General features: G+C 36.9%; 2 protein-coding genes across 2 annotated transcripts; both read right to left on the bottom strand.

The window, feature by feature from the left end:
• Window positions 1-1922: 1922 nt before the first annotated feature.
• LOC121413832 (high affinity choline transporter 1-like) lies at window positions 1923-19821 on the bottom strand. Its single transcript, XM_041606801.1, has 9 exons — window positions 19634-19821; window positions 13719-13902; window positions 13266-13379; window positions 12202-12357; window positions 8112-8260; window positions 5849-5974; window positions 4705-4858; window positions 3630-3847; window positions 1923-3124 (listed from the first exon to the last, which is right to left on the bottom strand). Exons 2-9 carry the CDS (start codon window positions 13882-13884, stop codon window positions 2600-2602), a joined length of 1608 nt encoding a protein of 535 aa, XP_041462735.1. The 5' UTR covers window positions 13885-13902; window positions 19634-19821; the 3' UTR covers window positions 1923-2599.
• Window positions 19822-22572: 2751 nt separating this feature from the next.
• On the bottom strand, window positions 22573-40436 carry LOC121412648 (organic cation transporter protein-like). Its single transcript, XM_041605424.1, has 11 exons — window positions 40168-40436; window positions 33647-33919; window positions 33042-33145; window positions 31947-32101; window positions 30474-30642; window positions 29337-29475; window positions 28183-28274; window positions 26591-26805; window positions 25848-25956; window positions 25290-25499; window positions 22573-22953 (listed from the first exon to the last, which is right to left on the bottom strand). The coding sequence occupies exons 1-11, from the start codon at window positions 40318-40320 to the stop codon at window positions 22758-22760; spliced, it is 1815 nt and encodes a 604-aa protein (XP_041461358.1). The 5' UTR covers window positions 40321-40436; the 3' UTR covers window positions 22573-22757.
• Between the last annotated feature and the right edge of the window lie 31653 nt (window positions 40437-72089).

The following is a 72089-nucleotide window of genomic DNA, read 5'->3' on the forward strand; positions in this document are numbered from 1 at the left end:
CCATAATTAATAGCAATTTGAATGGTTGCGATGTAGGTCCTTGTTTAGTGTTTAGTGTAGTTTAGTTTACTCCAACAATGTTGTAGAACTAAGCCTGTTCATCGATCAAAGTAGAATGAATATATTGCTACTCTCCTGTGGTTTTGTTTGAAGACTTGTGATTTTTAGAAATGGCGCATAGATGTGTCAAGTTGCATATTTCTGCCTCATGTGACATTACAAGAGGCAAAAAAAATGACATATTGGATTTAATGGGGAGGGGTTTAGTATACTGCAGGTATCAATGCTAGAAAAATGAAATGAAAAATATTGAAATCATATGATGCACATCTAAACTCAAGAGGTAATGATTAGTGAAGTAGTGACTCGTACACATTAACTGAAGATAACTTACATTATATGTCAGGGGACCTTTATTATACAGTGTAGGCCTACCCAACTTTCGATGTGCATAGTTTTCATCAGGATAATCTATCAAACATTAAAAATTAAAGACAATACTTTAGTTTCTTAAATTGGGTGTGAAGATATTTCAATAAGATATAATATACATTATAATGGTACTGGGGAGCCATTCTTTACGCTAGACTTCATAGCTGGGCACCACTTCGTACAAAGGTAAGCAAGGTCCTGAGTTACAATTAGGCCTATAATGGCTCTCATATAAGCACTATCATCATAGAACAAGTGGAGCGCCTCTGGCAGCCTCGCCCGAATTATACGCCGTTTAATATAGCAGAAATGCTATATTAAACTATTGAATAAAGATTAAAAAAAAACACAATTCATATGATAGTAAAATAATACGTTCATCGACCCTACATGACATTTGACCTTGGTCATGTGACCGGAAACTCACACAGGATGTTTGCTGATACTTTATTGCTCTTATATCCAAGTTTCATGAACTAGATCCATAAACTTTTACAGTTATGATGGCAATTCAACTAATACCTTAACATTGCCAAAGTTCGTTGACCCAAGATGACCTTTGACTTGACATTCAGACGGGATATTTTGTGTTATACCATTATGTCAAAGTTTCATTGAACTAGATCAATAGAATTTCAAAGTTATGATGACATTTCAAAAAACCTAACCTTGGTTAAGATTTCGATGTTGATTTCCCCAACATGGTCTAAGTTCATTGACCCTAAATGACCCTTGTTCTTAGTTATGTGACCTGAAATTCCAGCAAAATGCTCAGTAATACGTGATTAACCTTATGCCCAAGTTTCATCAACTGGGTCTATACATTATATCATTTTAGATTACATTTCCAAAACTTAAACTTTAATGTTGACGACGTCACCGCCGTCGCCGCGGAAAAGCGGCGTCTATGCCGGCGGGACAAAAATGAATATTTATATAGCTGTATTTATAAAGCACTTTTTGCCTGAGGATAAAGAGCCCTGCTATCATTACCCCGGCTTTAGCTCGAGCTACCATCACCGGCGCTCCGTGCATACAAGAAAATAATCCTACCGGTGGACCGTTTCATGAAAGTTGAAAGCACTGTAAGATGGTCTTTCTCTGACAGTTACCATAGTAACAGTCGGTGGCCAAAGCTTCTCAGCCAATCAAAAGCAAGGATTTCACTGAAATAGTCAGCACTAACACTTTTGTCAGTGTTGACAACTTTTATGAAACACCCCCAGGTACCCATTCACCTCTCCTTGGTCGAGTGCAACACAGTGCGGATAAATTTCTTGCTGAAGGAAAACACGCCATGGTTAGGATTTAAACCCACGAAACTCTGTTTGAAAGGTAAGAGTCAGAACCACTAGACCACGACGCGCCCGCAAAGTCATAGCAAAATACTATTTAAAGGATCGAGTCACAAGTAACATCACCATTTATTCACTGTCACTAATCCATTTAATTTTTAAGATGATATAATTTGAGATCTTATGGTAATACCGAGGTCTCCTGTATACTTATCTGCATATAACTATACAGGAGACTAGAATCATGGCAATAAATTGACACGTCATACAAAGTGAAAAAAGGAATAGCGCGTTTTTTAAGCCTGTCACTCTAACAAAAAACAAAGCTTAACATTTTCTGTAATTGTTTAATTTTTTTAAACAACGTGTTTAATAATTTTAAACACTTGTTTAAAAAGTGTAAACAGCAGTTGTTTTAAACAGAGTGACGGGCTTAAACAACGTGATTAACATTTTAAACAGTATTTTTACAGTGTACATGAATGCAAAGCAATTCTCTCATTGGAGAAAAAAAATTCAGACTAACTTTTTATTGTGCAAATTTCCGTCATTTGCCGCAACCTTTTTATATAGGACATATAAAAATCTACATGTTTAGAGACCCCTTCCTCATTAGTGGGCCACCACTTTTTTTTCTTTTGTAAATCTCGAAAAATATAAATTTCATGATTTTAAGGGAAAACAATTTCAATATCAACTGGCGGCCGTTTTGAAAAAAAGAAAGAAAAGGGCTGTCCATTTTTCAAAATGGCAGGACGCTAAACATTTTTTTTTGTCCAATCTATAGTCACAATAACCCAATAATTAGATTAATTAACTACGTGCAAATAAGTCTAATAAGAAGATTATTAACAAAAGAGAATAGATCAGAGTTATAGAAACTTGTCATTTTCATTTTTGTCTTCCGGGCCCTGCAGTTCGTATTTAGCTACAGGATGTTTTTCATTCTTTTCATTTTCGTCGTCGACGTGAAAACTCTCGAGGATGTCCCATTTCTCACTCACGTAGCCCTTCTCGAACAGGAGGGCAACACCGTAAGAAAACACAAGGGTCGTGATCAGCGATACCAGCATGGCCAGCGATCGAAATGGAAAGAGCTGACCGTATTCGTCGTCGTAAAACGGGTAACGGATAAAATGTGGCATGCCTATTGCTTCCTCACCACCACCGAGGCGGAGAATGAGCCCGATGATGAGGCCGGGAATGAGACCATACGTATTCGCCTTGGGCACATGGACGACGCAGATCAGCTGAGGGAAGAGGATGACGTACACGAGGTCGGAGCAGAGAACGAAGAGGGTGTAAATAGACTTGAGCGTCAGGGCTAGGATTGTGGCGATCGCGGTGACGACAAGGATAGTGCATCGCAACACCCAAATAATTTCTTTGTCTGAAGCCTGGAAGGAAGGAAGAATGGAAGGAAGAAAGAATGGAAGGAAGGAAAGACGGAAGGAAGCAGACAAGGAAGAAAGGGAAAAGGGGAAAAAAGAAAGTTAAAAAAGGGGGGATGAAAATTTTCATTTGAGAATCGCTTTCTACAATTTTTTTTTTTTTATTCAGGTGACGGGCGTGATAAAGGCATATAATCGCGAGTTTGGTTCCAAAATGATTAGCGGATCGGAAAGCTTTTTTTATTTGAAAATTGTTCAATTATACACAAGGAAAAAAATGTTTACGATATATTAGGTTTATGATCGAAGTTGTGTTAAATAAGGCATAATGCTGTGTTGCTCCGATGGTCGTCGTATGCCCCTTCCCTTCTCCGAGGGGTGAAAGTCTACTTGGTACGACTAATGTTTATAAGCTGGACTCGCAGCTTCACAAAGAGCATGAAGGGCGAAATACCGGGAGATGCGTCCCTTTTTCAAATTAAATTTCCATATTAGTCATAGGTAGTCTTACCTTTGGTCGGAAGATGGTCGAATAGATGTTCCTTACGAACATAGAACTGGATGAGAGAACAGATGAGTCGGTCGACGACATGGTCGCTGCAGAAATGGCTCCCAGTCCCATGAAAGCGATAAAAGGAGGGGTAAGAAACTGCATGATAAGAGGAAGGACCAAGCTTGCATCCTCATAGGGATCTGTCTTGTTTAAGTTAACATTCGTCATCTCCCAATCTGAATGAAACGAAACGGTCAAAACGATAACGTCATCTTTCGTTTGATATTCTTGACGTCACATCTTAATTCGAAATTAGACACGACGTAAACAATAATGACACGTACCAATTTGAATTTCGACATAAAGTAACTTCAAATTCAAACATAACGTAAATTAAAACCGAAATTATTACTACTACTACTACCACAATCACAACTACAACCAATTCCATTATCGGCATCATTTTCATCTTCATCGTCATCATAATCATTTTCAAACCTCGTCTTTTGACAACTCGTGATCGTCATCAAATCCTCCACCACCACCTTATCCACTGGCGTACAGATCGCAGGACTGGGTTTCATGAACAAGAAAAAAAAATAAGAGGATACGGAAACTAAAGTGGGTGAATATATAGCATTAATTTTCTATATCATGTCAAATTCTTTCACGAAATTATAATTTGGATAAGAAAAAAAATATTTTCCTTGCAGCTTTTTAGGAATAATGTCCTGTGAATGGCCTCCTCATTTTTGTGGTTCAATTCGCGTCTGTTATCATCCTCCTCCTACTCCTCCCCCTCCTCCTCCTCCTCCCCCTCCTCCTCATCATCATCACAATCATGGTTATTATTACAATCACCATCGCCGTCATTATCATTATCGTCATCCCCACCACCATCACCATCATCATCATCACCACCACCATCATCATCATCATCATGAGCAACATCCCGATCATCACCACCGTCTTCATAATCCATGTCATCGTCAACATCATCATTATCACCATCATCACAATCATCCTAATCACCACCACCACCATCATCATCACCACCGCCACCATGATGCGATCATCATCATATAGCACCCACCAGTACTTGAACCAACGGCACCAAAGATGACAGCTGGGATAGCCATAACCAAGCACCCTATGGTTGCCCCGTACGACAACTTTACGGCAAGGTCTGGCGTCTTGGCGGCAAGGGCTCGCTGGTAGTAGGCCTGCCACGGTACCCCGCCAAATATCTAGGAAGGTGAGATGGAAGTGTTAATAGGAAGAGGGATATAAAGAGAGAGATATTTATGTAGCAATGTCTAAAAAAAACGCAGAACATTGTTAAAGGGTCAGGTGATCTATGTTAACTAACATTTAGACCTGTGTAGAGACGTTTGAAATACCTCATTTGTTGATTATTTTAAAAAAAAATATTTGTTTACCTTTGATTAGATTTGATTGATGCCCTCAGATTAAAAAAAAATCTATTCTAAAAAGGCCTAGTAAACTCTTTTTTTTCTCACACAGTTAGTAATTGTATAAGCAGTGTCGTGTTTAATATATATTTTTTCTATTTTTAATCTAAAATAAGGGTGGTATTCTGATAGGTTTACCCCACTCTACACTAGAAATTTAATCCACACTTCTACGGAATGCTAGGCTTTATATCTCCTCCATATTCGTGGCAATTATAATGTATATAAATTCACTAAATATTCATAATTTTGTTTTGTATTTTTCTATTCTATTCATCCTACAACTAGATTATTATTTTGAAAACGTTTTGCAGCAGGACAAGAATAATCTTAAAATGGTAAATCAGTTGACGAATGGCACTCCATAAGAGTGTGGTCTAAGTTAACCCAGGTTTAACTAAGCCACGGCTTTCAGATTACCACTGAACGGCCCGTATTCTGTACTCAGGTTTAAATTAAACTCTGGTTTAACGTTTTGATTTAACTATGGAGAACCAATCGGAGCACGAATCCGTTACAGTTTACATTCAATATATTAACTCATATGACACCCAAATTGTTCATAATAATTGCCTGGGAATGATAACTGAAGTATTTTTCTTCATTATGAAAGCAAAAGGAAACCAAAGTAGTAAGCATAAGAAATATACAATATAAATATTTTTTTTGGAAATTTTGGCATAGAGTTAGACTGTGGTCTAAGTTAAAGCTGACTTTAGAATAACGGGCCATAATCTCAACCATGTCAACGCAGGGAATACATACCAGAAGCATCCAATTATCTAGCCACACCCCAACTAATTTGTTATCCCATTCTCCAAGCCACTCATCTTTTGTTTCCGATATGGGAACCACGGCTTCATGGGTCATTGCAAAAGGCACTGCTAACCACTAGAATAAAAAGGAGATATATAGGTAAGAGATATAGATAAGAAAAGAAACTTCATCCCCATACGTGCCTATTTATGGATGCAAAGAGGGCGTAAAACGCAAAAAAAAGAAACAACAAATCCGTTGGAAAACGATAACTTGGTGAAAATAGTATGATTCGCTGTTTGCCCGTGGGCCTTCGTCGTTGAGGATCCCATACGGTAACAAATGCGCTGGAGTGACATCAGCCCCGATATCCAACAATGCCCAAACTTTCTCTATTTCAAAGATCTTCTAACTTTCTACTAGTTTCTACTGTTCTAGACGTTCCCCCTTCAAAATGGCAGATTCTAGCATTATTTTTCAGACGCCCCATCCGCTCTGCACACTAAGAAATAAAGGTTCAAAATTGAACCCCGAAAGGTTGATGCAAAATCAGCACACTATGGGTTCAAAAATTGAACCCTGCGGTTGGGGTTCAATTTTGCACCCTGCGGGTTCAAAACTGCACCCCTAGGGATTCAATTTAAAATTTAAGGTGCAGTTTTGAACCCGCAGGGTGCAAAAATGAAGCCCAACCGCATGGGTTCAATTTTGAACCCATAGGGTGCTGATTTGCATCAACCTTTCGGGGTTCAATTTTGAATCTGTATTTCTCAGTGTGTGTTGCTCCATGGAACTACTAGTCCATGGGTGCGCTAAAACCTGTCTTCTACCTCCTTTATACCTGACTTTATGTAAAGTTGACTCCCTTGCTGTCGATTACTGCCGTTGCTATGACATCCTCTATAATACAGTGCGTCCCAGAAAAAACGAAACCGAGATTAAGCGATGATTTATCATAACTTAATCACAAATACAATAGACAAATGACCTACCAATTTAAAGCTTCGAATCTCCTCTGTCATCTAATGTTACTTAGATTATTCCTCATTCACGCATAAAAGTGAGAAAAAACAATTTGAAGAAAGGATACCAAAAACTAATTTGGCGGGGGTATCTGAATTTCAAAAAGAAAATCACATGCCTAAAAGGTCAATATCTGCTCTTTTATTCGATACCTTAATCACAAAAAATGGTCTAGAAGTAAAAAAGTTATGTTCCTTCGAAACAATGCTTGTATTTCCATAATTTCATCAAATAAACGCGTTTTCACCGTTTTCCACAGAAGCTATCGCACGGTCAACAAAAGACTTAATGCATGGCTGATCGTCAACAAAACGGAGTGTCGAGTGAGTTTGAACGCTAACCTGTAAAACCTCTTCATTTTATGAAATCATTAAAATTCAAGCCTTATTTCAAATAACTAGAACTTTCTTATTTCTTGACCATTTTCTGTAATTGAGGTATCAAATTAAAGAGCAGATTTTGAACTTTTTTAAAAATGTGGTTTTCATTTTGAAACCCATATACAGCCCGCCAAATGGCTTTTTGGTATCCCCTCTTCAAATTGTTTTACTCACTCATGCGTGAATGAAAACTAATCTATGTAATTTCAGATGAAAGAGGAGATTCTAAACGTTACAATGGTAGGTCATTTGTCTATTGTATTTCTGATTAAATTATGATAGATCATCGATAAATCTCGGTATTGTTTTTTTTGTGGGACGCACTGTATAAAAAAATTTCGGAATTTGATTTGAAACAGAATTTGGCAACCGTTGTGAATGGACGGCCGTATAGGAAGAGCGTATCATAAACTTGATGGACACTTTATCCTACAAACCCTGCTTTATCCGGTAATTACTATAGTAACAGTGCTACTCAGCCAATAAAAAACGGGGAAAGTTGTCAGACCTGGAAACTTGTCAGACGAAAATGTTGATGAAAAGCTCCCTAGTTAACCTTTTCTTCGACTTGAAAATTACACTTTGAGTATGAATATTTTAATATTTTCCAAAACCAAACCCGACAGTTATAGCGTGCATTTTCCACACATGTATACATTCCTTCAGGCATTTAAATTAAGCATCATAAAAAAGTTTTTAAAGAATAAAGCTGAGCAAAACAAAAATTGAAGATTCACAATATAAATACATCAAAACCTCCATTGATTATTTTTTACAGATTGAGTGGGAAAAGCTGTTTCATTTTTTGCTACCCTGTAACATGCAGTGCTAATGAGACAAATATAGGATGGATCTATACTTATACTCACAAGTCCGATGAAAATCAGAATAAGTTGCACGATGTCAGTGTAAGCTACGGAATAGAGGCCTCCAAACAAAGTATAAACAGCGGCGATACAGGCAGATATGATCACAGCTAAATTCTGGTCGAGCTCCAAAATAACAGCAATTGATGAGCCTTAGACAATATTGAAGTAAGTAATAGAAAATTGAATGAAAAACCTCACATTGGTTGGGAAAGAGTGTTTGTTTCGGTTCGTTTTTGCATTATAATTTGTAATCAAACATCTACATAGCAAGTAGAACTAGAATTAGAAAACGGAAGGATAAAATCTTTAACTAGCTGCTTACAGCTTTACATTTCTACATTTTTTTTTTAGAAATCCCAACAGTAGGCCTATGGATTAAAAATAAATTGGTTAAAATCGTGTAAATCAATGAAAATGCGTATAACCTGCGGGTTGCTTCGTCGGAAATCAAAATCGATGAAAATCATCAAAGAAATTAAATAGGTAATTCGTCAGCGGTAGCAATATTCAATTTGTTTTTAGTATTCAGGACTCATTGAGAGTGTTTGACAAAGATTTACGTACGAGTCGCACTTTTAATGCCGACGCGCACGTACATATCTATGTAACGCGCAATCTGATTGATGGATATGCGGGTAGTGCGCATGATCTGCCCAATGTGGTGATGTCTTCTATTCAGTACGCACCTGTAAATTTAAGTGCGATTCTTAGTCACACATTAATCGTTTGCAAAACACCCCCTCATGTAAAGAGAAAAGTACCACACTGAGCTTTTTTTTTAATAAACGTCCGCAAATATTTACACTATTTCCTCTATACATGTATAAGATAGCTACCAACATGGAATGATGAACTAGTTCGTTGTATGCATATGCATTGATTTCTACTGCCACTCCAAATCAGGAGGGGGGGGTGAACAGGGGAAGTTGACATAGAGGGTATTATCTGACACCGAGATAGATCCTTGGTATTTGATTGGTTGCTTGATATCGATCTTTCGGACCTTTTTTTAAACAAGTGCACATCGAGTTACGTGTAGCATTTCCATTTATTTAAATGCAGGATAAAAGAACATTGAGGATTAAATGCCTTGATCACAGGCATAGGTACCGCGGCCGGGGATCGAACCCAGGACTTTCCATGTATAGCCAGGCGCCTTCATTCATTCGTGCAATGGACATAATACTTCATTCGGTGAAGGATGAAATGCATGATCCTTTCAACCCGGCTACGCCTCGATCAATAGATCTTCTCACCTCATAGAGTATACTGTCCATTGCATTCATAAACATTCATTATTTGTATTTGTAAGACAGATAGTCACGTGTGATTGGTCCATAGCGCGTCACATGACATGATCGAAATCAAATGTATTTTCTCAGTCGGTCCATGAACCTTCGATGAATATAATTACCAACCGGTCCTTGAATATATTTTTCTACGTGTATGGCGCCCTCTTGTGGAATAGATGTTACCAACTAAACGGAAATAAAATATGTGGGACTAAAGCAGCGATCGTTTTGCAATCGATCAACTACACTCGATATCAATTGGTATTAATCAATTTTTCGAAACAGACCGCGAAATTTACGTGAGTCGATCCGACGACGACTATAGGAGCATACTACTAGTAATAGGTTTAACGTTATGCCTTTTTCAGTTACTAAAATGAAGCATATTATTTAATTGTGTAACGTTAGAAAGGAATAAACCGTCATTTCTGAAATTCTGGGGATTTATTCAACGATTTCTGGATGGATCATCGTACCGGTATTGCTGAGTGGAGCCAACTTTTTTTTTAGCAGATTAGTGTTAAAACTTTTAGTTTTGGATTTGGCCTTCCTCTTGTTCGCCGTGCAGACTCCACTCCACGTCAGTATACCGCCGCTACTGCACTACGCTCCACAAGTGTAGCGGTATAATGAAGTGGAGTATAGCCTGCACGAACATCGTTTGAGGTAGATTTGGCCTAATGTCAACGTCAAAGATTTGTGGTGATGTCTGATGAGGAATAACATCAGCATTTCGACGATAAAATTTGGCATTTAGTCTATAGATTTAGGCCTAGATCTAGGTCTACCGTGAGATCGTTAGGTCCAACTTTTTAACGTGTTAACTAGGGCTTATGAAGGCCTAACGTTAGATCTAGGCTAGAGTTTAAAACCAGTTAGGCCTAGAGAAATCTATAAAGTTAAATCATGCTAACGACAACATGAGTTAGATCTAGGTATCTAGATCTAGTTAATATTAGTTAGATTTGGTCCTGGAATACCATAGGCCTACATCTTGGCACACAGCCGCAACCTAGTCTGACTTAACGTTAGAACTCTAAATCTAGATCCCACGTTAGATCTAGATTTCTAGACCTGTTAGATCATGTTTTATCTCATCCCAAATTAGGCCTAGATCGGAATCTGCACCTGATCATGGCCTAACATGCATTCTTGGTCTGCCTTGGGTCCTGGACTGGACTCTTAGGTCTAGGGCTAGATCTAGGGCTAAGCCTAAACAATTTTTATTCATCATTAAAGGCTATCAAACATAACACATATTGACTAATGGGATCAGTAAAATTGGAATTTCTTCGGGAAAATATTACTCCTCGGGAAAATATGAATTCGGCGGTTCAAAGACTGTTTATATTACACAACCCATCAGTCAATATTATACAGATATTGACTAATAGGGTGTGTAATATAAACATTCTTTGGACCGCCGGATTTGTATTTTCCCGATGGGTTATATTTATATTACACAACCCATCAGTCAATATTATACAGATATTGACTAATAGGGTGTGTAATATAAACATTCTTTGGACCGCCGGATTTGTATTTTCCCGAGGGGTTATATTTATATTACACAACCCATCAGTCAATATTATACAGATATTGACTAATAGGGTGTGTAATATAAACATTCTTTGGACCGCCGGATTTGTATTTTCCCGAGGGGTTATATTTATATTACACAACCCATCAGTCAATATTATACAGATATTGACTAATAGGGTGTGTAATATAAACATTCTTTGGACCGCCGGATTTGTATTTTCCCGAGGGGTTATATTTTCCCGAAGCGCGGAAAATATGGTCACGAGGGAAAATATTAATCCTTTCGGTGGTCCAAAGAATGTTTTTTTTACACATCCCATCAGTCAATATCTGTTATATTAGATAGCCTCTAATGATGGAGATAAAGTAAGGCCTAACGATGCGTGCAGCATGTTTATGATATTCACAGTGATTGATTGAACTGGTATAGATCTAACGTTAGATCTTGATCTATAGATATCTAAGTAACGTTAGTCTAACGCAGTGAATGACCCTATTCTATTCAAATCAACTTTGTTTAGGCCTAGCACTAGATCTAAATCTAAGCTCGAGCCCAGTCCAGGTCCCAAGGCAGGCCGATAATGCATGGTAACATCTAATCCACAAGAGGGCGCCATACACGTAGAAAAATAATTATATTCATGGACCGGTTGGTCAATATATTCATCGAAGGTGGACAGGCTGGGAAAATACATTGATTTCGATCATATCACGTGACGCGCTATGGACCAATCGCGCTTGGCTATCTGTCTTGGCTATCTAATATGTATAATACAAACAATGAATGTTTATGAATGCTATGGACAGAATACTTCATGAGATGAAAATATGAAACGATCCATTCAACGAGGCGTAGTCAAGGTAAATGGATCAATCATTTCATCTTTCACGAAATGAAATAGGTCCATTCCACGAACGAAAAGAACATTCAGTATTTGGTTTATATTACACCTAAAAAAGAATATTTTTCTTATGAAATTTATTAATTTCGATGCAAGATATGCTCGGTCAGTTGAATATCGCGTATATACAACATACGCGCTGCTTGTAGTGCCTGCAGCAGTGAGCGCGTGCAAAGGACAAAGTCGTATGGATCGTATGGCCCGGTCGTATGGATCCGAAATTGCACGATGAAAGGATCCAAAATTGCACGGTTGATGACGTCATTGAAAAAATGGACAGAATGATCGATATCAAATCGCCAATCAAATGACAAGGATCGATCTAGGTGTATTATAATCCATATTATTACAAACCGAGTGCAGCCAATATGGTGGCACACCATAAGAGTTCCCCAAGGAGCGCTACTACGAACAATAATCCTCCGAAACGAGATCCATATTTGATCTGAAACGGGTCGATCATTGTCACGTAGTTGGATGCTCTCATCTTCCTCGTAAAGAAAAGCCCATCTATTATCGGAGTGAAAAATGAAATAAGGTTTTTTTTATTACATTCTGTAGTCGAGTCTCTTAATTTTATGGAGTGTAAGAAGAAAAAAAAGAATGAGATGGAAAAAAGAAAGGGAAGGAAAACTGGAAGAAGGTAGTGAGGAAAAAGAGGGGGAAAATTATGATGATGGTGGTCATGGTAATAATAATATAACATTAATAATGACAATAATAACAATAACAATGGTAATAATAACAATTAATTCAGCAATCAATCGTGATACTGAAAAAAATGATAAAAAGAATAAGAAGAACAAAAAGCAGAGGAGGAGAAGGAAGAAGTAGGAGTAGAAGAAGAAGAAGAAATAGAGGAAGAAGATAAAGAGGAGGAAGAAGAAGATTTTAGAATTCCATGAAGAATGATAAGGTCTCAAGGAGAATATATCAAGGTAACAGAAATAAGGTCATGTAAACTTATTTGTCTGTTGTTGACTTCTGGTCAACATATTGTTGCTTTATAAGGCCAATAAAACGAAAGAGAAGTCTATAAAGATTAATTTAGATAACTAAAAGCAATTTAAGAGACAGACCCTATACAAATAAAACTAGAATGAAATAAATGGAGGATCAACTACATTTAATATCTTGCAATCAAATTACATATACAATGTATTACTATTACATTCTAAGAAATGCTTATTGCTTTGATTATAACCTGTCTGTTCCCTTACAAGAACTAGAAAATTGTAATGAATATCTCGAACGTGAGTTTTCTAATGATTTCTTGATTAAGCAACATTTTTGACAAACAACATTAAAACTACAAGGAAAATGTGTAAGATTAATGCACTTTTAAATAGAAGAAAGGTCTTATTAAACAATGTCCGCAAGTGTATTGAACAATTTATTATTAAAGCATCACAACTTACTGACGGCGAAACTGAGACTGTATCCGATTGGAGCTTGTGTCCATAATAACCCACCGCCTGGTCTGAATACCTTTTCCGCTGTTCCATTGATGTAGCCACCTCCCACCCAAGTTGCTGACAGAATAAAATACTTATGTATATTAGGCAGGAAAAGACTTTTTTATTCTTATTCTTTTCTTCATCATCATCATCATCATCTTCTTCTTCTTCTTCATCTTCTTCTCCTCCTTCATCGGCTTACTGATATTTTCTCACATTCAAAACCAATTAAGTTTTGTACTATACTTTCTTGAATGACTTTACATTAAAAAACAACGTCAATGGGAAGAAAATAAACGTGCACTGTCATGATAGTACATAACGCAAGACTATAAACGATTGATAGATTTTGATTGATAGGATGGGGTTACTGCCTCTTGATCATATTGCCAATCCGGTTTCAAAACGACTAACCGACTAGTGTGAAGAACCCGACAAACCATCCAATATCCCGACGGGCCACCATCACGCGTTCAGGATTGTCCCCTCCTTTGGTTCTCCTAGAAGCCCACATGCCAACGAGAAGGATGATGAGATAGAAAACGATCATCCCGGCGACACCACCCCAGTGAACCGCCATATTTGCGATGCTGTGTAACTGTAAGAACGAGCAAGGATATAACGACCCATATTTTATTTAAAGAAAGGCAAATTTTAAAGTCGTATATTCATTTACATCTGTACGGGAGAATGATTTTAGCATCAACTTGAACAACAGTCAATAAACTATTAAAAGGAGTAAGAAAAAATGGGTTTATATTAAAGAAAAATGTGATTCTAAAAAGTGAACTTTCCGACTCTACGTAAAGCAAATAGCATATCAAAAATACTATTTCAGATAGCTATTTTCCGATATCGACAGTTTAGATATGGATTTTATTTTTGTATACTGACAAGCTTCTGTTCATATTTACATTCTCTAAGTTTTTTCCGATATGTAATGCATTTCTTTATATCTACAAATTTCTGCCCACATTTGTGATTCTTTTATATATATATATATATGTTTTTTTCAAGCTAGCTAAGGTGCTAGTATTTTTTTTTACTTAGCGATGAACATCCATATTTTGTTTTATTTGGGGGGGGGGATTTGGGGGCTTTGTGCTGGTTTCATGGGTTGATTTATGTCACATGGGTGGTATACGTCAGCTGCCCCTTCGACCACCTTTACCGTAAGATTTATAATTTGAATTGTTTTATTATTTCTCTCCTATATACGTGGGCTCCGTTGGGTATATTTTCATCGACCGAGGGCGTCTGCTGTTCCTTTCCTGCCGCCCTGTTTTTTTTTTACATTTTTGTAATGAATACTCTGTGGCGAGAATCGGATGACTAAGACAACATTATGACGTTTGAAACCTCCTCCCCACTATACTTTCTCCTTCATGTAAAACTGGGTAAGGGAGGAATGGAGCTAAGATGATGAAAAAAAAGGTAACAAAAAGAGGATGGGGTGGATAATTCTAAAGTAAAAAAAAACTTTGAGGTCATTATATAACAAAATGTTTTGCTCGCGCTTCGCGCTGCTCTACGTAACGGTCTACGGCCGTGTTCAGGGGTCAAATCGTATATGTTTAGAGGGGCGACCTAACGTATTACAGGCTCCTAGATAGATCAAGGACAACCCGCGTAATTGGTACATAATCTTCAGATATCTGTTTCTATCAAAACTGTTTCTAGGACGTTTTGTCTTATCATTGGACAAATTTGAGTAAAGAAAGTCTGTGCGAACAGGTTCAACGGAATACGCATTGTGGGTAGTCTGCAGGTATATACATTCACTGAAACTTTCATCAACAAGTGTTTCTTCATAGCACATAATTATAATAATGATATCAATAATAATAATAATAATAATAATAAAATACTACCACTATAAAATAAAATTATAGAGTAATCTGAATATATTTTGTAAACCTAACCCTAAAGACCCCAACAAAAATGAAAGGCCTCTTCGCTTCACCTTCTAATATTGCTTCCAATATTGTTTTGTTGAAAAGTGACTTACTGTTGCGGAGTTAGGTGTCAAAAGAGAGTCTTCGGTGTAAACTTTAACGTTGACCTGAAAATGACATTTGACCTTACCATGTGACCTCCGACTGCAGCATAACATTCACGTCCCCAAAGTCCATCTACCATCCAAGTTTGGTTGAAAAGTGACTTACGGTTGCGGAGTTAGGTGTGATAAGAGAGTCTTGCATGTAAACTTTAACGTTGACCAGAAAATGACCATTGACCTTACCCTGTGACCTCCGACTGCAGCATAACATGCAGGTCCCCAAGTCCATCTACCATCCAAGTTTGGTTGAAAAGTGAATTACATGTACAGTTGCGGAGTTAGGTGTCATAAGGAAGTCTTGGATGTAAACTTTAACGTTGACCTGAAAATGACCTTTGACCTTACCATGTGACCTCCGACTGCAGCATAACATGCACGTCCTCAAAGTCCATCTACCATCCAAGTTTGCTTGAAAAGTGACTTACGGTTGCGGAGTTAGGTGTGATAAGAGAGTCTTGCATGTAAACTTTAACGTTGACCTGAAAATGACCTTTGACCTTTCCTTGTGACTTCTGACTGCAGCATAAGATACAGCTCCTCCAAGTCCATCTATCATCCAAGTTTGGTTGAAAAGCAACTCAGGGTTGTGGAGTTATGTGTCATTAGGTTTTGTGACGGACGGACGACATTTGGATCCTTAAAGTCTCGCCTTCACCTTTGGTGGGAGAGAAAAACTCTTGTTACCTTTGTCAACGATGTCTCCGCCCACGCCAAAATCAATAGGCGGCTTTGCTATACCATACTCTATCTTCATGCCAAATTTTAAGATGATCAGAGAAGAAAGGCAACTGATAGATCGCTCACAAGAAAATCTCTGCGGCGGCGGCGGACGCGGCGCGACTAGTCCAAATCCATCCTCCGAACTCTGTTCGCAATGTCCAGAATGGGTTGCGGTTTTATAATATATCACTCTAAAAACATTGTGCTTCAGCGCTTCATTTACATACTGTGATGATCAAATGCGCTGTGTAGAATGAGAAGGGGGGAAATGAATATTAGATTGCTAAAATTCCTAGCTTATCTTTAGATTATTTCATATGTCATTTTCATTTCGTGTATTTCCAGTTCCAAGAAATGCAAAAAAGTCGTGAACTATGAAACTCTAAACATACAGTGCACTTGGGAGAATTGCTTACTTTGTAATGGCGTAATAATGATAGGTGGATTGTTTTTACAGCGCTTTTTGCCCGAGGATACAAAGCGCTGCTATTATTACTCCGGCTTTGGCTGGAGCTGTATACCAGTTTTTCATAGGCGCTGGGTGCATTCAAGGAATTAATCTTGCCAGATACCCATCCATCTCCCAGTAAAGCGCAGTGTGGATAAATTACTTGCTGTCAAAGGAAATAAGGTATGGCTGGGATTCGCACCCGCGACCCTCTGTAATGACTGAATGGTGATCATGGGTATATTTGCTTTTGTTTGGTGTTTTGTTAGACTCAACGCTATCAACAATTTTATGAACTTTTTATTATCCTTTCCTGGATAGCAAGTTGAGTTTTATCGTAGGCAAATTGGAGGGACTATACCGCTTATCAAACATCAAACAAGATCTCAATAAGGGGCCGTGTGCACCACGATAAAAGGTTAATAAAATACACTAAAGCTGAACATTATCAATCACAGATTCTTCTATCAGAATAATTAATTCAGAAAAGAAGCAACATATTTTCTTCAAAGAAAGAAACTCATTGAGAATGTATTTTAGAAACGGAATATAATTGGAAAGAAGAATGGATCATTTATTAATATAGGCCTAATATAAATTATATATACTAATATAAATATTCTATATTTTCCTCATTTAATGGTAGTCTAAACAACAGGGGGTCAGTGTCTTGCTGAAACATATACAAATTGTCATTATTGAAATTGATTTTTTTTCGAACAGCAAAATCTGAAATGTGAATCAGTATTATAATGACAATAATAATAAATTAGTCTTATGTAGCGCTTTTAATGAAATCCATATCAAAGGGTTTACAATGTAGAACATACGAAATATACAAACAAAAGTGAATTTCGAAATCACATAAAAAATATATATCAAGGACACTTATAATGGGATAGAGGTGATTTCAGTATTGCCATACACCTAATCCAGGCCAGTAGCCGGGGGGGGGGGGGTTCCGTAGAACCCCTCCATTAACAAGAACAAAAAACCGTGAAGGAAAAGGGAAATCAAACCTAACCTTTTCATGATTACAACATTGAACGGAATGTCCCGTTTTAGGTCTAATCCTCAAAAGAGGTTCGTGATTCGCATTTCTAATAATTGTTTGGATATATTCTTTTCTTTGTTAAAAACGTGCCGAAACTGTCTGTTTTTTCCAGATCAGAATATCTATTTTTTTCTTCATCTCGTGGTACCCGCTGGCATATGTTTAAATAACTAAATACCGATCGCATTAAGAACAATACAAAAAGTGCGTACAAATGTGCCGTCTTTAGGTCTAAATCGCCAAAAAAAAATAAGATTCACCCCCGTATACTTTTTGTTTAAACAACAGTATGCTTTAAAACTCATTATTAGGTTAGACTGTAAAATTGTAAACAATTTTTCTTAGACTCTACATCCCTATAAACAATTTTTTTAAAACGAGTTCCCTCAACTTTCTTTATTTTTTCTTTATTTGAGATTCCATGAGTATTTATTTCCATATAAAAAGATAAAATATGTACATAGCATACTATGGTATCAAAGTAAATAGTAGAGGAATTTAATTAAGTCGCATGATATTCCATTAGTGTCAGCATGGACCTATTACGAGACAGGTCCATGGTGTCAAAAAGGGAGGTGTGGGTAGAGTATAATTATGTCACCCACATTTTGCCCTATCTCCGCTCTTGTATGCTATGGTTTTCTAATTAATAAGCAAGAGGTTGAAATAACAAAAGGGAAAGCATTATTAATATAGAGATTACATAGTAATTCAAATAGTACAATTGTTTTAACTAAGAATTACAAAAAATCTCCAATCTCCGCTCTTGTATGCCATGGTTTCCAATTAATAAGCAAGAGTTTGAAATAACAAAAGGGAAAGCATTATTAATATAGAGATTACATTGTAATTTAAATATTTGCCTTGCATAATGCAGTACAATTATTTTAACTAAGAATTACAAAAAAATAGGATATCTAACCAAGTTTTAAAGAAAAATCCGGAATGGCCCCGGATATATTCATGAGCAGCATGTTGATGAAATTAAATGAAGGAACAAAAAATTGACTCCGAACCATGGTTTAAATATCTGGTTTAACGAACTATTCCCTTTTAAGAAAGACCCGAAATGGTCCCGGATATATTCATGAGCAACACGATTATGAAATGAAATGACAACAAAAAATTGAATTTGAGCCGTGGTTTAATTCTATGCTTAACTATGGGAGAAAAAAAGTTTCACAGCATGGCATAATTAAAGGTCAAGTCCACCTCAGAATAATGTTGATTTGAATCAATAGAGAAAAATCAGACAAGCACAATGCTGAAAATTTCATCAAAATCGGATGTAAAATAAGAAAGTTATGACATTTCAAAGTTTTGCTTATTTTTAACAAAATAGTTATACGAACGAGCCAGTTACATCCAGATGAGAGAGTCAATGATGTCACTCACTCAATATTTCTCTTGTTTTTTATTGTTTGAATTATACAATATTTCAATTTTTACGAATTTGAAGATTAGGACCTCCTTGCCTGAAGCACAAAATGTTCAAATAATGGAATTCAACGTGTTCAGGGAGGAATGAAACTTCATTTCACATCACAATGACGAGAAAATCAAAATGTTTCATATTTCAAACAATAAACAACAAAATATATAGTGAGTGACATCATCGACTCTCTCATTTGGATGTAACTGGCTCGTTCATATAACTGTTTTGTGAAATGAAGCGAAACTTTAAATGTCATAACTTTCTTATTTTACATCGGATTTTGATGAAATTTTCAGTGTTATGCTTGTTGAATTTTTCTCTTTTTATTCAAATAAAGTTTTTGTTGGGGTGGACTTGTCCTTTAAAGCATATTTCTTTTGGCTTGTTTAGTTCAGGTGAAGAAATCTCAACCAAGAATCTACTGTTTGAGATTTCTGCTCATTTCGGTTATCAAAAAAAGATAACTTTGGATTCAAACGAGGGTTAATTCTAGCATCGGTTGAGGATGAAGGTCTGCTTGAAAAAAAAGGAAAAGGAAAGTAGCTTTAAAAAGGGAAAGGGAACATCATCACGACAAATGGAACTTAACAATACAATTATATCGGGCACTCACCAAGTTGTAGAAGTTGTCAGATAAAGTAATGGAAATCGGAGCAACAAGATTTGTTGTTACGTCTGGGATTGGTCTAATCTCGGAAGAGAATGAAATCACTCGTGGCCTATATCAGTGATAGAGTTCTTCCCAGCTCCCTCAACAAATAAGCATCGATGAGTGTCTTGCCATTATCTTATCTAAGTGCTATCGATGCACGGTGTTACAGTCAAACCAATGAAACCGACTCCAAACTGACCGATACATACGTCATTGAAAATCACGTGATACTCTTGATCAGCACAAGAATGGAATGACATTCAGGGATGTTGACATAACAGTCTACTGTAGTGAAGTTACATATGATTTGAATTGAATTGCAATGACTTGTTTTGAATATACAGTGCGTCCCAGAAAAGAAACGAAACCTAGATGATTTATCATAAACTTACTCATAGATACAATAGACAAATGACCTACCATTTTAAAGCTTACAATCTCCTCTTTCATCTGAAATTACTTATATTATTTCTTATTCACGCATGAATGAGCTAAAACAATTCGAAGAAAGCATGCCAAAAACTCATTTGGCGAAGGGTATCTGAATTTCAAAAAGAATATCACATGACTTAAAAGTTCAATATCTGCTCTTTAATTTGATACCTTAATCACAGAAAATGGTCAAGAAGTAAAATAGTTATAATCCCTCGAAACAATGCTTGCATTTCAATAAAAACCGAGATACGGCCCGCCAAGTGACTTTTTGGTCTCCCTTTTTCAAATTGTTTTTGCTCACTCATGCGTGAATGAGAAATAATCTAAGTAGTTTCAGATGAAAGAGGAGATTTTAAGCTTTAAAATGGTAGGTCATTTGTCTAACGTATTTGTGATTAAAATATGATAAATCATCGAAAAATCTCGGTTTCGTTTTTTTGTGGGACGCACTGTACAAGCGTGATTACACCTGGGAAAAAATAACAATTGAATTGAATTGAAATGAATTGAATATACAAGCCTTATTACGCCTGGGCAAATTGAATTGAATGAATTGAATTGAAAATACAGGCATTATTACGCCAGATTAAACATAAGAATTGATATGAATGGAAATGAATTGAATTGGTAAACAGTCAGTATTAATACGCCCGGGCAAACACTATAATTGAATTGAATTGAATAATTATATAGGCGTTAGTTGCAAACAATGCAGGTGCCCCTCCTAACCACTCCTTCCGAATGATTTTCGGTATTGGTATTTATTTTCTGTCTCACACAATAAAAAAATAGATGATTCAGAGTTAGTGTACGTGTATTATGAAATCATTACAGAAATTACAAGGCATATTAACCATTTCAGATCTGTAATTATAACAATCTGTCTAATATCATTTATAGTTATATTGGTCGGTTTAGACAGTACGTTTTTGCGCCCGTGTGAGAGGCTCCATACCCGTCCTTCACGGTTCCGCCACCCCAGCGTCGACCAAAGATAAATTTATTCAATGATACTTTAACCCCCCTTCTTTCACAAATTACTTCAAATATTAATTATTCTATTAATCATTGATTAATTTCTTGAAAACCTCATATCTTTCCTGATTGTTCTCCATTCACGAAAAACAAATAGTTCATTTGTTTATTCATTCTTTCTCATCTTAAATTTCTCAAATTATTATTTTGTTTTCTCCAAGCTCTGACACACCTTCCTCTCATAATCTAATAACATAATATTCGCCTTTCATTGTCATGGTTAATCCTTTCTTCATACGGTCATGACGTTAAACCAACACAAAAAGGGAAACAATTGTTGAAGCCCCACTTAGTGCAATATATTAAATTGACATACGTCGATGTATTATTTCCATGTTTTTCGACATGCTCGAAAAATATATGTACTTCTTTCATTTAAATTCACTAAATGATTTATTTTAAAATAGTGCAAAACTTATCAAAAGGGGGTTACTTCATAACGACAAGTATTCCTCCTGTAATATGATTATAAGAATAATATGATGACGAAAGCTCTAGATAAGATCGTTAAAGAATATTCTAGTCATGCTTATAATCTTGCAGAACTTTACGAGCAGCTTTATAAAACACATGGCAAGTATGACAAGGAAAATTGTTATTTACATGAATTACAATTACAATTTACAATATAATTACAATATAATTTCAATTTATTCTTGACAATCATTAGAACATCATCAAATTGTACAATCGTATATAACAATATCATTACAAGAAAAGGAGGGCAACAAAAGTTAACACTTGAAGATAAGAACCTCCAAAAAATAAAGTAATTAATTAATACACATCAGATGAAGAAGGGAAAGGCGAAATATGCACATTCACACACACACACACACCAAGAAACTTCGTCATCATCACACACAAAAGCACACCCGAACATCCATCGTCAATACATATATATATGAGGTGAGTTTGAGTTCAAATTAGGCAGAGGTACTAATAATGATCTTTTTGAGTTTGTATTTAAACGAAAAAACGGTTTTAACATGAAAAAAGCATACATTGATATCATTCCAGATTCGTGGTCCGGTAAATTGAAAAGAATTCAGAATTAGGGCTGAAGCTGTTTTAGGGTAATAAAAGTTATTAGCAGAGCGAGTATTGTATCGGTGTAAGGCATGGTCATATTGAAAAGATTTACAATATTAATGGGAGCCATATCTATATTGATTATGTAAACGATGAATAGTAAAAGTTAATTCATCATCTAAAGAAATTCAACTCTTTTAGTTATATCAAGAATTGTCAAACCTAGTTTGAATTTAACAGCAGATATATTATACGAAATGTTTGGTTTACAAAAATACACAATATGGTTTTATTTGAAATTATTATTTCTAAACATTAAAGTCTTACCTCGAAAATTTCGGCAATCTCAAAAACTTTCGATTGAATTTTGCCTGTGTGTTGAATTTTTAAATCATAAATTGAGATTTATGATATGATATTGAAAGGGTTTCTTTTATGACGGAAACAAATGTCGTATCTAAACGCAACATTATAGTGGCCCATTATTATTAGCTCGTCTTCAAGCATTTTCTGAATTCAAATATCGAACAATAATTGCAGTGAAGTATGATTTTTTTTATATCTCTTGTTTGTTGGATTATATTTAGGACAAGTCGACTTGGACGCTACTCTCCCTTTTGCCGTCATATTTCTCGTCCTGGATATCAAATGAAGGATTATCGTACTCATTGGTTGTGACCACACCCTTCTCCTCTTTATCCTTCTTATCTTCTTTACCCTCCTGATTGAGAATGTAGATGCCGTTTTTACCAGAGGAGGATTTGTCCTCGTCAGAATTTCTGTATAAAGTGGGAAAAAGCGTATATGGCCATAATAAATAAAAAACTATGGAATAACTTTCCCCAAAAATTCGAACTCCTCCATCAGCATGATCAGTAGAAATTTACCCTGAATATCTATCTTTTTTCCCAAGCATTTCAGACGCTTTCACATCGCAGAAGAACATAATAATACACATAGTTTTGCCATAATTTATCAGTATATTATTATTATAATTATTATCATTATAAATCACCAAAAGTGATTTTCATATTACAACTCTGTTGATATTCGCATACATCCACTTTTGTGTGAAGGAATCGAAATTGCGATATAACAAATGTTCAATAGATTTATCACAAAGCCATCTTATCATTAAGAAATCTATATTGTGCTTAGACATGTTAGATGATTTAAGTTTGTGATGACATCACACATTGCATTTTGTTTTAAGAGGAAATATTATATGAGGTATCTCAATTCACAGTTTATCTGTGAGCAAATTAAACTTATAATTATAGCGAAAGTTTTATGCACATATTATATTGCAGTGAATTCGAGAATTAAGTTGTGCTCAAATCTATAGTGGCCTTGAAGGGACGTCGCAAATAGACCGAATCGCGAATATTCACGACGAAATTGGCTACGAAATTCACAACGTCGCCAATTTCGTCATGAATTATTCACAACGAGGTTCACGACGTTGCCACTTTCGTCGCCAATTTGAATATCGACAACGAAAATGGTGACGAAATTCACGACATCGTAAAATTTTTCGCCAATTATTCACGACGAAATTCACGATGAGGCAAATTTAGTCGTGAATTTGTTATGCTTGTATTGGCGGTATGCAGGTTGAAACCAATTCGTCTGCTGCTAACTCCTCCACTCACAACATGGTCTACCTACCTTCATTTAGTCTAGTGCAATTCTGTCCATCAACTTTTCGCCCAACAACCATTAAGGTCCAATAACCATTTGGTCCAGTCATCACTTCGTCTAATCACCAGTTTGTCTTTGACCGTTTCGTCTCATAACTAGTTGGTCTTACATCAATTTTATTTTCGCCCAATTAACACTTAGTCTAATTAGACCAAATGGCAAATCGATCAACTGGTTATAAGACGAAATGGCAGTTAGACCATGTGGATAGTGGACGAATTGATGGTAAACCAAATGATATCAGACGAGTTGGCATTAGACCAAATGAAAATAAACCATTGAAACGACAGAACGATATATGGTCGTTTGGTCATCACCATTCGCCGTATAATTTCTGATTTCTTGTGATCGTTATCAAAAGCTATTTATTCTATTTCTTCTTTTGAAAAAAAATGAAGTCCACCCCTTAATAAATTAAAATGTAAAGATAAAAAAATAAGTCTACTTTTGGGTGCTATTATGATTTAATTTCCAAAACAGAGGAGTTGATGGTGATATTAATGGCGATGATTGCTTTTGATAGAGGTCCTGTGAGTACTGAGCTGACCGGGCTTGCCCCTTAAATTGTCGGTGAACGGTGCAGCAAACACAAGGGCACCTGGCCCCACCAGGATGTAGCTGGGAACTTCAGTGCTGGTGATGCAGGATGGTACTTGTAGTGATTTAAGATTTTATATCTAAGTAGCTGTTTGTAATGTACGTGTATAAATTTTTTGTATCCAAAGGAAATGTTGCTGCGCTAGCGCTATGAGCGTCTCTGGACGGTGTGTGCGCTGAATAAGATATCACTATTATTATTATTATTACGGTGATGACGATTATAGGAGGAGGAAGGAGATGATGATGGCGGCGTTGGTGGTGGTATCGGTTTTCCTGTGGTGATTGTAATGGTGGTGGTAATGATGAGAAGAATGACATGGTCGAAATGTTGGTTAATCAATGAAAATGATACTTAATGAATGAACTTGAATTCTTAGCCTCAAGCATTTCGTAGGCGCGGTGGCTGCAGAACATCATGATCGTATTTAAGCGGTAAAATCACATGGACTGAATCCTCAGGAAACGTCTTTTAGCCAAAAACCAGGTGAGTGAATGAAACCACAAAGCCTTCGTCATTCAAAGAATCAAACAATTTTGTCTATCTTTGCGCTTGATCGGAAATCAGTCTCGACAAACAGGTCCTCAAACAAGGGGGTCAAGAGTTCCATTATGCACGTACCGCAACAAATTCACGACGAAATTGGTGACGTCGTGAATTTCGTCGTGAATAATTCCCGACGAAATTGGCGACGCCGTGAATTTCGTCGTGAATATTCACGATTTGTTCTATTTGTGATGTCCTTTCAGGGCCACCATACAAATCCACTGCAGAGAAAGAAGGGAGTTCAGATGGACGAGGATAGTGTTTACTTACATCCCAAAATTTTCGCCTTCTTCGATGGTCTCGGGAAGTTTCTGCCCCAACGTTTCGGGCAGGAAGAGGGTGAGGAGACCGGCAATGACCGAGACAGATCCGTAGATGACCAGTGGAAGTGGAGTCCAAATCCTTGCCAGTGTGAGTATGAGTGGCGCCAATATACCAGAGATGCGTGAAAACATCGAACACGTACCCATAGCCGCACTCCTGTTGTCCACAAAGATTTTTTTTTAGTTTTTAAAAATCTGTACAGAAATGTTGAATCGTTACTGCATACAAATTTTGTTTGCGGACAAAGAACAACATCGTATTCTCGGGAGTTTGGAGGTAACTCCCTGAAAATGTATTTGTTTGTTCAACATACGATTTTGTTTTTATTTGATATTTTATCAATTAGATTTCCAATGATTATATTGCTATTGACTTGCTCATGTCGGAACTTGGTCCTTGATAACTTAATTATTCATTTGCCTGCATTAAGTTTTGATTTGTGTCACACACAAACAAAGATTATCTCGAAATATCATGGTTTAAAATGCTTTTGAAAAGGTATACCTAATGTTGGTTGGGTAGAGTTCCGCAGTATAGAGATACAGGATCGCAAATGACGCTGAAATTCCAAATTTACCAATCATGGCGACGGATGTGAGTGCAGCCCCAGGTGCTATCGATATTATTGATAGAAAGAGGAAAAGATGCAAATTTGAAACTCATTAAGAGAGGCGTGAAGCGATGAGCTTGTTTTTTTTTCCTAGGGCATATTCTATAGGGGCGCTCTGTCATATTATCACTTCTGAAAAAAAATGTTAGAAAGCAAGAAAGTACTAAAAATGTAGAAAAACACACCGGGGGCCGTTTCATGAAATGACTTGTCGGGCGTTTTGTCTGACAAGTCCCATTTTATCCGACAGTTAGCATAGGAACACTACCTCTCAGCCAATCAAAATCATGGAAAGATGTCAGATCTAACAACTAAAGTATTGATGAAATGCCCCCCCCCCCCGACTCAAATAATTCGACAAAAAAGGAAGAGAAGTGGGATGTACATAAAAGCGCCACTTTCGGGGGGAGGGGGTTGAACAGATTAGCGGTACAACGACCCCCCCCAAAAAAAAAAGGAAAAAAAGAAAAAAAAAGTAAAGTAAAAGGATATCAGATGTTAGAAGTGGGGCCACGTCAATGCCTAGCACGGTTCGAAACGGGTGCAAATTGCGGACGCGTTTTGTTCCTAAAAGGGGCCAGGGGTAAAGGGGAAATGGCGTATTAATATTGCAATAATAAGCAAACACTTCGCTTACGTATAAAAGTTGTACAGAGGCAGGCGACACCGCCTACCAACAAACATGTGCTGAGGCTTATCTTCCGACCGATGATCTTGATCTCGATAGCGAACACGGAGATTAAGTATGCCGGTACCTCGACGGCTCCTGAGACTGCGAAAGCGACGTAGTCGTTGACACCGAGGTTAGAAGTGTTTAATGATAGACCGTGGTAAACCATAGCATTCACCATCCTATTGAATAGGTAGAGATAAACTTTAATAGACCGAGGCATACCACTTACCATCATAATGAATAAATAGGGAGAAAATAACTGAAAAGCAACATTAAATCCACGGTAAATATATCCTTTTTCCAATTCTTTTTTAAAAATCCCTAATACTTGATATTATTGATATTGCTAATTCTCCTTTTGGTATCCACTACTATTAATGATAACGGTCAGGACGATAAAGGTAATTATAAAATTTCGCTAACAAACCAACAACAATAATTCAACATGCAGCAGTAATAATTAAACATGTATATGGTACCATAAACCAATACGTATTCTATATTTTAGAAAAAAATAGCTAATATAGGTATACCTAAAAAAAGCACATTAGGGAAACAACAACTAGGCATGAATGCATAGTTACCTTATAGGGATACACTTTTTTCGGCAAGATACTTTGATACCATTTTATGTCGTGTCATTAAAAAAAAGTTTCGCAACTGAGAAATAAAAAGACGTGAAATGAAAATAGTACAATCAGTCATATAATTATAATTTCCCTTTTAAGTAACATTTGCTGTCCCGTAATTCGCTTCGCTCGTTTACGATTATTTAGAAATTTCCTCCGTTAGCCATATTTGACGCCCTCAATATTACGCTATTATTGACCTCGTTCATGAAACGGTTCCCTAAATTGCAATCATACAATACTTTGACACAAAACCAATTTTACATCAAAGAAAACAAATCCAGATGAAAGCTGCCTTAAAGTTACTAACAGTAATTGAACAAATCATACATCATGTGACTGTCTTAGCACAAAGGACCACATACCAATTTTGTTGACAATAGAGCGTAACCTTACCAATAGCTTTATGAAACGCCTAACTGGTAAGCGTGAACACTTTGGTCAGTATTCTGAACTTAGCTTTAGACTAAACCCTGGTTTAAAGTTGTGGTTTAAATATGGATAGCCAATTGGGGCATCCATTTTACTAACTGATTGTTCATTATTGCCTGGAAATGACAACTGAAGTGCGTTGTTCATTATTCTTCGTTATGAATACAAAATTAGCAAGCATATAAGAAATATACAATACACATGTATTTTTTATTATTTTTGGCTCCCCATAATATAAACAAAGAATTAGACCGTGGTCTAAGTTAAACCTGACTTCAGAATATGAGCCTTAGCACGTAAAAATGATATCAAATTGATATATTTTTTTCACTCACTCAGTGTATTCCGAGGCATACAAGGGGAAAAATACAGAACAATATAAAGATTTTGTCATCGAGTTTCATAATGCCAAGAACGGGTATTGTTAGGAAGGATAAGGCCTTAACGTGACCATGGAGCTATACTCTTACTCAAAGTAGTAGGGTTATGACATACCAGTTGAAAATAAGGTTGATGGTTCTTAGTCTCATTCGAGGATAGCGGAATAAATCTAATCCTGTGGCTCTTCTTTCCTTCGGTGCAACTTCCTACATAATTAAAGAAAAACATATTAAGCAAAATGTGGAGTTTATTTTACAACCAGGTATCCGGTGAACTTACGAATATTCTTTGAGAGCACTAGAGAGCCAAATTTAACCATGAAAGGCATTTTGCACCCAATTTCGATGAAATCTTTTGAGTTTAATTTGTCTAATTTTAAATGATATATTGATTGTGAATTGTAGCCTGTGGAGCGTTTCATGAAAAAAAATAAGCCTTTCCACTGAATATCAATAACAATAGGCATATGTATAGCGCCATATTTATAGAAAAAAATCTATTCTGAGGATCAATATTATCATTACATCGGCTTTAGCCCGAGTTGCCTTTCCCAGCGCTGTGTAAAGCAATATTGTCGGGTACCCATTTACAGCACCTGCATGGGATGGGTACAGCATAATTTGTAGCTTAATCATGTTAATTACGGCATGGCTAGGATTCTGTTTCAAAGTCCCGCGATAAATTTACTGGGCCAGCACGCTCATTGCTATTGGGAGGAAAATCCTTGTTCTGATTCATGGCCCTGTGCATGCAAATAACGTCAGTTAGAAACAATGGCCAGAAGTTATGTAATGCTTCACACGTGCCCTTCAAAGAAAAAAATAAAGGAGCTATGAATTCATAAAGATTTGCTTTTGTGACGTAACAGACGAGCAGCTCCCTAGTGTGTTGTATGTTATAGACTTTGAAAATGTCATTTTCTTAAAAAAAAATAAAAGTGATCTCATTTGTACGGGGCTTACATCATCAGATTATTTATTTCATACCTCCTCCTGTGAAAAGAGAACAAAATCTATTCATCATGCTGCATCAAACGGTTGTAATTTATGAGAACAATAATAATAATAAATGAGATTCCTGAGGAGTCAAATCAAATATATGGAACTGATATCACATAATAGGGAGCTGCTCGAATGAAAATTTAAAAATCGTAACTCCCTAATTCTTTAATGGATTTTTAGAAAAGCTGCATGATTTTTTTTCTACATTTTTGTTCGGATCTTAGTAAAAACAACTTGTTGCAAGTTCCCCTTTGATGGCATGCTTACTTGTTCTTTCTTGAATTCATTGCTGAAGATCGGACCTGACAGAGATTTGTTGTTGGAGTCTGCGATTTTTTCCAAGGTCTTTTCTGCTTTATCGTACCTTCCCACCGATATTTGCCAACGCACAGATTCAGGAAGAAAGCTGACAAGGAAGAATAATAAAAAAAAATGAATCACCGGTATATAGCAACTACGCGATCTAGGAGTGAGGTCCGATAACTAGTTCAATCTGTAGCTTCTCCAGTCGTATTTTTAGAAAATATCATTTATAACTAAAGTGTTGACAATCAAACACCTCTGCTAGAATTCAAACCTAACTTTAGCATGTGTCCAATTAAGAATAAGATAGATAGGGAGGAAATCTTTTCAGGAAAGTTACACACCTCCAAAGTTGCTCAAGGATCAAATAGATTCTTCAAGTATGAAAAGTACGAAAATGTTAAACATGCGTATTGGATCCTTTTTAGACTGCATCAATTTCAACCATTCCTCTCTGTGAATGAATTGGTAAGGGATATGCTTTATTTTTCTAAGCAAATTTAAAAAAAAATTGCCAACCGGGTTTGGTAGTTCGAACTATGAGAACATGGAGAAATGACACTACGTTCAAATGAACCCCTTTGACATGTTTGTGGTTTTCAACCATTTCTTTTTAGCCACTCTTTCTAGGGGGGCCCCAAAGTAATGAAAAATCGCATTAACTCTAAAATGTATAAATTGAGTTTTGGTTGCTTTTATGTTTGTTTTTGTTTCATGCACTTCCAAAGCACTTAAATGTATAATTATGTTAATTTTTCTAATCCGACTATTTCTATTTGACATCTGAATTTATGAAAATGGAAAAAGTAAATCAAACAGTGAACTAGTCTGAAATATGAAGATAATCTATTTGTCCATGTTCGCTGTGGTTAAATAATGCTAAGTTTCAATAATCAAAAGGTCTGGTATAATATTTATGAATCTTGCCTCTGTATGTAGGCCAAAAAGAAAATGACAGCAATGATTCCAATGGTTTGTTTACATTTTGTTATTTTATGTGTGTATACTGATAAGTTAGCGACCTTATAAAAATCAAAATAATAACACTATAAAAGTCGTTAAAACGTGATAAAATAGTGATAAGTATTTAAACACACTTACAACATCAAGACTATGTAGATAAGTGCTGGCGAAGCGCAAATTAGTTCTAAGGTTCTCCAGTATCGCACAAAGTACGCAATCCCCGCAAGACACACGTAGCCAATAGCAAAAGGCACTACGAACATTATACCAGTGACATTACGTTTCGATGGCCCGACGAACTCAGTTCCTAGAAAGAACAAATTAGAAGAGGGGAAACATAATGAGAAAATTGTAACGACTTAAAGAATAGCACTTTGTGATAACGAAAAAATGTTTATAATCAATTGCTATGGCGGCAGACCGTAGATCAAGATCCGTTCAGGGGTTGAATCACAGTTGAGGTGTACCGCAAGGTGCAATATTTGAACCCATCCCTTTCTTAGATTAAAATATGTGCAATGGTATAATAATCAATATTGGTAAACAGCCATCTACCGATACACACTCACATTAACGAACAAGAATAGATGTCGAAAGATAAATTGTATAATAAATGGGAAAAAGCATGATTTGTGGAGTATTTTGTGGGAAATAAGGTGCGCGGGGCGCGATTGTTTTGACTAATAATTATTGGTTCGCAAGGATACCCCGGGAAAGGTGCGTAAAGTAAGTCGTTGGATTATTTGCCTATATCGGATAAATTGAAATCAAAACCTTTCTCAATTCTATTTCGAACAATAAAATGCGGAGTATGGATGGTTGATTAAGGGTTTAAGCCTTCCCTCTACATCACCCTTTTATCTTTTCACATTAACAAAACTCTGTAATTCTCTTGACAGAGTAATAAAAGAGGCAGCTAATCTGAACCGATTTTAATTACACATCAAAAAAAGTCTTCTCAATTCTTAATGATTCGATCAAATATTTTGTAAACTTCCTACTTATCCATGGTAGAATTGATTATTTTAAAGTCAATATTTAATTTGTATATTGTGTATGAGTTACAGTGTTTATATCTATATAAGTTTATAGACTTACATGATATTACCCTTGTAAAAAATTGATAGGGGTCTGCATATTACAAGCTTTGCTTTTCAGTAGACCCCTCCACTTTTTTCATTTCATTGGTACATTTCAACCCTGCATAAGTTATGAAGTTTACCTCTTTTAAATGTAAAATTATTTATTATGAAATGTATTTTGAGGATTTGTGGAATATGAATAAATAAATACATAATTAAATAAATAAATGAATAAATAAATAAGTAAATAGATAAATAAATAAAATTATTAATCTTCCCTCAATCTCCCACCCACCCCCTCGCTTTTTCCTTTTGGCGAACAATGAAACTATTGTCCAGGACACATATAGCCCTACCCTTGATATGCCGGGATTGAAGTGAGGGGAGGAGCGAGCGAGAGAGGGAGAGAGTGCGATGTATATACGAGGGAGAGTCTCGGGGAGAGAGAGAAGGAGAACGAAGGGGGGAATGAAAGCGGGTTGAGAAGAGGAAAATACCAGACGTCTTGAAGGAATTCTATATATCTTACCCACGATGAAAGAGATAATGTAGATGGAGATGGCAGCATACCCCTGGAAGAACCGTAGAACAGTGAAGACATACCAATTTGGTGAGAATGCCAAAGCAACACCGACAACAAGCCGAACAACCATCAGTACCATCAACGTCCACCATCGTCCCACACTTTGTATAAAAGTAACAAAACATGTAATTGATAAAAGTAATATTTTGAGGTAAAACGAATCAAGCCTATCTGAAAACTAATACTTATTGAATTATCATCATCGCCATCGTCATATTTATCACTATTATTATCACAATTATCATCATCATAATCATCATAATATTTTTTACCAACCTGGTGGGTGGTTCATAAAGCTGTTCGTAAGTTAAGAGAAACTTTGAGAACAACTGGCGATCCTTTAATTCTTCTGATGGTAAATGATATTCACCATTAAATGTTCATTGGTTATAATACAGCGTGTAAAAAACGATCAACAGTCGTTCTGTTTCTCGTTTCTCGTAACCTACGAACAGCTTTATTAAAGAGAAATGCCAGTAGTTGCAGTAAACACTGATTTCATGAGAAAGTCTGTAAAACAAGGCTTAGCTGTCACTATATCATCGAGGATCTAGATCTGGTACAGTTACATAAACTGAACTTTGTGAAATCTTGAAATCTAGGCTGAAAAATGTTCACACTGAAGATCACCAACACAGATAGGCACACGTGGGACAGTGTATTTTATTGCTGGAATAAAGACCCGACGGAATTAGTGACCGAATTCGTGCTTATTTTGCTTATTTCTCAGCAATTACACAAGTTCTTTCAGAATCCTTCGGCACATATTTTTTATTCATACAAACAGACACTTGGGTGGTCATTATTCTGTAAAAAGTCATTTTTAGATTGTTACCAAAACTGGAATTTATCTTTAACTTGCCCCTGGCTTATTTTACCCATAAAATGTAAGAATAGATCAAACCCGCGTGCAGTCAACAATATCATTGCAAACATGAGTAGAAAAAACCCATCTTATCAGATTGTATTAAAACCATGATGTAGATTTTGTAAATATCACCCGTTTATTATGTTTATGGAATGAAAAGGCGGTAAGCTTACACATCGGCCAGTGAACCGTTGATAATCGAACCGGCTAAATATCCGGCGTAGAAAACGGATTGAGATACTTGAAAAAGATCTCCCTTGTCACACACCAGGTCATACTGTGGAATCAATAAATGAGTGGAAGTCAGATAGAAAGAGAGAGTTTATTTGGGTGTAGAATCAATTGCAACAAAGTGAATTAATTATTTAGGTAACAACAAACTATATAAACATGTTATGATTATTATTACAACTACAAATAACAAATAAAATGACGATAATTGATTTGGATTTTGGTGTGAAAGTATAATCTTTGTAAAAAATAAAATTCAATGATTTTACCTTGAGAGAAATGTATAGAAATAAGATTATGTGTTCGAAATGGTCGCTTACTAAGCAAATCATATTCGGCTCATGTTTCTTCAGAAAAAAAAATCATATACCGAATGTAATGCTAAAAATATTATTTTATCTTATTTTACTCTATTGTTTTGTAAGGCTTTTTCAGTTCTCAACGTATTGTTAACCAAACACTGTGTCACAACCCTATATCTTCATAGAAAGAAGAAGAGAAACAACCCTCGCCTAACCCATGTTCGTTATGACATAAATAAACTTACATCAGTGACAATGGACGATTTGTATTGACTTCTGTCGTACACCCATCCGTCGTCGCATTCGATGACTTGCGATGTCGGCCAGCTGTGGTCATTGAATGGATCGACGCTTGGATCAAACGCAACACCAGACACGTTGTATTTCACGCACTGCGCGTACACGAGTTCGTTGTCGGTCGTGTAGTTGACGGGTATGCTGGCGTTCTTCATAGCGAGCATGCACGATTTGTCGCTGAGTCCGGCAGCGCTGCAGTCGAAGTCGTTCCATTGTGGCACCTGGTTAAGAATAATTTTAACGGTTAATTTTCGACGGAGCTACATGCAGGTAAGAAAAGTACCAACAAAATGATGTAAAGAAAATAGTCAAATAAAAATCAGAGGGCGTAATTTAAGAAATATTGCACCATTTTATTTTCTCTATATAGCCTTTAAAAGTGAACATCATGTAGTATTGTGCACATTATCTGACCGCGTTGGTTGAATAGCAATTATTACAAAAGCTAATATTTCAATGATTCTTTATTGATTGGGAGTTCACACAAAACTATTTCAATAGAAAGAGAAAATCGAACGAGGATATTAATTTTAAAAATGAGAAACTTTTGTGAGATGAGAACGGTGAGAAAGAGGACGAAGACCAAGTGATGAATCACCTCGTACTGTAATGCCCCTTGTCACACAATACTGAATCGCAACTGAAACTTGTTTCTAAAGGCCTTGTCACACCGCACTTACGAATGCAGAGAGGATTTATAACGGAAACGAATCTTGCCATCCGTTGGAAAACGTTATGTATCCGTTGTGTACTCTTTGCATACGTGTGTCATACGCTCAATATCCGTCGAGTATCTGTCCACTGGGATTTTATTGTTCGCCCATCTTGCTCATTGTCTGGAGCGGATGAAAACGGATGGAGCCACCCCGAAATTTTGCTTGTCCGCTGTATCCTTTATCAATACGTTTTGTATCCGTCGGCCAGTGGGACCAGGCCTTTAAGGCGGACACAATAACGTTTTCCAACGGATGACAAGATTCTTTTCCGTTTTACATCCTCTCTGCATCCGTAATTGTACTGGCCGACGGACACAAAACGTTTTCATAACGGATACAGCGGACTAGCAAAATTTCGGGGTGATTCCATCTGTTTTTATCCGCATCAGAAAAATGGATAAAATAGGTGAACAATGAAATAGTGATCTCAATTTTAGAGCAGTTATAACTTTCTTATTGCTTGTCTGATTTCTTTCAAACTTTCACCATTTTGTTTAAACTATTTTTCTCCTTCCCAATGCAACATTTTATGGCTAAGGCTGGATTCCCCTTTAACTATTTGATCAACAAGAGAAAGGGTGGAAGAGGTGTAATCGAGACCATTGATGATTAATCCATGGTGACAACAAACCTACTTTAATTTGTTTTCAAAACCTGATTCCTTTACAGTTACAACTTCACCAATACATTTCAACCGCATTTAAATATCAGGTATAGTATATGACTGGCAACCCTCATCTAACATTATGACTGGCGAACCCCTTCTACTATTATGACTGTCGACCCTCATCCACTTTTATGACTGGCGACCCTCATCCACTATTATGACTGGCGAACCCCATCTACTATTATGAATAGCGACCCTCATCTACAATTATGACTGGCGAACCCTTTCTACTATTATGACTGGCGACCCTCATCCATTATTATGACTGGCGAACCCTTCCTACTATTATGACTGGCGACCCTCATCCATTATTATGACTGGCGAACCCCTTCTACTATTATGACTGGCGACCCTCCTCCACTTTTATGACTGGCGAACCCCTTCTTCCATTATGACTGGCGACCTTCATCTTCCATTATGACTGGCGAACCCCTTCTACTCTTATGAATAGCGACCCTCATCTACCATTATGACTGGCGAACCCCATCTACTATTATGAATAGCGACCCTCATCTACCATTATGACTGGCGAACCCCTTCTACTATTATGTCTGGCGACCCTCATCCACTATTATGAATGGCGACCCTTATGATGAACGAACCCTTTTCCTCCTTATGACTGGCGACCCTCTTTCTTGATTATGACTAGCGACCCTCTTGTTTGATTATGAATGGCGACCCCCATCGTTGATTATGACTAGCGACCTCTGTGAACAAAGCCCCTAATGAATAGCGACCCTTATGACTATTATGACTAGCGGTCTTTATAACTAGCGGGTATTATGACCAGTGGTCCTTATGACTGGCGGGTGGACCCCTGTGGTACGCATTTAGGATAGTTGGTTGAATGCACAACATTTTTGTAGCTCATCCCGATATAGCATGTTGTTCTGTTATTGTTGCCTGAAAAAAATAATAATAAAATACAACAGAAAATAGAGCGTGGACGGCAAATTAAAAGAAAGATTTAAATACTCGATGTCAATGTGGGCGTCGTTTGATTGTTCTCATTTTATTAAATTGACCTGTTTTTGTAGTGGAATTGACCTTTTGACATTGTTTAATGACTGAATTTTTAACGATTTGACAAGCTGGAAAACTTCCTCTTGAATATTATGTCCTTGTCATAGACGCACTCAATCATGCAAATCAAAGAACAATACAATAGAATACAATACAATAAAGTGCTATTGTTGCAAGGGCGTTGGAAATATATCATTTTAGGGATAAAAGGACGTTATGTTAAAAAGATAACTCCTAGATATTTGACGAAGAATCATTGAGGAATATACCCCTTCCATTATAATATCCATTTACCACATTATTTGCGATAAACATAGGTGCATGGCTAAGGAAATTTTTTCTTCCAACACAAAATGGAAAGACAGTATCAGTTATCAGGTCCGGGGTTTAAATCCCATCGCAGCCGTTGCGTCCTTTGGCATGGCGTTTATCCATATTTACCACTCTCCACCCAGGTGTAGAGAATGGGTACCCGGTAGGAAGGAATTCATTGAATACCCGAGCACCCGATCAGGGTAGCCATGCTGAAGCCAGGGTAATAGCATATAGCGCTTAAAAACATTTGTATTCAGCACTACATAAATGTTGCATTTTATTATTGCTATTATCTTAATTTTATTATTATCATTACTACTACCACTACTATTACTACACATCAATTTCAAGCTCCAAGCTTAAGATGAAGGCCTCCCACATTTCAAAATGTACTATGTTTTATATGTATATATATATATATATATATATATATATATATATATATATATATATATATATATATATATGACTTTATCTGCTATTTTTGTAAGAATTAAAAAAAATCAGGTGTAAATATATTTTGATTAGATTATTAGATTGTATATATGTATATGTTATTAATTATATCATTTACTTATGTTAAGCTATTAAAGAAAAAAAATATTTCACTTGTATATGATTTTATTGGAATGTGGAAATAAATAAATCAAATAAATCAATACTTCTACTACTATTATTATTTTTTCATTGCTGTCATTTTTACTATTATCATATGCAAAAAAAATTAAAAAGTTGCAGGTGATCCGTGCCTGGCAAATCATCATATAATCGTAATCTTCGGCGCTATTCGAGAGAAAAGTGAACAATTACCTTTGACCATTCTGTTCCTTTTTTGAAAAGGTTAAAGAACTCATGTTATTATTTTTGTATCCGATAGAAGGAAATGAACCTACACTGTTGACAGCAATCATCATTGTTTAGTACCGGAGTTCCTCTGATTTAACAAGAAAAAAGTAACGATTTATCAAGATGTGGCCATACTTACCAGGCCCCCTTTGAATAAAACATCATAAATTATTACAATGGTTTCCAGTTACTGTAAGATCTGACATTCGAGTGGCTGCTATCAAATCTGTAGCGGACATTTCTTTTTTTTAATCGACATCACGTTGTTTTGAGCTCTTTGTTCCCTGATGATAATCAAAGTTGTCATTGGATACATTAAATTTGCACAGGGTTAGTTAGCAAAACAAACTCTTTCCGCATGTACTACGATGCACTTTCAAGTGTTGGGGTCATTCTAACATTATGAAAACAATTCGAATTACACTGATTCATACCGGATGGCACCGGTGACACGACATTTTCTCCGGCGACACTTGCTCTTGACTCTAATAAATAATACTGTCCACTTACCAATTGGTTAAAACTTTATCCAATTCTGGGTAGTTTTAAACCAATAATGTGTGTTTTGAATATAAACTACACAGTATTGGTTGAAAACTACCCAGAGTTGGATATCTTTTAAAAACAAATTATTGTGCGCACAGAATGCTGCCAAAAATTTTGAGAGTGTCGGTTAGGGTTGCGATAGGGTGTTGTGTTAGGTTTAGTGTGAAGTTTAAGAAAGACTATAGTGTTAAATCCGGGGTTGAAGTTTGTAATTCCATTGCAGCGGAGTAATTGTCTAAGGAGCACATGTAATCTAAGGAGCACATGTAATGGAACCCTTTTCACCAACCCGTCACATCCTCGATAAAATAGAATGCCAATAATGTCATTATTGTAGAACATTTATGTATAAACGAAAGGTTGTCAGTACGGAGAACACTTAGAATATTCATCTGGGGCCTGTTGCATAAAACTTTTTACCTGAGAAAACTCTGGTTAAAACTGAAAACTAAGGTTAGTCTGATTTTTGCCATTGACTTTAACACAGGGCAAAAACTCCGGTAAAAACAACCTGAGTTTTTTCAGGTAAAAAGTTTTATGCAACGGGCCCCTGGTGATCGAAATTAGAAGGGAAAATATCACGTCATAACTGACCTAGCATTATTCGCTGCATTATTATCTCCATGATTGTCCAGTCAATCTTGCACAAAATTGCAGATAAATGAACTCATAAAAAATTCTTCTATAAGAAGTTCTTTGGCAAAGGATGCATATGTGCTCAATATCTTTGCCTCTTTTCGGCAATAATGAAAATAACATAATAAATATTGATACCTGTAACTGATCTTTGAATGCCTGCAATCTAATTGTGTCTATATGAAGAAAGAAATATTGCAATAATACGACCCAATAAACAGAAACAGCAAGTGCAAATTAATAGATTTATGACACATCAAATAATGGGGTATGTTTGCGAGGATTTTATTGATGTTTATATTGAACTTGCATTTCAGTGCGGTAAGGCATGATCAAAGGTGACTGAATTCGATATGATAAGTCGGCCTCCTATTAATGCCGGAGACAGAAAACGCAAGCATACCATAATTTTTTTTCCTAAAGCCGTCGGTCCTCTGCATATTTGCTTGCTTAAAAGCATTCATGCTTTCTTAGCAATCAATAAAAAAAACATCACTACCACCACTTTTTTAAACTTTCTTTGCTGTTGCGGTGATTTGTTAATTCGAATGTACTCAATATCTCGGTATGATAATAAAATATTCCTGACATGTTAATGATATTCACTTCATGAAAAATCTCAAATCATGTACAGTTAAAGTCAGTAAAATCTCACTTCTTTAGACGTGATAGACTGTGTAATTGTGATTCATGGAAAGTGTGAGTACTTATCGGTAGGCACACTAAATAGCTTGGGTACATCGGAATCTTCTGATAGGGGAAACCAGGTTATTATGATTGGAGGGGGGGGTGAGAGGAGACGACCGAAAGATATAATCATATATCTTTAAATAAGGTACATACGGCCAAGGGAACGATTTTTGAAGTGGAAGTGCAGATTTGGGGAAAAAATGACATGCCAAAAAAAGGAATTTTCTTCAAAATGAAGGTGATTTTAGTCAGTAAAGAATTGACAAGCCAAAAAAAAAAGAAAACAGAAAAGGGAGTTTTGCTGAAAAAATTTAGCGTGATTCGTGTCAAGTTCCTACATTGTAGCAAGTACCAACCTAATTTCCAGTGGGTACTGTCTAAGTTGTAATAGCGGGTGCTTCAGCACCACCGCTTCCCAGTGCCATGTTTTTTTCCCTTCATAATCAACAACAAAAGCAGTAGCATCATCATCATCGTCATCATCAACAACATCATCATCATTAACAACAATATAGTCATCATCAACAACAGCATCATTGCCGTCGCCATCAGATCATCGTCTTCATCGTCGTCATTGTCATCATCATAAATCATATCACCACACAGCAAAAACTGTGGTGTTAACTAGTGTACATAGAGGACCACACCAGTTGTTTTACACCGGTGTTAAATTGGTGGTGTTAGTTTTACACCCATAGGTGTTATTACAACACCATTGGTTGTTATATATTTACACTCTTTGGTGTAATGTTCATTCTCTAGGGTGTAGTTTTAACACCTCAGGGTGTGGTCCTCTATTAACACCAACTGGTGTAGTTTTAACACTACAGTTTTTACAGTGCACCCTCATCATCATCCTTATCACCCTGTCATGCCCATCATTGGTCTCCGTTATCGCATGGACCTATCTCGTAATAGGTCCATGGTTATCGTCTTTGTCATCATTATCATCAGCAAGTAGCAGCACCAGCAGGCCACCCCAACATCACGATTACAGTCATCATAACAAGCACCACGAGAAGTTACTCACCGCGCACCAGTGGTCCGATGTTGCTGCAAGGAAAACGGTAATCATTGACTGCCACGAGGAAGTGAAAACAATCAGACATAAGATGGCAAAAACCCTCTTCTGAAAAGACCCGAACTGACCAATGTCCACCAAAATATCGTCCAAACGAACCATGATTAATGGATGGGTTTGGTAACAGGCGAATGAAAATTTTGATTTTGATTACAGTATCGTGTTTTAAAAGAAAGAACCTGCATGGGCTTCGATCTAGCAAGCTTCCGCCTGCCTGCATCACTACCTTGCAGTAGCAAAGTACAAAGATGTCTTTCCTGGGTTAGACCCCTTTAAAATGAGGCCGGATTCGATTTTTTTACTACCCTGGGCTTACAAATATTTGTGATTGGTCCGACCAACCACGACTCCAGAAACAAGCAAATTCGATATCTCAAATGCATGTTTTTTTCAAAATATTTCAAGAAAAATTTGTTGTGTATTCATTCGTGCAACGTTTTGTGTGCTTCTTTTTGTTTATACAAAGGACATTAGGCAAATTCCCGGTAGAAAAAAGTACATTAGTGGATTTCCACACAATTAAGATTGATCGGATCAATTAAAACTCTTTGGAGCACGGGGTCCTGGAACAATTGTTGACAAATGACAAAGAATGTGTTATTTTGGTATTAGGTTCTGTTGGTTATACTTAGGAGTATTTCTTTTACAACTAAGCGCATGAACTTTCACCCAAAATAGGAAAGAAAACCAGAAGTCTGCCAAAGTAATTCAAAGCTACTTTCTGACTTTTGTAATGACGCTGACGCTTAAAGGAGAAGAATGGAGACTATGGACTGTGACCCTGCGGTTAGAGTGTCCCCCACCCTCGAATTTTGGTTTTCTTTTTGTAATACTAGCGGCCTATGAGAGAGGACCATCTGCCCGTCCAACTCCTTCCCCTCCTTCCCTTAGAAGGACCAACAATGTTACGACTCGCCGCGCAAGAAGGGACAAGCAGTTGCCTCCTACATGTATCTCTGGAGGAAGGTGTGCTAAAAGCAGGCGCGCCGGAACACTTTCAGTTTTTTTTTTTTGGGGGGGGCAAAATCCCGAAGGGGGCACAATATTTTTGACAGCGTGAGATACCGAAGCGATCGAGCGGGAGAGGGCGTGGGACCCCCCCCCCCCCACGGTAAGGACTTTGTGGAAAAAATGGAGTTTAAAAGTTACGTTTCTAAGAGAATTCAAAAATAAATTTCTTGAGAATTAAACATAGAATTCACTACAAAAGACTATACTCAGAGCTTATGAGAACCTATGAAATCTACGCGCAAAACGATCGCTTAATTCGGAATGTGGTTTTCGTGTCTGATCAATTAAATTACGTAATACGCTTATATTGACTAAAAATACCAGAAATTACATTTTTCATGCAATATCCTTTCAGAAATTTTTATTTATGTAAATTTACATACACGGACGACGCGAGAGAGCACAATTATCATAAGTTTCAAGGAGTGTATTAAGCAGAAGAAGCGTAACAGAAACAAAATACATTTAATGTCTTTTAAAAGTCAAAATGTCATACTGTTCTGACGTGGCAGACGACGATAAGCGCTCGAATCCCCATTCTATTTAAATCGTTTCTGACCTCAGCATTGGAGAGAGTCCCTGATTATCCATGCATAGGCAAAACGTTTCATATTTTGTAACTGGAGGAAAAAGAAATATGACCTGCTTAATTATTGTCTAACAATTTAAAACTTTTCTGAAAATGTAAAACATTACTCGATTTATGTGTTTCCTTTGGCATGTTTTGTATGGCTGGGAAGCATTTTTGGATGACCCCTTCAAAATCTTCCTCACATATTTTCTGGGGAAAATGTGACCATAACTAGGAAATGATGAATATCAAATTCCAGGAAATATTCATTTGTAAATAATCATGAATTAACAAACTACGGCAGTTCATAATGTACATTATGCAACATTATTTAGAAGAAAACAATTACATTCCAACAGCGGATGTGGTTGACGGTACACCATGTGGAGTTTTCGAAAAAGTGGATAGAGGAAGAAGTGAAATTGATAGGAGGAAGTAGACAGTTGATAGTCGAGTATTTTTGGGGGTAACTGATAAAGACAGTAAACCAGAAAAGGTTGAAGACTTGAAGAGGCTTGATTAGCTGATAGATGAGTACTCCTGCTCTGCACTCCATTCGCCGACTCAAGCTAGCATCTTCTCATTTATCCAATAAGCAACTACTCAATCCTCTATAACTCTTTAAACATTTCGGTTTTACAGCTATTTTCAGATTCCATATGTTGCCCGAGTAACTAGCGTTCACGCGCGTTGGTGATATCGGATCCGGGGAGCGTTTCATGAAAGGACTTGTAGGACGTTTTATCCGACAAGTCCTGTTTTATCCAACAGTTACTATGGTAACAATGCTTCTCAACCAATCAGAATACAGGAAAGTTATCAGAGCTTACAACTTGTCGGACGAAAATATTGATGAAACACCATCCCGGTCTGAGCGTTTATGGGCGACCGCGCGTTTGTTAGCCGACACAGCCAGCATGCATTGTTGAACCACTTTCAATTTGCCATTCGGTTTTAGTCTGAAATGTATTCATTAAAAGGTTAAACGTTATCACACTGTAATAAGATGGAAAGGGGCTTATCAAAGGTATGTTTCACAGAGGGACATGTTCGTCAAAAGACGCAAGGCTTACTATGATGTGTAATTGCCCCGTCAGGGGCAAAAATTTTTCATTTTTGACAAAAGAAATGACAATTCTTAGGCAGAAAAGTGCCTTCATCGTTTACTTTTGTCCTTAAATAATATCATTTTTCTACTTTTAGGGGGGCACATGGGGGGGGGGCAAAATCTCATTTTGCCCCCAAAAAAATTTCTTTGGGGGGGCAAGTGCCCCCCCCCCCCCGCTTCCGGCGCCCTTGGCTAAAAGGGTTTATCTGTCAAGGAATTGAATAACAAAAAAAAATAGCAAATTTTCACTATTTTCTAAAAGAAAAGTGCACACCTAGTTACCAAGAATGCGAAATGCATTTACATTTATTTGCATGCAGGAAGAGCAATGTCGATGAAACGCCTTGCTCATAGCCATAGCTTGTGTCGCGACCGGGAATCGAACCCTGGACTTTCAATCTACAGTGTGTCACAGAAAAAAGGAAACCGGGATACCTACATATTTTTTCTTCAAAGGCAAATCATATATAATTTTTCATTTACACCGTCATGCAATTCAAATATTCTTTTACATTTTTATACCGAATATATGACGAACACTTCTCGCATTAATGAGCTAGACGAGTTTGACATTTTAAAATCAGGTTGCGTATAGAAAATGGAACAAGATTGGTTCGTGATACGACAATCGTGCTTATTCGACGATTGGCTCATTAGCATTTCTTTTGCATTCTGTGTTAAGTTTCTCTCGCCGATCCCTGAAGTGAGATATCAGATTAAAACGTGAGTTTCTACGCAAATCGTTTCTAATAGCCTTCAATATTTATTGTTAGTAATCTACCGTGCGTGAGTGATTTGCTAAGCTGTTGGTCTAAAATTAAATATGAGATTCCACTCTTACCATATTATAGTAAAAACATGTTTAACAATTTGGAAATCTATCTCGTCTAAGAATGTTTTTCCTTTTTGTGGGACGAACTGCATAGTCAGGCACTTGGACCGGGGCAAGTAGTCCCTGAAATGAACCCCAAAACAAGTACAGCGATATTTTATTGTTATTTCACGGTATTGTCGGTCGTCGGTTTTGCCTTTTATACACATCGCAAATGGACTCTAAACACGTAATGTTTGAGGCAAAAAAGAACATCCTTTATAAAACTTTTAAATTTTGTTTTATTATCCACGCAAATTTGACCCTAAACACGTAACTTTCCTAGCGAAATAGATACCCTTCTTTCATTATTTTTGTGTTTTTACACCCTTATCACGTTACGTACGTAACGTGGCCTATCTTGAAATATACATTATTTTTTACGTATTTCTTTGGTCGCGCATGTTATCCACTCGTCAATGTAACTGGCCCCCGGGACCTTGGACTACTCGGCCACGGCACCCCCAACATATATATGTAAAGCGATCATGCCAGTGCACAAAGGTGCAAATGCACAGCCTTTATACTTTTGTTCACCAGCAGTTACTAGGTTTGAAGACAGTCATTTTTCCTTATTTTTAAATTTGCCCCTTTTTTGTACTTCTCTTAGTTCTCTTTACTTTTATGTCTTACTCTCTTAAGCGCCTTGAGCATTTAATCAAAATGGAAAAGACTCTATATAAATAATATGTATTATTATTATTATACAAAAAATCAGTCGGTGGCTGCGCTCTTGTGTAAAGGACAAACGATATACTTTTCAAGCAATTAAAATTGCTGCATTGCACATGGTTTATCATGAAGTAGTGACGAATTTGCACTTCCATTGGGTGCACGACAGATTGCCACTCCAAAAACAGTAAAGTTTGAACCATCCGGCGCTCCATAACCTCTCCTCAGCAATAGTGGCGTACACGCTAAAAACTGAAATGCTAGATAAGCACTTGGAAGGTTGAGGAGTGACATCCTTTTCCAAATGTTGCATTTAGTTTACCATTTTATGCTCGTTCCCACTGTCGTGGGATCCGTTACGAAAGTCGCGATTGTCCTTCCGTAACCGATTGCGATAATTTTTGAACCATTCAAAAATATTCTGCAGTACGATTGCCACGACTAATCTGATACGACCATACGATTAAGACCGCCGATTCATTCGTGACGCGAATCGTGAAAGTGGAAACAAGGTATTAAATGGTTCCGATCCAACTGTTTAACTGTAGGATGGAGCTTTACGTGGGATTGAAAAAAAATGAGCATAATATAGGCAGCTTGTGTGATCATGGAGATGACACGCCGCGGTGGTGGTGGTTGGAGGGGGGGGGGGGTTGCACTCCAGCGCTAGTCTTCAGGCACAGACATTGATTAAAAAATTATACACAGCAAAAAACTGTGGTGTTAACCGGTGTACATAGAGGACCACACCAGTTATTTTACATCGGTGTTAAATTGGTGGTGCTAACTTTACACCTATAGGTGTTATTACAACACCTATGGTTGTTTACATTTACACTCTTTGGTGTTATGTTCAATCTCTAGGGTGTTATTTTAACACCTAAGGGTGCGGTCCTCTATTAACACCAATTGGTGTCAGTTTCAACACCACAGTTTTTACAGTGTGGGGTGTGCGCTCTTCGACTGAGCCAACATGTCCGTAATAGTATATCTGAAAATATTTGTGAAACGACCGAGAAGAACATTTCCGATTTTTACCAGTGAAATAAAAATGATGCAGGGTATTTTGTGTCAGTGGCGCAGCCAACGCGAGCAAGAAATATGCTGAGATTTTCCTTTGAATCTGTGCGTGTTTTAATTTTTTTCAATAGGGCAGTAATGTAAAAGTGTGTTGCAAGTGAAAGGGCGTTTGTGTGTGAAGGAGCGTAGCTACCGATCAAGAATTTATTCACATTCAGATTTATTTCCAACAGAAATGAATTAAATATTGATACAAATCATTTTCATACAATATAACAAATATTGGCGATACAAACCATTCTCATTATATCGTATGAAAAACATCCATGATAATTATCATATAAAGATATATACAAAATATGGTGCATTTCGTAGACAAATTATAATATATAATTTAAATAGAAAAAATGTATCTGTGGACAAGGGCGCCGGAAGCGGGGGGGGGGCAGGGGGGCACTTGCCCCCCAAAGAAAATTTGGGGGGGGGGCAAAACGAGATTTTGCCCCCCCCCCCATGTGCCCCCCTAAAAGTAAAAAAATTATATTAGTTAAGGACAAAAGTTAACCATCAAGGCACTTTTCTGCCTAAGAATTGTCATTTCCATTGTCAAAAATGAAAAAATTTCACCCCTGACGGGGCAATTACACATCATAGTAAGCCCTGCGTCTTTTGACGAATATGTCCCTCTGTGAAACATACCTTTGATAAGCCCCTTTTCCATCTTATTACAGTGTGATAACGTTTAACCTTTTAATGAATATATTTCAGACTATAAAACCGAATGGCAAATTGAAAATGGTTCACCAATGCTGTGTCGGCTAACAAACGCGCGGTCGCCCAGAAACGCTCAGACCGGACCCGATATCACCAACGCGCGTGAACGCTAGTTACTCGAGCAACATATGGCATCTGAAAATAGCTGTAAAACCGAAAAGTTTAAAGAGTTATACAGTGCGTATCAAAAAAAAGTTTACACTTTGAAAACGCCCTGGGAATTCAAAAATATGCAACATGTGGGTAATTTTTTCACATATAATTATGGGTTTGGGTCTCATCTATCAAATGAAAGTAAAAGTTTTGACAGAATGTTACACTCGAGTGAGCACTGTCCATTTATGTAAAGCTCGCAGAAATCTGTTTCCGCAGAAATGCTCGTTTTCACGCTGTGTCAAGGGGAAAGGGCGAAATCAAACTTACCCTGCGAAGCATTTCTCATAAATTTCCCGAGCACTTTAATAGCCAATTGAAATAAAACAGATACATTCAAGCATTTTGTAAAAACTTTGCCGCCCAAATTTGAAATTTTAACATTTAGTAAGCACAACCTCTACCCTTTTTGTGCCAGCTGGATCTGAGGACATAACTGAATCTGAACAAAAGTTTATATCAGCCATCTCCAGCACTTTTCACTAAGTTTTTCATTTAAAGTGGCTTTACATTTCATTTTTCATTTAATACTTGTTTCTCCACACTTTTCCCAAGCTTGGCAATGATTAACAATATGAAAATCAAGCCTAAGCCATTTCATGTAAATCACAGCTCAGTGTAAAGCAAATATCGTCACGATGGACTCGGTGTGTGGGGGAGTGGGGTGGTGTGCAATGCACTCTTCGAATTCTTTTGGGCAAGGAAACAAGTTTAAAAAGGTAAAAGCTATCTTCAAATCAATTTTAATAGCTAAATTCCACGTGTTCTTCATGATTAAGGTCTACTTTTATTCGCATAACTATTTCAAAGTTCTGCGCAAATCATTTTTCACCAACTTTTCAAAAGTAAGTGGTGCTCACTCAAGCGGAAAATTTTTTCTACAGTTATATCGTCATTTGCTTAAATGGATCTGTGCCAATGCTAAAATGTGGAAAAATCATTAGGATATTACAAATATATAATTTTACAGGATTTTTTCTAAGTGTAAACTTTTTTTTGATACGCACTGTAGAGGCTTGAGTAATTGCTTATTATGCTAGCTTGAGTTGGCGAATGAAGTGCAGAGCAGGAGTCCTCATCTATCAACTCAGGGGCGGATCCAGCTTTCGCCAATAGGGGGGGGGGGGCGAAAAATACTTTCATCAGCATTTTTCTCGATTGGCCGCTATAATCTGATTTTTGGTTGGTTTTTCAGGGGGTAGTCCTAACTTAAGACTGAAGTTTGAAATATATATTAGTTTTTATTGTTATAAACAAGATGCGAGCGCGAAGCACGAGCGTAATTCTTTTTATATACTGACATGATAAATAAGCATTTTGACAAATTTTGGAAAGAATTTCCAAAGAGGATAGGTATCTCACAAATCAAACAATGCGAGCGCGCAGCGCGAGCTGAAAATTTTGATATCACAAAATGAGCAGTTTTTATAATCATTAACAAAGATAAGTATCCAACTAAACAATGCGAGTGCGATATAACAATAAATCAAACAAAAGAATGAAAGTTTGATGTGCGAGCTAAAATATTGTGTGCAAATTGATATCAAAACTGGATGTTATGAAGCGTCATCTAATCCTCTTGAATGGGATTCATTATACAGGCAATGCGAGCGCGAAGCGCGAAGTAAATTTTTTATATAAAGTCTATTTTCCAATTCTTCCCCTCACCTTTTTCTTTTTTCCTTTCGGGGTCGGGCCGGCCGTTACGAGGCTGTAAATTAAACATCATGGGTAAAATACCTCTTTCTGTTTTTCGTAGTTTCTATCAAGAAAAAGAGTACACTTTTGTATGCATGTCAAAAAATAGGGGGGCGGGGCCGGCTCGGCCCCCTCCTGGATCCGCACCTGCAACTAATCAAGCCTCTTCAAGTCTTCAACCTTTTCTGGTTTACTGTCTTTATCAGGACTACGCTCATTTGAACAAAAAATTACTCGACTATCAACTGTCCATTTCCTCCTATCAATTTCACTTCTTCCTCTATCCACTTTTCGAAAACTCCACATGGTGTACCGTCAACCACTTCCGCTTTTGGAATGTAATTGTTTTCTTCTAAATAATGTTACATAATGTACATTATGTACTGCCGTAGTTTGTTAATTCATGATAATTTACAAATGAATATTTCATGGAATTTGATATTCATCATTTCCTAGTTATGGTCACATTTTCCCCAGAAAATATGTAAAGAAAAAAGAAGATTTTGAAGGGGTCATCCAAAAGTGCTTCCCAGCCATACAATATATGCCAAAGAAACACATAAATCGAGTAATGTTTTAAATTTTCAGAAAAGTATAAAATTGTTAGACAATAATTAAGCAGGTCATATTTCTTTTTCCTCCAGTTACAAAATATGAAACGTTTTGCCTATGCATGGATAATCAGGGACTGACTATCTCCAATGCTGAGGTCAGAAATGATTTGCATAAAATGGGGATTTAAGTGCTTATCGACGTCTGCCACGTCAGAACAGTATGACATTTTTAATTTGAAAAGACATTCATTAGAATGTATGTTGTTTCTGTTGTTACGCTTCTTCTGCTTAATACACTCCTTGAAACTTATGATAATTGTGCTCTCTCGCGTCGTCCGTGTATATGTAAAGGTACATAAATAAGTATTTCTGAAAGGATAATGCATGAAAAATGTAATTTCTGGTATTTTGAGTCAATATAAGCGTATTACGTAATTTAATTGATCAGACACAAAAAACACATTTTACGCGTAGATTTTATAGTTTCTCATAAACTCTGAGTATAGTCTTTCGTATAGTGAATTCTATGTTTAATTCTCAAGAAATGTATTTTTGAATTCTCTTAGAAACGCAACGTTTATACTCCATTTTTACACAAAGTCCTTACGGGGGGTCCAACCCCCTCTCCCGCTCGATCGCTTCGTTATCTCACGCTGTCAAATATATTGTGCCCCTTCGGGATTTTGCCCCCCCAAAAAAAAAAAAAAAAAAAAAACTGAAAGTGTTCCGGCGCGCCTGTCTGTGGAAATGGGAGAATCACTCAAAAGCCTGCAAGAGGCCATCTACATCCGGGCGTTCAGACCTTCTCTCAACAGAGACGGGGGCGATACAAGCTTCCGAATGTCTACGACCCAATCATCGACCATTACGTCATTAAGGTCAAATCGGGTCACATCGCTGGAGAAGGTTGCAATTAGCAGTCGAAATTTCGAGATAACTCTTCGTTATTTTCTGTTTTTTGTGTTGTGAACCAAAGTTCAACAAAATCGTTATCTTTTACCAACACAGATGAACTTTCATGATCGTAAAAGCATAGCTTGTATAATGTGAACCTCCCTCAATGAAGAGAAAAGAGGAGAGACAGAGAGAAAGAAAGAGGGGGGAAACCCAATGATTATAAAGAACAAGATAACCAACAGAACAAAACTAAACTAAAAAAGAGTAAAATATACCACGAAGAAAAAAACAAAAACAGGACGACAAAATGAGAAATAAACATAAACTGAAACAAGACGAATTGCGACCGAAGATAGAGTATAAAACAAAATGATAAAGACTAATAAAAGTAACTTGATGTCTGAGAGGGGGTGATAACGAGCGGGAATCATTAATGAAGACCTCGGTAGGATTTAAGTAAGAAGTTTTTCAGTTTTCTTTTAAAAGAATGCATGGAAGGGCTGTTTTCATGTTACTGTCGAGGGAGTTCCAAAAACTAGGGCCATCAAACATTAATGTACTCTTTGCCAATAAGGTTCTAAAACGGGGTAAATGAAATTCGTTAGATTGCCTCGTGGGGTAATTATGAAAAGACCGATTAAGAGGAAACATATAATCAAATACACGTGGAAGGGTATTTTTGTCAAATTTAAACATGAATTGTCCTAAATGAAATAAGTAAAGGTCGCTTATCTTCAGCAATTTGCTGTCAAAAAATAGTGGGTCAGTATGTGAACGAAAAGCTGAGTTATGAATGATACAACGGGACTTCTTTTGCAGTAAGAACAGTCTATCTAAAATGGTTTGATGAGTGGTTTGATCAGGCAAGTATCTCATAATTCAAGTAAGGTAGGATCAAAGAAGAATATAGCATTTAAAGTGATGACGACGAAAAATGATATTTCTATTTATTGATAATGCCAATATTTCGCGAAATATTGGCATAAGAGAGCGGTGTTGGCTCAGTCGGTAACGCGTCTGCCCGTCGAACCATAGATCGTGGGTTCGAGTCCATCCCGGGCGGATGACTGAAGCCAGTGCGTTGTGTGTAAACGTCTCTCCCATGTTTCATAGATGCAGGCTATATTACAATGGAAAACACTCCGTCCCTCGGATAGGACGTTAAATGGAGGCCCTGTGTAGAGGAGAGTCACCACCTTTGCACGTTAAGAACCCACTGCACTATTCGTATAAGAGTAGGGGGTAACCTCGGTGTAGTGGTCCACCTGCATTCCCCCAATCAGTTATATCGGGAGGAGAGACCTGCGGGTCATAGTGATTCAGTTCGCTTTTCGCCTCCCAGGCACAGGTGACGTCAAACAAATAATAATAATAAAATAATCTTACAAGTACAATATATGTGCTATTTCCAGGAAAGCTTGTTATCAACGGTAACACCGAGAAATTTTATGAATGTGACACTTTCTAAATTAGTGTCATCTAAAACAATGTCCATCAGAAGAATATCAGTGGAATTGAAAAATAGCATAAATTTAGTTTTAAGTAGATTAAGAGACAATTTGTTGGATCTTATCCATTCTGTGACTCTTTCTCTTTTATTCTTACAGGATGGCTGTGTATCAGGTTGTTTTTACGTAGCCTTAAACAATATTTCCATTTTCATTTAATATCAAGCCCTATACCAATCTTGTACCTCCTTTGGAAAAAAAAGAAGTCCTATCTTAGACTGTGGATTTGAAGTAGCATTTCAACATGTTCAATAGGCCTACTGATCAGTCCACACTGTATAAACGTTTTTTAAAACCTGTAAGACTGAAATCTCAGTGCTGACTCCCTACCTGTAGAAATCTACTCCTGTGGTGGCTCAGCCCTGATCAATAAACTCTCAGAGCTATTCCAATCCATATGGAACCAAGAAAAAATCCCGCGGAAACTTATGGATACTGCCATTTATTTTTCACTTGTAAAAGCGGAAAGGGAATCACCAGGCATTTGATAACCACCGCGGCATCTCGTTACTCTGCAATGCTCGAAAGATCCTGGCTAGAATTTTACTTAACCGCCTTATCTCTCATCTGGAAGAATGTTTATTACCTGAAAGTCAGTGTGAATTCAGACAGTGTAGCAGCACAGTAGACATGATCTTCGCAGCACTTACTCCAGGAGAAGTGCCAGGACCAGAGTGTTGGTCTCTATACCACCTTTGTGCACCTGACTAAGGGATTCGACACTGTCTGCACAGAAGGAATCTGGATGATGATGGCTAAGATTGGCTGCCCTATAACATTCATCTTACTTGTCAGACAATCCCATAATGGCATGCATGCTTGCGTGCGGGACCAAGGTGTGAATTCATAACCATTCCCGGCCGCGCGTTTCCGTTTTACACCCTGGCGAAGGCATTTTCCGGAAAAGTAGCCAAAAAGCGACTAGTGAAGAGTCTACACACGTCGCTGGTTGCATTCAGCGTGCGACACAGGAAAGACAAATTGAAGTTTGATGGATTGATACACTTAGAAGCTGCCGAAAGAAAGATATAGAAGACTGATGAATAGATAGAGACAAGATAGACAGATAGATAGAAATAGAGAGAGAGAGGTGGATAGACAGATAGAAATAGAGAGAAAGAGGGAGAGATGGATGGATAGATAGATAAATAGAGAGAGGGGGAGAGACAGAGAGGTCGATATATAGAGGGAGAGGGGGAGAGAGAGAAAGAGAGAGAAGGATAGATAGATAGATGAGAGATAGATGTTAGATAGATAAAGAGGGAGAGAGACAAAGAATATTAACAAATTAACAGATAGATAAGTTTAAAAAATAGATAGATAAATAGATAGAGAGAATAAGAGAAAGACAGACAGATGGATAGATAGAGAGAGATATTAAATAGATAATTAAAGAATGAGAGAGACAGAGAAGATTATCAACAAATTAACAGATAGATAGATACTCTAGTTCAAAAATAGATAAATAGATAGAGAGAAATAGAGAAAGACAGACAGATGGATAGATAGATGGATAGAGAGAGAGAATTTGAGAGATAGATAGATGTCAGATAGATCGAGAATGAGAGAGAAGAGCGACAAATTAACAGATAGATACTGTAGTTACATAGGTAGGTAGAGAGAGAGAAATAGAGAAAGACAGACAGATGGATGGATAGATAGAGATAGATGTTAGATAAAGAATGAGAGAGACAGAGAAGATTATTAGATAGATACTGCAGTTACATAGATAGATAGATAGATAGATATAGAGTTTGAGAGATAGATATATAGACAGATAGAGAGAAAGACAGACATCAGCGAATCGGAAAGGCAAATGATCAAGGCAAACTTTCGTATTGAACCTGGAAAGTATAAGCTCAGCTGCATTTTCAAGTACGGTATTCTGCGGATAACTTCGGTGCGGACTTTGGATCGCGCGCCCAGCTGATAATGTAAACAAAAGTAGACGTAGACTCTTCACTAGTCGCTTTTTGGCTACTTTTTCGGAAAATGCCTTCGCCAGGGTGTAAAACGGAAACGCGCTTCCCGGTCACAAACAAGGCTGTGTTCTTGCACCAGTCGTGTTCAGTCTGATGTTTTCTGCCATGCTCACGGATGCTTTTCGTGAAGGTAACATCGAAGTGGACTTCAAATTCCGTACTGAGGGGAAGGTGTTCAACCTACGGATACTACAAGCTAGAACCAAAGTCTAGAGATAAAACAAAGCTATGAAGTTTCCCTGAAGTACTGTGGCATAAACCCTGATTCCTAGGAGGAATTAGCTGAGGACCGTTCTGCCTGGCGTACCATGGTTTATAGGGTCGATATATCGGTTACACTTCGTAATTCCGAAGGTTCTTTATTTCGAAGGTTCGTAATTCCGAAACACGTAAATTGCCTATACCTCGATGTTCGTTAATCCGAAAACGAAAAAGGGTTCGTTAATCCGAACATTTGTGGCGTTATTCCGACGGTTCGTTATTCCGAAGGTTCGATAATCCGAAAACGAAATAAGGTTCGTTCTTCCGAAGGTTCGATAATCCGAAAACAAAATAAAGTTCGTTGTTCCGAAGGTTCATTAATCCGAAAACGAAATAAGGTTCGTTTTTCCGAAGGTTCGTTAATCCGAAAACGAAATAAGGTTCGTTGTTCCGAAGGTTCGTTAATCCGAAAACGAAATAAGGTTCGTTAATCCGAAAACGAAATAAGGTTCGTTAATCCGAAAACGAAGTAAGGTTCGTTAATCCGAAAACAAAATAAGGTTCATTAATCCAAAAAATGAAAACCGGGAAAGCAGAGGCAGAGGCAAGGGGGAGGGGGGGACACTGTTGCCGTTCAATTGTTATGAGGATGGGAAGGCAAGGGCGGCCGAACGAATTTTCGTTTGGGGGGTAAAGCCAAAAAATGAAACTCATACGTCAAAATTGACACTTTGGTGATATTTTCCTTAAGATTATCATCTGCTAGAAGTCATTGTGTGTTTGATAGTGATTAAGTAGAGAAGAACCTTTTTTGAAGTGATTTCTTATTATGGCAAAACGTATGTTTAGGCTTTATTTTTCGGGAGAGAGTGTAATGAGCGAGCGGCTTGGTAAAACAAATTCAAAGGTGAAGTTGTAAAACGTTTTGGGGGGTCAGTTATTCTTAAAATGGCATAATTGCGAGGTGTTGCGAGCGTGAATCACAAGCCAAAACTTTAGGGTATTTCAATAAAAAAAGAAAATAAGTTTTAAAAATCCGAGCAGATTTCTGCTGTCATTAAAAAGATGTGCATCTAACTAAAAAAATAACACGAGCGCAAAACGCAGCTTAAACATACTGACCAGAAAAGGAACCTGTTAAAGAAAGCATTTAGTGACGTCTTTAGGATGCATGTCCAATCGAATGAGAGTGCGAAGCGCAAGCTGAAAATTTGCAATATTCATGCCTGAAAACTTAACTTGTATACTTTAAAAAGTGTATTTTATTTCGAAAAAACACGAAAAGCGGCATATTTAATTTTGAAAAAGGAACTTTTCCATTTTGGAAAATATTCATTTCCCTATTTTTTATTTCATTTTTTGGGTGCAAGTACCCCCTGCCTCCTTCCCGGTGGATCCAACTTTCGTCAATATTTTTTTCAGCCACATTTTCCTCGATTGGCAGCTTAAAGTTGATTTTTGTTTGTTTCTTTGAAAGGGTAGTCCTAACAGTCAATAATTAGCTTTAAACTTATAAAATAAAGTAAATATGTAATAACATGATAAACCCTTTTTAAATAATGCGAGCGCGAGCTTTATATTTATATATATATAGATAATAACTGTGAGCAAGATCGCAAACAGAAATTTTAGATATATAAGCTCAGGGGCCCGTTGCAGAAAGAGTTGCGTTTAAACGCAAGTCAAAAATGCGCGCTGTTGATTGGTTGAAAATCAAGTTGCGCGTGATTTTTAGAGTTCTGTTTGATCGTAGCTCTTTGTGCAACGGGCCCCTGACCTGTTAGCCATGAAGACGATACGTGTTTCAACCAGTGGCGGCGGAATATATTTTCCTTGGGGGGGGGGGGGCAAAGCCAAAAAAGGGGCCAATAGGGGCAATTTGGTGCAAACGTATATTTTCACCATGAGATTATCATCTGTGTAAAGAGGTTGTGTGTTTTGTAGTAATTGAATTGAGAAAAAAATTAAGTGATCACTGATTGATAAATGATATATTTACGTTTCATTTCTGCGAGCGTAGCGAGCAAGCGGTTTGGGGGGAAAGAAATCAAATCTGAAGATGTAAAATTCGCCTTTTTGGTCAATTACTGTTAAAAGGGCATCCTTGTGAGATGTTGCGAGCGAATCACGTGCTCAAAGTTTTGGAAATTTCATGTAGGCCTAGAATAATAATGATATAGATATTATTTACCCAGGGAAGCCACTTCAGTTTTGAAAACTGTTCTCCTAGCTGTTATTATTTTTACAAGAATGTCCAGTTTTCAGGTTGGAAAATCGGAAAATTTTGGCTCACGTTTCTCGCTCGCATCAAGTATTGTTTATTGAGGAACTCATTCTATTCCTGGTTACAAAAATATACAATGTCAAGTTTTCAGGTGGAATATCACAAATTTTAAGCTTGCGGTTCGCGCTCTCATTATTTAGTTCGTGAGATATATATTCTATTCATGAGTCACTAAATGCAGTCCTTAAAAGATTACAGGTCAGTATATAAACAAATTACAGCTCGCCCTCGAGTTAATTCTTTAGAAAGATCTTTCTCACGATTAAAAAAACTGCTCAGAATGTTTAAGTTCACGTCTTGTTACATGAAATGTCTACTAGTTTGAGCTTGCGATTCGCGCTTTCAACATCTCACAAGGATCATTATTATAGTATTATTTTTATTTTTATTACCAGCAGAAGCTGTTATTAATAATGACATCCCCTTCAATACAATTCCTATTATCTAGAGGTTACTCGCACGCGACCAACACACTTGATCCCCTGCATCTTTAAACCATTTGCTTAGGCAGCGATTGCTCAGATAAAATCGAAATTAGCCTATGCTTGATCAGGGCGCCTATTCTTAATGAAATGCATGCTTTGGGCTACAACACATGCATGTATCATCGATCGTCATTGCATAATATCTTGTAATCTTGTAATGACAACACCGTTTTTGTTACCAAAATGAATAATTTTTCATTTTCGGAAATACGAACCTTATTTAATTTTCGGATTAACGAACCTTATTTCGTTTTCGGATTGACGAACCTTCGGAATTACGAACCTCATTTTGTTTTCGGATTAACGAACCTTCGGAATTACGAACCTTATTTCGTTTTCGGATTAACGAACCTTCGGAATTACGAACCTTATTTCGTTTTCGGATTGACGAACCTTCGGTATTACGAACCTTATTTCGTTTTCGGATTGACGAACCTTCGGAATTACGAACCTTCGGAAATACGAACCTTCGGAATAACCGAACCTTCGGAATTACGAAGCTTCGGAAATAGGAATGTATGCGGATATATCGGGCTACGAGTCAAGGCGTGTGAACAAGCAAGAACAAAAGGTCTACATCACAAAGACAGAGCAAGCGCCATCATTGTTCCTTCTCCACTGCCGCCTTATGCTTGCTCATACTGCAACATACTTTTTTCGGGCGAAGATTGGTCTATTTTGCCAACGTCTTACACACAGGAATTTTTGAAGTTGTGGTCGTCTTCGCTAGCGAAGGTCGAACATCATCATCATTAAGACTGAAATCTGTAACATGGGTTGGATTGTCCATTCCGATAAACAAATATATCTGATTTCTTTGAAATTCCAAAAGACGTTCGTAAGCATCTGATCAAACAAACGTCTTTCAAAAGAGCAATAGACAATTCTGACAATTTGTCCGATGGCTTAAGTGTTATCGTGTTAACCATTACAAGGAATATTGATTATAGTATTCCAATAGTTATTTTAAAATTGTGATTACAAAGATCTAGTTGTGATGGCTCTCAGATAACTATTAACAACTCTGAATCTTGTCGTTTTAGAGGCATTATGAAGCGAATTACTGATAATTATAATTGTCTGAATTCTGTTTATAACTTCCATGGACCTAGGAAGTATGCGGGGGGTGCTGGGGAAATCAACTAGGTATGCTTAATAGCAGAAATTACGAAAACCACCTTCATTTTGTAATGAAATTTTTACTTGTAAAATCTTTCGTGGTCCAAAGTGGCGAAATCGATTAATTTGCTCGTCAAATTTTGATCAACACCCCCGATAAAAAAAATCGTCCTGATAATTTATTTTGTTGAAAAAACAAGAGAATGACTCACGGCACACCAATAATCCACCTGTGCTGCTAGGAAAACGGTTATCATTGACTGCCACGATGCTGTAAAAACTATGGAACAAATTATAGCAAAAACCCTCTTCTGATAAGGACCAAATTCACCATACTCCACCATAAAATCGTCCAGGCTGAACATTGTTCACGATGAAGTCAGGAGGCTTTAATGTCAAAATTCAAGTCGATCTATACTAGACAAATGGCATCAGATAACTGTGGAGACTCTCCTAAATTGAGTTAACTTTTAAGCTCTAATTTTGAGACTCGTTTATTTGGAAAGATAGGCGGGGTCCTACGGATGTGATCAAACGTTGGTAATTTGATATGGCCTCAGAAAGAAGGTATTGACATAAAGAATCTATGATATTTATGACACCTGAACAAAGCTCGAATCATAAGTGAGTGAGGTGTACTTTGTAATACCAAAACTTTTCACTCCAAAGTTCCATTTCATATTGTGTATGCATCTTTTACCGAAGTGTATAATTCTGGATTTAGTGTAATCGTCGATATCGACTTGAATCTTTAGTTTAGGTGTTTTCTTTGTAAATGTTACACGGTTTGATGAGATTGTCTGTATCTCAACATAAAAATCTATCATTATATCTTAGGCCAATGATAAATTCTTTAAAAAATAATGATCGTAGATAAGCCTCTTAGCTTTTGTTGTTATTTCAAATTCTGAACGCTTAGCTGAACATGCTGAGGATCATTAGATAATAGCGAGTTTTCGATTTGCACGTCGACTAACGGACTGCGACCGGAAGTGTGTCATAATAGTCAGCTTTCTGTATACGGTATACAGAAGGTAAATCACCACGTGGCTTCAATCAATGGGCAAGGATTTGATTTCTCGTTTACTACATTTCGAACGAGCGTGATCTGAGCGAAATCCACGGTCGTCACCATGAAGTTGACGTGTCAGGAATGGCTTGCACATGCTCAGTGTCTTCCAATTATGTGCTCGACTGACTTTGTATACCATCAACACAAAGCAGACTATTATGACGTACTTTCGTCTCAGTCCGCTAGTCGACGTGCAACTCGAAAACTCCATTATACTCAGCGGTGTGCCACAATGATACTGTTCAACGGATGCGAAAATAACCACTGGGGAAAAATGATGATAGATCGGTTGATTTCACTGAAAAGAGAGTGGAAATAAAAGACTCCATTAACCATTTAAGACAGGTCAGAAGATTTAAGTTATTGTTGTGAGGTGATATTTTTCGCCGACAAATAAAACATTACAACCGTCACACTACTCGAGTCCGACGATTGCGTTATCACCACCGCCCATCCATGTCATCATGAAGCAGGGCCTGTAAACGATTTTTTGACTTGGGGTGCTGATGTAAATTTGATAAGCCCCCCCCCAAAAAAAAAAAAAAAAAAGATAAAAAAAAACAGATGCACTGAAAAATTGAAGAAAAAATTTAACCATTTTCATTGCAGATGAACATTCAAAATTTGCAATTATGACGACCATTTTTAAAATTAACCTACCCAAATACCATGGATATCGTCAGTATACAATACTCGACATTGCTCTAAAATGATACCAGTATGCCTGGGACAATATTAGCCAATCTCTTACAGGCACACTACCAAATTGTTCTTGGGCTTTACTTGTTGGAATATCATCTATGCCTTGCTCTATCATGTCTACTGCAATAACTTAATCGCAATTCTCAATCTAGGGAAAACTGAGCAAGTACAACAACTCTTTGCTTTGATTGTAAAAGCAGACACCAAAGACAAAATAATATTTCGCTCTGAACATTTGAATTAGGGTGCACTATTCTGTTAATATTTATAAAAAAGTGAATTTAACTGAATTGGTTTTCACAATTATCTAGGACTTTGCTTACCACTTTATGTTCTTCAGATTTGAAGTGTTGTCAACAATGAGCATAAGGTCACAACCAGAATTGTGTGCTCTTTAAAAAAAACAGTAATGTTAAACTACACCGCCAGTGTTTAAAGAGGACTGACACATTAAGTATTGTATACTACAGCGTTAATGCCAATGGCACTTGGAGTATAAGGTTAAAATTACTCAATCCTATTGTATAGAATATTTATAATCATAAATTAGCTTTTTTTATTAAACTGGCTTGAATTTCATGCAATATGATTCATTAAACACAGATATATGAGCTTTCTTTCTGAACTCATCAGAAAAGTTTCGTTATTGCGTTGAATACAGTACGCAGTCCAATCACGTCTTCATTCACTCTTTTCTTTCCTTTTTCTATATATTTTCGGCCCACAACTTGCGATACTTAAATTTATCAAAAAAAAGGCAAAACCGATTTTGTGTCTCGCCCATGGGTGTCGATCGGTATTCTTGGTTGGGGGATGATTGACACAAATATTTTTGTGGATAGGGATCTTTCAACATTAGGGGATGGCGGGGTAAGTTGTGACACTTTTTTGCATTTTGCATGTTAGAATTGATATGACTAGTAATATTGTAGAAATAATTACCTTGCTTTTAAATTTGATTCTTGGGAAATCTTTTTTACCACCATATAACTTCTGCCCCCACACTGTAAGTCATCGTGACCTTTGAAAAAAAAAACGATGTCAAATGGCTCAACTTGCCCCATATGTGGGGTAAGTTGTGCCACCATCTAAGTTGAGCCACAAAAACTATGTACAGAACCAGGATGTCAATTTTTCATTTAAAGTCTTTTCACTTGCTAATTCTCTGTAAATACTAATATCTCCTAAAAGTAAAAGAATTGTCATGTGAATTTGCTCCTTTCTGCCTGCATATCAATGGCTTTTAACATTTTTTGATTTTTTATCATACATTTCCATAAGAATTACCATGGCTCAACTTGCCCCATGTTCATTTGGCTTAAATTACCCCCAGTCCAAACGTATTGCAATATTTTCACATCCACACGCTTCTTATGCATTCATCATGTAAAAGAGTATGACAAGAATGAGATACCATACCTGGACTAACAATATTGTTCTTATTTCTATAATATACTTAAAGACGTGTGTGGGTAAAAAGCACATATCTATTTTACACCCTTTTTTTACTTTTTGGCTGAAATTTGTATTTTTCCCTCTAAAAAAGTACTTTTTTTTCAAAATTGAAAACAAAGTGGTGGGGTTAAGGGTTATTCAATGAGTCATCAATACATAACACCACCGCAATGTCTGACTCATTCATTATTAGCCTGGGGGTGGTGGCACAACTTGCCCCTATGCTCAACTTACCCCACATTCCTCTACCCCCACTAAAATCACAATTTAGGACATTTTGGAGTGGTTGATATGCATGGTGCTCTTGGAAATTCCTTCATTGTTGCAGTGTACTGTACTTATAAAGTGCGTATCAAAAAGAAGTTTACACTTTGAAAAAGCCATAGGAATTAAAAAATATACAACATGTGGGTAATTTTTTCACATATAATTATGGGTTTGGGTCTCATCTATCCAATGAAAGTAAAAGTTTTGACAGAATGTTACACTTGAGTGAGCACTGTCCATTTTTGTAAAGCTCGCAGAAATCTGTTTGCGCAGAAATGCTTGTTTTCACGCTGTGTCAAGGGGAAAGGGCGAAATCAAACTTACCCTGTGAAGCATTTCTCATAAATTTCCCTAGCACTTTTAGCCAATTGAAATAAAACGGATACATTCAAGCATTTTGTAACAATTTTGCCTCCCAAATTTGAAATTTCAACACTTAGTAAGCACAACCTTTACCCTTTTTGTGCCAGCTGCATATGAGAACATAACTGAATCTAAACAAAAGTTTATATCAGACATCTCCAGCATTTTTCACTAAGTTTTTATCATTTAAAGTTGGTTTACATTTCATTTTCATTTAATACTTGTTTCTCCACACTTTTTTCAAGCTTGGCAATGATTAACAAAATGAAAATCAAGCCTAAGCCATTTCATGTAAATCACAGGTCAGTGTAAAGCAAATATCGTCACGATGGACTCGGTGTGTGGGGGAGTGGGATGGGGCGCAATGCACTCTTCGAAGTGTTTTGGGCAAGGAGACAAGTTTAAAAAGGTAAAAGATATCTTCATATCAATTTTACTAGCTAATTTCCACGTGTTCTTCATGATTGAGGTCTACTTTTATTCGCATAACTATCTCAAAGTTCTGCGCAAATCATTTTTCACCAACTTTTCAAAAGTAAGTGGTGCTCACTCAAGTGGAAATATTTTTCGACAGTTATATCGTCATTTGCTTAAATGGATTTGTACCAATGCTAAAATGTGGCAAAATCGTCAGGATATTACAAATATATAATTTTACAGGATTTTTTGTAAGTGTAAACTTTTTTTGATACGCACTCTATAATTTTTTTTTGGAAAATTCAATTTGTGTTACAAGTAAGCCTATTCTAAACTCATACTAAAGAAAAAAGACAAAAATTGTCTGGACCATGTACACAGTGATCTGTTTATTGAGCATGATGTATACAACTTCTCTTTTAAATCTAACCCGACTGGTAATATCTTTTTTCTTCTTAATGCATGATGATAAAATGCAGATTCGGACAAATTAAGACTAGCACAAATTATAAACCTCTCTTTTAGAATGTCGAATAATCCGTTCCTCTGATTGGTCAAAACGGAGGTCATGTAAACGACCATGCCTTCAAAACAACAAACTAAGGTGGTAACCAAGGGCAACGGGCATAGTTAACAATGTTTCTGCCTGTTGCCCCCTGACACGCCCCTTAACGACGGGCATGGCAAAATTTGGCTGAGATTCCCATTTGATTGCATGAAAAATGTTGCTTTCTGCGGTGATTGCGGATGCCATAGATATCCGCGCGATTTGATCGAAAGTTTTAGACAATTCGCGCATTTACGCGCTTATTGCGCAAGTGCGCGCAACGGATATGTCTCATCGATGGAACGATGCCGATCTTTGATTTTTGCTTGTTAATTCCTGTTGAAATATATGGCATTTATTGAAAAGAAGACTAACCTATTAAGGACCTAACGTCAGGGGCATGGATAAGATTTAAGAAGACTAGCTAGGGCCTAACGTTAGCCTGGGGCTTACGCTTAGGGCTTAGTTTTATTCTAACTTGTTAGGCCTAACTTGTTTAAGATCTAGGCCTAGACTAGGCCCTAGATCTAACGTTTAATTCGGTTCATAAAATATAGATCTATATGGACTGCTTTTATATTCGAGACACGATTGTTTCTTTCGGCTCGCGGGTACCGCATCGGCCAGACCATGCCCTCGGGCATAGTCGCGCTGCGGCCCCCTTATAAGCCTCCAGAAACAACCATGCCTCTCAAAGCAGTCCATCTCGTGCGCTATCGGGCTTACCGTCATTCCTCAGATCCTTTTAACCCTGGATTTTAACATGTTTTAAATGATTTATAACCAAAAACAAACATAAAAGCAATCAAAACTCAACTGTCATGTTATGATATTTCTCCAACATTTTCTTAAATCATCAGTGTGTAATATCAGCTAATATATGTGTTAAAATAAAATTTACGTACCGCACGAGTGTGCTCATATAAAATGCAAAACTGTCATCCATTTCCAAACTCAAAAGATATTTCTTTTTGCCAAAATAAAAAAAATCGATCAAGTTATTCAAGTCCATAAAAAATAACAAGAATAACATGGAAAAAAATATCCGATGTTCATATCCGAAGATACGCCTTAGAAAGTAATGAATGATTAATCTTTTTGAAACCATTAATTGATTTCACTTATTAAAAAATTGTAAAAATATGCTCATATTATATTGAGCTCGCTGAACCTCAATATTTTCATGAGAGGTATCTCATGGGGTCACATGATAAAACGTTTAATATTAATTACATCCCACCGCATACAATAAAAGCGCCATACGATCTACTGATCAATTATGACTTTTTTAAAAGTGAAATATTTGCATTTAATAAGGGGTCACTCTTGCATGACTTCATAGACAGGTAATGAGGACATCAATGCTCTCCTGCAAAATATTGTTGACCAAAACTTATCTTTCAAGTCAAGTTATTCGGATATACAAGTAGGGGTGACTTTCGTTTTGTGTACATCTTCCTTGTGGTATATTTTCTTTTTCAAAGGTTTACTGAATGCCGAACTTAATAAAAATTTATATAACAATACTCTCCATGACAAACACCGGTAAAGTGTGTATAACCAGGCAAATAAATGAAGTGATTAGCCTATTTAGAAACGCAAAGGTATTTTTCTTTTTCTTTGAATTTTCTGGAAATGAATAAGAAAAATGGTGAAATAGAACATCTGTTTCAGGTAGTCTCAATAATGTCCGAAAATCTTTTACCTCGTGTCAGATTCCTTTCTAATTTCTTTTTCTGCTTTCTTGCTTGAGGTTGCTTGAAAGAAGGTTGTTATTTTGGAATACTTTTTGCGCTTTGCGTCCATTTTTAGCCTCGGATATGTCCGCGATATAATCAGGATAATTTGCTCAATAGCTTTTACATATTTTAGGACCAGCGCGTTTTGTTAGATATGCAAAAAGATAAATTATTGGTACCTTCTTAATTTCACGCATTGGAATTTGGTTACAATAACTTTTTAAGACAGCGATGCCTGGCAATTTACTTATTTTACATAACAAAAATGAAGAGATATTCAAAAGGGCTGTAGATTAAATGGGACAAACAATGATCAATATAGCCCCGCCCCTCCTCTACTTTTTCCAAAACCGTGTACAAAAATGTAAAAATTACCATTGTTACTGCGAGTTTTTTCATGACCAGTCCTCCTCCATTCTCGGCTCAGCCAACCCCCCCCCCCCCCCTTCTACAAAAAACCCGCAAATGCTTGCCTAATCAAGTTGCAGACCGGCGATTATTTTTACAAGCATGTTATAGTGCCGTTGAGGGTACCATCGTTGAATTCTTCAGATTTGTTATTATTGCAATGACTTGTCCGACTATAGCAACATTAAGACTTACCGCGCACCAATGGTCCACTGTTGCAGCAACGAATACATGCATCATTGATTGCCATGTTTGCGTGAAGACCAACACACATATAACGGCAAAAACCCTCTTTTGGTAGGGACCAAACTCCCCTATCTCTACCAAAAAATCATCCAGTTTGAACATGGCTCAGAGTGAAGTCACTAGGCCAAAATTTAGAAGACACCACCCAATCTCGATTACTCGGAGTGAAATTGTCAAATTTCAGATGAAAACCCAAAGTGATAAGTCCGAGATGTCAGCAGCTCTTGGTAAATGAATATGAACTTGATGAACTTTAGGGTCGCAATCATAGACACCTGGACAAAGTCCGAATCGTCATCACATGCATGAGAAAGTCGAGTGTACTTAAGGATTCTGTGTTCCATTTCATTTTATGTATGTACCTACAGCCAATAAGGCTTCTGGATTAGCTTTTTATGTTGGACATCAACTTGAATTATTTCATCGATCATGTCATAAATATCACAGGACATGTATTTTCAAATACCACGTGACATTCACTACAGTCGTACGAGAACTAAATAGTGGCAATTATAATGGACCAACATTTTTCTTTTTTACTCCAGTTAACTCAACACGGTCTGACCTTTATAAGAACATGAAGACAGTTATCATTATGCCCTAAATTTATTCACACAAAGGGTGTCAACCAAGGGAAATTTTCATAAAACTTGTCACAATGGCTAATTTGCATACACAATTTAAAGCTTCTGAAATCAATCGATGTTATTGGTTGGTGATAAACTTTTAATAAAAATTGTGCATTTGTGCACTAATCTGGTGTGTTCACGAAGCCCAGAAAATTGATGTATGGGTCATACGAGGTACATTCATACCACGCTACGATGGCTTTCTGCCATCGTTCTTCTTTTTAGTCGACATTTTTCCCATATTATTGTAATGCACACCCAAAGTAGTTTTTCTTAACAATTTGGATCATGTGTCATATTAATAAACGAGGCCTATCCTTCCGAGGAGGCATAAGGCCCCTTTCTTTTGAGGGGGCATTAAGTGTGAGCTTCCAAATTTTGTCCATATTCCGTCAGTTTTTTTTCTCAGTTTTTCATTGAGCTAAGGGCTGCAGCGATGTCAACACAAAGAATGGGTCTGCAGTTAAAGTTATGTTTTGGTTATTTATTTATTTTTTCATTCATTCATTCATTTATTTATTCCTTTATTTATTTATTTATTCATTCATTAAATTCTTTATTTATTTGTATTTATTTATTCATGCATGTATGTATATATTCATTCATTTAATCATCTATTTATTCATTTATTTATTTATTTATTTAAAATCATTTATTCATTTATTTGGCAATGGTTTAATGCAAATTCATTCGCAGCCAGAAGTACAGAAATATATGATAATCAATTGCATGGTGACACAGTGCTTGAGAAGTTCGAATATTTAAAATAACTTGCCTCAATACATGATTCTTTTATCCATGCATTATCAATATCAATATAAACAGTTGGCCTTATCATATACTAAATGGTAATATTCATGGCAATTAAACAAGTCAAATTTATGAAGCAAAGCTAATAATCGTGAGACTAGGTTTAGCAGAATTAAAATGGGGAAGGAGATCAGATATAGAACAGAAATGCGACAAAGGAAAGAGAGTTAGGAGAGAGAGGGGAGGCAGATATAGAGAGAGAACATGGAGAGGAGAGGGGGAGTAAGGGGAGGAGTGGAGCCAAGAGTCGGGGGAGGGGAGGTAAAAACATGAAGTTGCAAGGCTGCCAAATTTTACGAAAGAATAAAAATACAAAGTTGGAAGAATTCGAAAGTAAAATTTCATCCTTAACACATATTAGTATAGTTCTTCAGATTGTCATTTACCGGTATGTACTCATTGTACATTAAGAACACGTGTCATAGGGGGAAGCAGTTGTATCTACAATGATGAAAAGAATGAGAGGAAGAGAGGGGTAGAGAAAGACAACAGGACGGAATGAGTTGCAAAGAAGGGAAATGAATATAACATAGAGATCGTTATAGTTCATCAGTCGAAAAAAAAACATTGAAATGATGTTCAATCCTTGTGTAATGCAATTCCTGTTCATCAAAGATCAAGTATTTGTATTGAGATTTGATTGTAGATGAATTAGTTACAATTCATATTAAATAAAACTATATCAAACATGATATGTATATCATATGCAATACTTAAAAACATGATTGTATACAACTGGCAAAAACAAATTGACAAATGTTCATTATTGCGATTATAAATAGAGTACATATTAGAAAAATCTATTGACAAGAGTAGCAGACAGAGAAGTACCATACAGTAGATGTGGAATCATTATTAATCATTATTGGCAATTCAGTAAGTCGAAAAGTCTATGGTGGGACTGTTCCAAAATCTATCAATGTTACATTTCATCTGTTCTCTTGTGTTTGACTTGCGCAAATTTCTGGTGTTCCTAGGAGGGCATTCTCTGATGATCCGAGAAGGCATCACGTCGGGGCCAACAGCTTTTCCAATCATCAACTTCTTCAGCTGCCGGTAGAAATACCAAGGTTGGATGCTTGGTGGTGGAGAGGGATCGGGCAAGTATGGAGGTAAATTCCCAAAATTCAATGCCGAAACATCCTCAGTCACAGACCTGAAGAAGTCATCGATCCTGTTCGCTATTGCGGGATGTCATCCTTATCGACAACATGAACAGTGATACTTGCTATTCTTCGTATTAGTCATGATTTTGATTTCTGTTTACCACTTCACGCGATTTGCTTTCCTATGCTTCCTGACACGATCATTATGATACGTATGTTTTTCTTTTAGTATTTTCCTTTCGCACAATTTGCAAGATTCCTTGTCATTTAATGCAGCTTGTCTGTCCTGGTAGGTATTTCATAAGGCCATTCGTAAGATAAGAATGACGTTACGCACGGCTGGTGATCCTTCATGTATGTGATGTATGTGATAACCCGGTGTAATTGAGTTATGACCTAAGAACGTGTTCCACTCGTGCGTGAAGTCGTTCTTAACTTAACGAACAGCATTACGAAATACCCACCAGTTGTTCGTTTCAAAGTCGGAGTTAGATTAGGGACAACAGGTGACCATATTACTGTATTGTGATCACTTGCTCCTAAAGGACAGTATATCAATGGCCGATGGTAAAGATCAGATAAGTTAGAAACAATTTTGTCTAGGACCCGCTTCTCTCTTGTCGGCGAATCGAATCGACGACCTGTTTGAATGTGGTATTTGCGAGCAGGGTTTGTAGATCAAGTTGATTAAATTCCCTTATACCGATCTCTGGATGCTGATGTCTGTTTGCAGGCTGTCTGGCGGATGGTACACTTCTGCTACAACCACCTGTAATATTCCTGTCGAAAGTCGATCCGGTCGCATTTTAACCCAGAGAACTTTCAGCTGCGTGAGACCTTCAACTTTCATCACCACTGGGTTGAATGTTTCCCGTACATAGAGTGCCACGCACTACCACCTTGTCTAAGCAGACGCGACTTTGTGAACAGATTAGTCAGTCATTTCTAAAAGGTGTGTTGGCATATGAAATCTGAACCAAGCTTCTGTTACAGCTGCAACATCGATTTTCTTTCCTCTCCGAATGATTTCCATTTCATCTAATCTTTTGTTGAGGGATCTTGCCTTGCAGAGTAAAAAAGATGGAAGGTTTATACGTCTCCTTTTCTGCTATTTTGTCCATGATGTCTCTATGTAATTTTTACCCTCACAAGATTGGCGTGATTTGAAATTTTCCTTAGTTCAGAGGGATGCCACTCTTGTACACGCCTAACGACTTCAATTTTTGAGTAATTATTCCTCATCTCAAAATTTCTGTCAGAAAGAACCTTTGTAGTTTTTCTAGGCATCCGATTGTTGACACATGGGACCGTATTATGAAGTCAGGTTTAATTTATACAGTAGACCATGGTCTGTCTATGTGCTAAAATAATGGAAAGCCATATGTGTCAAAATTTTTATTAAGTTACATGTTTCCTACGTTTACTGTGTTTTTTCCCTATTCATCGATGGAAAAACGATCATACTTTCTAGACAATCATAAATGGTTTAATAGCCAAATGAACGGAAATATGATGTCTCTACTGTTAGTGATTTATGTAACAATGGGCTAACCACAACTTTAAACCTGAGTCTAAGTTAAACCCGACTTCAGAATACGGGCTATGGTGTAGTTACAATTTGTTTCTTCATCCACCTCTCTTTGTTCTCTACTGACAAAAGGGCAAGATGGGCAGATACCAAGGGAAGTTAATTTTTTCCATAACCCAATCTCTCTATCTTTCTGTATCTGTTTCTGCCTCTTCGTCACCGTATCACTTCGTTATCTCCGTCGTTATTTTGTTTTCCTTTCTCATCATGTCTGCTCCAACCTATATACCTCTCTCTTTTTTCTTTCTAATCAACCTCTTTCTGACCCAACGCACTCCCCTTCTCTCTTTCTCTCTACTTCTATTTTACTATGTTTCTTTTAAGACAGACTTTCTATTATTTCAGTTTTTATCTCTCTATGAAAGATTATGAGCTTACTTTTTATATTTCGATACCTTAAAAACCTATCGAGTTGTCAGTTTCTCTGCAAGTGAATGCATTATTTGAATAAATTCCCAGCCATTCAGAATCCATATTTTCTCAAGAAAGTATGTTAGAATTTTATCATCCATTACCCACATCTATATCAATTGCTATTAAAATGAAAGCATATTGATTTAGAAACGAACAACACTCTAAAAGAAATAATGTCATTCATAAGCACTTAAATTGAACTTTGAAATTAATAATAGCGATATTTATGTATATGACTGTTTTATCTTTATTGACGATTTGTATATGTATCTACACTTAATATGACATCTATTTTCCCCATAAAATGTCAAAATTGTATACAGTATCGCCTTACAACATTATTTTTATTTAGCAAAACATAATTTAAGTCCTATAGAATAAAAAAAAAACATCAGGTTTATACCAATGTTAACTGTGTATAATTCAGTTTTATTGAACATATCTTATATTTAGTGGCTTTGCACGCCATCCTCGTGATAAATAATTCTAAGAGGCTAGGCCCAACTCTTCAAGGTGGTGTGCAAATTATTAAGACACATAGAGTTAATTATTGTGTATTTTAAAACAGAGGTATTGAGCTATGATTAACAAACGTTTCACCATTACAAAAAGTACATTTCCTATTTGCTACTGTACCATATTTCAAGAGAGAATCTTTCATATACAATATTATGTTGAAAATTCTAATCTCAAACCATCTTACGTTAACCCAAAGGTCATCTAAAAAAGAGCGATATATATACACGTGTTTTCACAACAAGTTTGCAAAGCTTCAGGAATGATTGGTTCAACCGATTTAATAATTATATGTAAATCTGTAGGAAAATTGCGTCACAAAGACCGTAATACTGCAGAAAATTGGTTTGTATACCAAAAGCACGTTGAAATCATAAGTATGAAAGGAGGAAACATTTGTTTTAAGAATGTCATAACGAAAATGCATTCCTTGTAAGTCCCAAGACCTAAAATAGATCGATATAACTTCTGAAGGTTTCCATGGCGAAGAAGAATAGTGTAGTAGAGATTGGGTAGTCTTTTTCAGGACCACTTGCCCCAGAAAGATACATGCTGTACCGTGAAACCTGCTACACTAAAATAGATTGGTTTGTTATTAATTGTTATTCCATGGTTATTCCAGAGAGTTTGACAGCCTATGCCATCAATTCAATTCTGAAATAATGTGAGCCCATGTACAAGTGAAGGCTATGTTTTTTACAAAAAAAATAACATTGAATATCATGAAAATTAAAACTGTCATGAGAATCGTTTAAAAAATCGCCTTATTCAATAAATGTTCAGAGATTTAGCATGTATGAGAATATTTATCATTTTAACCCCGCCATTATCATACACTTGACACATTTGCCTTCTACTTATTTCGTCAGGTTCGTTTCCCAATATAAATGCATAAAAAGAGCGATTTATATATTTCATTATTGCCTCATTTGGTTCTGGAAGTGAAAGCAAATATAATTTAATTTCGGTAACAACAAAGATTTTACTACAGTAATTCTTCCCGGAAATTGTTAAAAAATTTTAGATCATGAGACAACTTGACGTTTTATTTCTTTATTTTTCAGTATAGCTATTGTCGACCATTTCTACTAGATTAACAGAAAAATCTATACCAAAGCAAGGAGATATGAGGTGATATCCCCTTGACCAAAGTACCTACAGTAGTCCTCTGATACCAAATTTAATTTATGCTTAGGGAAGAAGTTGTTTTCTTCAAAATCCGTTCTTCCCTATCCATACTGCATAAGTTTTTGATACATTGACCTTGAGGCCCAACATTTTTCTTTTTCAAAATGACATTATATTTCAAGTGCACCCAGTAAATCTTCTTTTGAAACATTAACACGATTAAGTGTAAAAACTATATGGTCAGCATATTGTTGAAGTTTAGTATATTTTTCTTCTACATGTAAATCAATAATATCATTGGAATGTCTAACTGAAGTTTCTAATACATCACTATAGCAAGTAAACATAGATAGGGTGATAAAGGATCTCCTATATGCGACATCCTCTTCCTAATACCATGGTCACATTTGTTCTACGGCGATCGGACGGCGAGTCAAAAACAGCCGTTTTATTGATTTTAATTCAAACCACCTGTATGTAGTTGGTACAACAGATGTTGAAACGGCTGTTTTCGAGTCGCCGTACGGCCGCCGTAGAGCAAATGTGATCATGGTATAAGTTAAACCTTTGTGTACAAAAACCATTCACTGTTACAAAAGAAGAAGCATTTGAATAAAATACATGAATCCATTTCTTAAATGAAGAACCAAATTGACAAAAGTAAAGGACATTAAATAGAAATTTTTGCGATCGAATGTCTTTTTTTTTCAAAATCAATCCTTATGGCGCTGTCACACCTTGGCGTTTTAGACAGCGTATGCCCGACGTATCCAAATTTCTCTAAAACGTCGGCATACGCTGAACTTTGATTTTTTTTCAACTTAGCGTATTCATAACGAGTTGGACGCATACATAACGTATTAGTAACTTATATCGAACGCTTCTTGAACTTATAAGTAACGTATTCCAACGAATGCTTAGCGTATTGCTGGCGTACACAACTTATGCCATACGATAGCCTAACTTACGCATAGCGCGCGGCAGCGATCGCTGACGAACACGTGTCGTAGCCTATCAACACCACCGCCATGCCGAAGAAAACTTCGAAGAACGCTGCCTCCTGTGAACACCACCTTTATATACCAATTCCTATAAACGTTGTCAATACGCCATTATACGGTAGCTGTAAGTTATAAACACGTTCAGTAAGTTTTGTGGTCGTCCGGAGCACGTCTTCATACGTCTTCATACGTCAATATACGTTGGAGTTAAGTTACACATACGTTCAAAGCACGTTACTCATAGGTTAGAAGTTTTAGGGTACGCTGGACATTATCTCGACGTACATCGACTTATGAGTAACTTACGAGTAACGTGTGTCAACGTGTATCAACGATCGCGTAACTTGCCTTCAACTTATGGCCCGCGTATGCGGGACGGATGAGCCATACGCTGGCATACGTCGAAAAATTTTGTGCTTGCACAAAATTTTTCGACGACCTCGCCGTATGACGACGTATACGAGCGTTTTTTAGCGTACTCTCAACGTATGCAAAACTTACCCGTAACGTATTCGACGTACGCCAGCGTATTCGCCAAATTCATCATACGTCGGA

This window comes from Lytechinus variegatus, chromosome 4, assembly GCF_018143015.1.
Source record: "Lytechinus variegatus isolate NC3 chromosome 4, Lvar_3.0, whole genome shotgun sequence".
In the NCBI taxonomy this organism is placed as follows: Eukaryota; Metazoa; Echinodermata; class Echinoidea; order Temnopleuroida; family Toxopneustidae; genus Lytechinus; species Lytechinus variegatus.

Bases quoted from the DNA above. Each gene is read 5' to 3' on its own strand.
- LOC121413832 (XM_041606801.1), bottom strand. From the start codon at position 13,884: ATGGCGGTTCACTGGGGTGGTGTCGCCGGGATGATCGTTTTCTATCTC. The intron at 13,380-13,718 runs GTTAGTCGTTTT...TTATTCTGTCAG, and splicing joins CGGGTTCTTCACACTAGTCG to CAACTTGGGTGGGAGGTGGC. The intron at 4,859-5,848 runs GTATGTATTCCC...TCACCTTCCTAG, and splicing joins TAGATAATTGGATGCTTCTG to ATATTTGGCGGGGTACCGTG.
- LOC121412648 (XM_041605424.1), bottom strand. From the start codon at position 40,320: ATGGTTCGTTTGGACGATATTTTGGTGGACATTGGTCAGTTCGGGTCT. The intron at 30,643-31,946 runs GTAAGATATATA...TGTTCTTTCTAG, and splicing joins CATTATCTCTTTCATCGTGG to GAACTGAGTTCGTCGGGCCA. The intron at 25,957-26,590 runs GTAAGCGAAGTG...TAATATCGATAG, and splicing joins CCTCTGTACAACTTTTATAC to CACCTGGGGCTGCACTCACA.